The sequence below is a fragment of the Bos grunniens genome, chromosome 24 (assembly GCF_055505025.1).
Source record: "Bos grunniens cultivar Pamir isolate PY7600 chromosome 24, Bosgru_T2T1.0, whole genome shotgun sequence".
In the NCBI taxonomy this organism is placed as follows: domain Eukaryota; kingdom Metazoa; phylum Chordata; class Mammalia; order Artiodactyla; family Bovidae; genus Bos; species Bos grunniens.
Genome location: NC_141188.1, coordinates 7,404,812 through 7,476,900, shown reverse-complemented (window position 1 = coordinate 7,476,900; position 72,089 = coordinate 7,404,812). Strand labels below are relative to the sequence as shown.

General features: G+C 38.3%; 1 protein-coding gene and 1 long non-coding RNA gene across 2 annotated transcripts; both read left to right on the top strand.

Moving 5' to 3' along the window:
* Nucleotides 1-24,047: 24,047 nt before the first annotated feature.
* LOC147345870 (uncharacterized) lies at nt 24,048-48,134 on the top strand. The gene is made up of 2 exons (XR_015153390.1): nt 24,048-24,313; nt 47,802-48,134. It is a non-coding gene; the product is annotated as an uncharacterized LOC147345870 (long non-coding RNA).
* Nucleotides 48,135-50,385: 2,251 nt separating this feature from the next.
* Nucleotides 50,386-56,617, top strand: LOC147345869 (olfactory receptor 52N4-like). The gene has a single exon (XM_086372140.1). The coding sequence runs from the start codon at nt 53,923-53,925 to the stop codon at nt 54,886-54,888; it is 966 nt and encodes a 321-aa protein (XP_086228266.1). The 5' UTR covers nt 50,386-53,922; the 3' UTR covers nt 54,889-56,617.
* The last annotated feature ends 15,472 nt before the right edge of the window (nt 56,618-72,089 follow it).

Here is a 72,089-nt window from a genome sequence, read left to right as displayed (position 1 = left end):
GATGATGACGTAAGTTAGAATGGCACATTAGTGGAAGTCTCAGAGATTAGAAAGATGAAGGAAATAATTTGCTGAAAGAATCAGGGGAAAAGATATGAATTCAAATTCTTTTAAAGATTGAATTCTGGAAAAAAATAGCATTGCTATTGATTGATTTGGGCATCACTGGGTCCTAACAGAGATAAGATTTAAACTAAGAGAGAAGAGCAGAGATAGATGACCTAAATTAATAAGCTGATCTAATGGAAACCTATACTTTTGCACTATGAATAAGCAAATACAAAAAGAAGGAAAGGGGGACTAAAAGATACATCGTTTCTGCTTCACATTTTCCCTGAAGGAACCATTGCTTTCATTGGGTTGAAGAATAAAAGCAAAAATCAATACTCAATGATTTTCTCTCTAAATATATGTATAAGAAAGAAATGTGTTTAACTGCAAGTAATAGAAAAATTAAAAGATGCTTACTCCTTGGAAGAAAAGTTATGACCAACCTAGATAGCATATTGAAAAGCAGAGACATTACTTTGCCAACAAAGATCCATCTAGTCAAGGCTATGGTTTTTCCAGTGGTCATGTATGGATGTGAGAGTTGGACTGTGAAGAAAGCTGAGCGCAGAAGAATTGATGCTTTTGAACTGTGGTGTTGGAGAAGACTCTTGAGAGTCACTTGGACTGCAAGGAGATCCAACCAGTCCATTCTGAAGGAGATCAGCCCTGGGTGCTCTTTGGAAGGAATGATGCTAAAGCTGAAACTTTAGTACTTTGGCCACCTCATGCGAAGAGTTGCCTCATTGGAAAAGACTCTGATGCTGTGAAGGATTGGGGGCAGGAGGAAAAGGGGACGACAGAGGAAGAGATGGCTGGATGGCATCACTGACTCGATGGATATGAGTTTGAGTACACTCCGGGAGATGGTGATGGACAGGGAGGCCTGGCGTGCTGCGATTCATGGGGTCGCAGAGTCAGATACGACTGAGCAACTGAACTGAACTGAATAGAAAACCTGACAAAGTAGAATACACACATGGGTGTTTTTTTTTCTCGCACATATCTTACCCAAAGGCTGGGCAGCATTCATTCTGGTTCAGATACTCAATATGACCATCAGAAGACCAGGCTCTTTCTCATTCTGCTTTATCCAACTTGCTGCCTTGACTTTTCTCCTCATGTTTATTGCATTATAGTGGCAACAAGGTTGTTGCTTCTCCAGGCTTATGCACATGTTCTTGGCAGGATGAAGAGGAATCAGGAAGACACAACTCTCTCTCTTTACATCAGCAAAGTATAAAGTTTCATAGAGACCTTCACAGCACACTTACCTTACAGGTCACTGACAAAAGGTGTGCCCTGTTGCCTCTTTTGATGAAAATAAGACTCAGCCATCTGAAACTTACTTACTTACAGACAATGAGAAAAGTCTTGGTTACCTGTGCTCACATGCTGACAACTCTGTCTCTTTCTCACACACATATTTATATGTATATTTTCACTCATTTTAATTCTTATATTAATTCATTTATTAATAGTATATCCCATCTTTCCATTATTGTCAAGATTAGCAAAAATATCAGATAAAAATTTTGTATCTTTTTATGATCTTGAGAAGTTAAAAACACAATGTGACAAGTATGTGAATTACAAAAATGGCACATATTACTTAGAATTTTTTGTAAAAATTGCCTACACTTTTCATGTTTCATTTAAAGCAAAGGGCTGACAACATGTACTTCTTAGGGAACTGTTGCATGCTCTTAATATTTGAAATGTCCAGAATTATTTTTCTTTGGTACAGAAAAGTAACCACTCATCTCAGATTTTAATCTGCTACTTGAGACCTTAAATCATGGATCCCAGAGGGCACAGACTTCCGACCCATCCCTCTTTGTATGTCATAAAATTCCCATCAAAGCTAGCATCTGGGTAAATAATTCAGCTTGCTCATTGCTATAAAAAATATCAGGGACCCCAAGAACATTTTTTGAAGTGTCCCAGTCTTTTTCAATCCAATAGTCCAATCGGATTTTTGACTATTTTACTCAAATAGTCCAATCTGATGGTCTATTTGTCAGTATAATAAACCTAAAAACATTTTCAGCTTTGTACAAATCTGAGTTGAATTCACTCTCCACGTCATGCTCCCAAAGATGTATCCATAATTCTTTCCAAGATAGGTGGCCTGGAACTACTACTCTTGTCTGGGCTGGTCTGTGTAGATGAGACCCTGAAGAATTTGAGCCATGCTTCCCTGGTGGCTCAGAGGTTAAAGTGTCTGCCTGCAATATGGGAGACCTGGATTTGATCCCTGGGTTGGGAAGATCCCCTGGAGAAGGAAATGGCAACCCACTCCAGTATTCTTGCCTGGAGAATCCCATGGATGGAGGAGCCTGGTGGGCTACAGTCCATGGGGTCACAAAGAGTCGGACATGACTGAGCAACTTCATTTTCTTCTTTCTTCATGAAGTGAGGTCAACCAGGTTCTGCTTAAATCTTCCAAGATTCTTAGAAAAGAAACTGTGAGCCACATATGTCACATTTTATTTGATCTATATGTCCAGGTTCTACTTTGCTTTGAGAATCTTTTTCTGGTGGAGTAATTGAAGATGAGAAAAAGCTGTTTTTTTTTTCCCACCACCCAACCCAATAAGTCATTATTTTCCTATTTCCTTTACATTTGGTTTGCAAATGGAAAAGCTTGTTGGTAGTTGGTCTCTCTCCTCCTTTGTCTTATAATATGGAGGCCCATTAAATGAATTACACTTTCAACATTTTGCCAGGAGATATCCACAGCCAATCCACAGGTTCATTAGTTATTTACCCCAAGTTGCTGGAGGGAACAAATGGGTCCATCATATTGCTGTTAGATAACTGAAAGTGAAAGTCACTCAGTTGTGTTCGACTCTGTGATCTCATGGACTATAACACAGTCCTTGGAATTCTGCAGGCCACAATTCTGGAGTATGGTAGCCTTTCCCTTCTCCAGGGGATCTTCCCAACCCAGGGATTGAACCCTGGTATCCCTCATTGCAGGTGGATTCTTTACCAGCTGAGCCACAAGGGAAGTCCAAGAAAACTGGATTGGGTTGCCTATCCCTTTTCCAAGGGATCTTCCTGACCCAAGAATTGAACTGGGGTCTCCTGCACTGCAGGCAGATTCTTTACCAACTGAGCTATGAGGGAAGCCCATTAGGCAGTAAGATGACCTTTTATTCTAAACTGCAAAGGGCAATGTCTTAGTATTTTCTAGCCTTTGGGAGTGATTTATCGACTCCATCATCGGCCTCTGCTATGGCTGGCCCCAGAACCAACGTCACGTGTCTGTCTTTTGCTGTCTCAGTGCATCCATGTGAATCAATTTTCATAACATAGAAGAAAGCACTTACTTGACACACAATTTGACAACTTTTTAAAAAAAATATTTATTTATTTATGGCTATGTTGGTCTTCATTGCTGCGTGGGCCTTTCTCTAGCTGTGGTGAGTGGGAGTTACTCTCCAGTCGCAGTGCTTCTTATTGTGGTGTCTTCTCTTGCTGTGCACCACGGGCCCTAGGGTGTGTGGGCTCCCCGGCTCTCGAGCACAGGCTGGGTGGTTGTGGCACATGGTCTTAGCTGGTGCGGGGCACGTGGGATCTTCCAGGATTGGATGGAAGCCATGTCTCATACACTGGTAGGCAGACTCTCTACCACTGAGCCACCAGGGACGCCTGATGATGGACTTTTTTTATCTTAAAATGTTTTCTTCTTAGCTCTAAATATTTTATATTTAGAAAACATTATTTGAATATATTTACTCACTTAGTTTATTTGTGGAACACGTCAGTTATCTCCAGAGTCTTCCTGGTGTCCAGTGATTCTCAGCCACACAGGCTTTGTGAGTCTGACTCTGTTTTCTGTTGTTTCTACTGGTATTTACATATGGTGGCTTCTTTCCTTTATATTTTGTCAGTTTTTCAACAGGGAGTTTCTCATGATTCTTTGAGGTGTGAGAATTCTTTGAATTAAGATGGATTTCTCCAGAGAGAAACCATAATTGATTTTTTCTCAACAGCCTGGGCTCACTAGAAAGTCAGAACTGTTTAAAGTTAAATCACTGGTCTGAGTTTTAAAAATCCACTTGAGAGGATTCCATTCATTTGTCAAACGCCTAAGAGACCCGGCTGCCTTCCCTTTAGTTTGTCAAGCGCACATGGCTTTTCCTCCTGGCCCTCCCCGCTGCCTCCCCACCCCTTCCTCTACCTTCTCTTCATTTTGTTACCATTGTGGTTATCCTTCTGTTAATCACTGTGTTTTGATGATTTTCTTAGTGCTCCTCTGAGCAGGATGTTTATTTCAAGCTCCCTACTCCACAGGTCTTACGTTTAGGGACCTTTACTATTACACTTATCACTTTGTTGTTCTTGTTCAATCGCCGTGTTACTTGCTGTGACCCCATGGACTGCAGCCCACCAGGCTCCTCTGTCCATGGGATTTCCCAGGCAAGAATACTGAAGTGGTTTGCCATTGCCTTCTCCAGAGGATCTTCCTGACCCAGAGATTGAAACTGCATTTCTTGCATTGGATTCTTTAACACTGAGCCACTATGGAAGCCCTATAATTATCACTTAGGATGGGTCTAAACTTTTCTTCTCATTTCAGAACCTTCAGGACTTAACCTAAAGCTTAAAATTCCCCCATATGGCAAACACCCTCTAGGAAAAAAGCACATTTCAATAACTGACATGTCTCTCTGTCTGGTGTCACTTTATATTTGGCAGAATATTCTTTATTTTCTTGCCAGATGATGAAAACATTTAAGAAGGCTTATAGTGTTTTGGCAAGCATGGCTTATTGTTTTCAGGAAAACCTAGGCCAGGCCTGCAAACTGCCAAGTCACAAAGAATGGAAAACTTCTTTCCTTGTGTAGAATGGACATAAAAATTAGATTTAAACTCATTTGTCCCATTATTGCACATTTTATAAGTTAGTTTTTAACAGCTTTCAGAATAGCTCCTAGATGTGCAGACAATTTAATATATATTTATATTAGCACCCCTTTATACTGTACATTATACTTTAGATTAAGAGCAATTAAATTGGTTTATCTATATATAGTTTTAATCAGAAAACTAAAATTGATAAATGGGCATATCAGTATACAGATGATGTAGAGACGATACATTGACAGAAAGTTAGTTTGCTTAAAAGAAAGAAAGATGTATTATATAAAGATATAATGTATCTTGGAGATTATAGGTTACCTCTTTCAGTTCAAGCTATACAGCCTCTTAAAATGATAGTCCAGAATTCAAATTGCTACCAAGATTTTTCTAGATAATGATATCAATAAAATAAGTTTATCCTCACTACAGTTTTATAACCTTTATAAACTGGTCTACAGGATCTATTATATAATTTGCTTTATATTCTTACTCCGTTATTTTTAATATGTACAACCTACCCTCAACATCAAGAACATGATAATAGAGAGCTAACTGAATAATTTCTGTTCTAACAATAAAGGGACATGAGTTGATTGCTTTAAAAATGCTTATTTGATTACACTGACTTGTATGGAGTTAAATCAAATTGAATTGACAGGGTAAAGATGTATCTCAAAAAAATAAACTAGGGATATTCAAGATCAGTCAGAGACACACAGTTTGCTAAATTATTAATAATGATGAGAACAATTTTATTTCTTGTTGGATAGCAAATTCTATTTTTTTCTCTTTTTTTCTGTGCTTTTATTTATTTTCTCAATTTTTGTTTTGTATCAGTGTATAGCCAGTAACAATGTTTTGATAGTTTCAGGTAAACAGCAAAGGATTCAGCTATACACATACAGGTATCCATCCAGCCTGGATGGGAAGTGAGGAAATTCTATTTTTTTTTTAATTTAATTTTTATTGGAGTATAGTTGCTTTACAATGTTTTGTTAATTTCTACTATACAATTTTTACTGTGAAACAACAACAATTTCTACTGTGAATCAATAACAATTTCTACTGTGAATCAACCATACATATATATTCCATCTTTGTTGGATCTCCTTCCTATTTAGGTCACCATAGAGCAATGAGTATGTTCCATGAGCTACATAGTGAAGTTGCTCGGTCGTGCCTGACTCTTTGCGACCCCATGGACAATACAGTCCATGGAATTCTCCAGTCCAGAATACTGGAGTGGGTAGCCTTTCCCTTTTCCAGGGGATCTTTTCAACCCAAGGATCAAACCCAGGTCTCCTGCATTGCAGGCGGATTCTTTACCAGCTGAGCCACAAGGGAAGCCCAAGAATACTGCAGTGGGTAGCCTATCCCTTCTCCAGCGGATCTTCCCAACCCAGGAATGGAACTGGGTCTCCTGCATTGCAGGCGGATTCTTTACCAACAGAGCTGTGAGGGAAGCTTGAGTTACGTAGTAGCAAATTCTATCTTTAAAAGGCAGTAAACAGTTAATCATTGTTCACATCTAAAGAAAAATGGTTACTGATTCAAAGATCTTTTAAGTCATATTGGATTCCATGGGCCAATGAAGGGAGTGGTAGCACAGGCAAGCACCTATGGCCATCCCTTGTTTGAGCAGTCTGCTCTGCCTTACTCACATAATTATCCAAGACTCTTAGTTATAAGGTGTAATTGGCCCCTGGTAACTGGCAAGCTCACCTGATGTCAACTCCCCCTATTAATGGTGGCCTCCTCCTCCCCTTAGTAGTGAAGACTTCTGCTATGTCCTGTTCACCATCTGCTGCACATGGTGGGGTGTTGCTCCAGGACCCTTTGTATGAGGTTCCCTTGTCCAGTAAACCATCAATGTCACTATTTAAAAAAAAAAAAAAAAGATTTTAACACTTCGTTAGCATTAAGATTATCTTCCAGAATGTGTCACAGTAATTTTGTGACAGTGAAGGGAAAAAGAAACAATGAGGTCCAGACACTGAAGAGGGAAAATCTTAGACCCCATGAAGTACAGGGAAAGAAGAGGCATAAACCAACTTTATTTTTCAAAACAATATTGCTTATAGCCTTCCTCCAAAAGAAAACATCCTAGACAGTTCTCCCAAACTGTTACAAGCACCTTACATTTAACTGACTACTGGATCTACCATCCCCTGAAAGATGACTAAGCCTACAGTTTGATCAACAGTCTCCTTAACATGGAAATGAATCCATCAGAAGCAGTCAGGGATGCTCCCAGCTCCTGCGTCTCCCATGCAAATGTCCACCCATATTGTGGATATCTTACACAGTACCATCTTCAGTCATTTTCTGGACACAAAAAATAGCTAATGACTTGAATTAGTAAGATAGGGAGGAGAACTACTCTAAGCCATACTTTCAGGAACAAGGATTCAGTTATTCAAACTGAACTGGGGACCCTAAGGTCTACTAGTAGCCAGTTAGGAGGTCATTTTCGAGCACATGTCAACCTGTACTCCTGAACTGATGTAGCTGATGCTTAAGAAACTCCCAAAGCTGTGAACATTCTCTTTCCAAGGACACTATATATGACCTTGGGATTTCACTTCCTGTACGAAAACTAAGCATAAACTGCTTTCCTGCTGGAAACACTGACTGAGAACTTAGGTCAGTCCTTAGAGACCTTCAAGTATTTCAGGAAACACCAGAGGATCATGTAATGCTAAGATGACTTGAGCTTATCCTTGATTCCTCTGGGGAGCTTCCAGGAGAGATAACTAAATTTTCATTCATGATCCCTCTTTACTGGCCCCATGCTCTTTTCCTTCCCTCCCCACAAAATTACTGATCTGCTCTGACACTGTAGATTAGCTTGCATTTGTCTAGAATTTTGTATAGATGAAATGATAGATTACGTCCTCTGTGTCTCTTTTCTCTTAGTCAACATGTTGGGCTGGCCAAGAAGCTTGTTCATGTTTTTGGTAACATCTTTTGGAAAAACCCTAATGAACTTTTTGGCCAACCCAACACTTACTGGGCTTCCCTGATAGCTCAGTTGGTAAAGAACCCACCTGCAATGCAGGAGACCCTGGTTCCATTCCTGGGTCAGGAAGGTTCACTGGAGAAGGGATAGGCTACCCACTCAAGTATTCTTGGGCTTCCCTTGTGGCTCAGCTGGTAAAGAATCTGCTTGCAATGCGAGAGACCTGGGTTCGATCCCTGGGTTGGGAAGATCCCCTGGAGAAATGAAAGGCTACCCACTCCAGTATTCTGGCCTGAAGAATTCCATGGACTGTATAGTCCATGGGATCTCAAAGAGTTGGACACGACTGAGCAACTTTCACTTTCACTTTCAATACTTACTTGGGCTTCCCAGGTGGTGCAGTGGTGAAGAATCCACCTGTCAATGTGGGAGACACAAGCAATGTGGGTTTTATCCCTGAGTCAGGAAGATCCCCTGGAGGAGGAAATGGCAACCCACTCCAATATTCTTGCCTGGAGAATCCCATGGACAGAGGAGCCTGGCCAGGCTATAGTCGATGGGGTCCAAAGAACCAGACACGACTGAGCACCACCACCACCATAATACTTACTTCGGGTTTCACCACTGTTTTTACATGTATCAATAGTTTACTGCTTTTCATTAATGGTACTTATTAATGTTCCCTTGTGGCTCAGATGGTAAAAAAATCCATTTGTAATGCAGGAGACCTGGGTTCAATGCCTGGGTTAGGAAGATCCCCTGGAGAAGGGAATGGCTACCCACTCTAGTATTCTTGCCTGGAGAATCCCATGGACAGAGGAGCCTGGCGGGCTACCATCCATGGAGTCGCAAAGACTCATACATGACTGAGCACACTCATGATGATGGGAGTACAGAGGAACAGTTGGTGTTTGGGGAGAGGGATGTGCTCTTGTGTATGTCATTGTGAGAATTGGAGATTTCTGTTGACTCAAAATCATGAGCATAGAAATTCAAATGAATGGAGGGGCAAGGTTCAATGGGAAATAAAGCAATTTTATGGAGCACACAGGACTAAAAATTTAATAGGACAGATATGATTTAGGAGAGAGAAAGGGAAGACACCCTCAGGGCAGAGGTAAGACAGACGTTGCATGTTTACAAAACAGGGAAACAAATGACAGTGATCCATTTGAGAGGATGGACAGGCAGACAGAAAATATTTAGGGAGATTTTAAAAAGACTGACTTTTTATTATCAAATAGTAAGTACTGAAAAATAAAACTCACAAAAATAAACCTTGTGCTGAAGCCAACTTTAACTTCTTATTTTATCGAAAGGAATATCTCAAAAGAAAGACTTTCTACACATTACTGAATGTATAGATTTAACTGTTGTTTAGAACTTCAAATAAGTACCTTCGGTTTTATTAAAGAAAAACAACATGTACTCTGTATCTCTCTAGGAGAATTATTAAAAGTTGTATGAAGCCTAGAAAACTGGTACAGATGACCCTATTTGCAGGGCAGGAATAGAATCACAGATTCAGAGACAAACGTGTGGACACAAGGTGAGGAAGGGAGTGTGTGAGGAACTGGGAGATTGGGTTGGACACGTATACACAAATACACGTATACACATATGTGTAAAACAGACAGCTAGTGAGAAGCTGCTGGATAGCACAGGGAGCTCAGCTCAGCCTGTGTGATGACCTAGATGGAGTGGGATGAGGGTGGGCTGGGGAGAGAGGCCCACACGGAAGGGGGCATATGTGTACGTACAGCTGATTCACTATGTTGTACAGCAAAAACTAACACATTGTAAAGCAACTGTAAGTTTCATCTACACCCTAATTAAAAAAATAAAAATACAGAAATTAAATACATTTTTTTTAAAGTTGTTCATCCTGTTTTATTTTATCTTAGTTTGGAGTCAAGCCACCCCTCTAAGTAAACTACCTGTGAGATGATTCAAGGCGTCTGAAAGGGTTAAATCTGACAGGCTTTTCTTCAGACGCCATTTCTCTGGGATTCTCCTTCACCAGGAAAGACCACATGACTCTGTGTTGGTTGTCACTGCTCACTATTTATCCCCCAGTGCCGTCAACTTCCTCCATCCTCAGACATCAGGACACTGGCTGAGGCCTCCCTCCTACTGATCGGGAGCTCATAAGTCACTCTGCAGAGTCTATCTTTGCAAACAGACTGTCTATTTCTTCATGTACATTAATAATTCATCTGCAGATGAATGCTGTACAGAAACGCCGACCAGATAAAATAATACATGTGATCTACTCACTGTATTTTTAAAAAATTATTCTAAGGCTATACACATATATATATATGCATGCTAAGTCGCTTCAGTTGTGTCCGACTCTGTGACCCATAGACAGCAGCTCATCAGGGTACCTGGTCCCTGGGATTCTCCGGGCAAGAACACTGGAGTGGGTTGCCATTTCCTTCTCCAATGCATGAAAGTGAAAAGTGAAAGTGAGGTTGCTTAGTCATGTCCGACTTTTAGCAATCCCATGGACTGCAGCCTACCAGCTCCTCTGTCTATGGGATTTTCCAGGCAAGAGTACTGGAATGGGGTGCCATTGCCTTCTCTGATATATATATGTATATATACATATAAATACAAATAAATATATATGATCATAATGGAAATAAGTTATTCTTTATTGTGAGCTACCTGAATTATGAAGTTATTTTAAAAATATTGCTATGAGTATAGAAAATTAGCCAAAATCAAAAATTTGAGTGGAACAGCTATATTTTCCGAAGTGTGACAAATACTATTTTAAAATTATGTAATATCTTTATTTACATGAGTTCAAACATTTTATACTTAGAATTTCTCTGCACTAAGAGGTGGCAATACCATTATCTATCCTTTGGTTCAAACACTGGGAAATAAATCTATTATTAGGAGTAACTATAATGAGGAGAGAAATTGAGTGACAAATCCTTACCTTTTTTACCTAACAAACCACATTAATTTCAGCTCCTTTTCACAAAATCCAAAACTTCCCTTGACAGAAAAGTCACTAGATTCTGTCAGAGTTAATTCAGTGTATACTATTATTGGGTTTATTTACATAGGACCTACATTTGAAGGTTAATAATATTCACATGTCCTTCTAATGTCACTAAAAAATCCTAACCAGTGGACAATGCTGTTGAGATTTTTCTTTTGTTTTCTTTAAAATAGTTTGCTAGGATCTTCCCTGGTGGCCCAGTGTCTAAAACTCCACATTCCCAATGTGGGAGACCCGGGTTTGATCCCGGGTCAGGGAGCTGAATCCTGCTTGCCACAACTAACACCCCTACACAGCCAAATACAAAATAAGAATAAACAAACAAAAGCGATAAAATGCTTTTCTAATAAGCAAAAATCAGATTGAACCTTGGCTAACAGTGAATTGAAAGTGAATTCGCTCAGTCGTGTCCGACTCTTTGTGACCCCATGGACTGTAGCCCACCAGGCTCCTCCATCCATGGAATTTTCTAGGCAAGAGCACTGGAGTAGATTGCCATTTCCTTCTCCAGGGGATCTTCCCAACCCAGGGATCGAACCTGGGTCTCCCACATTGTGGGCAGACCTTTTACTGTCTGAGCCACCAGGGAATCCCAGTGAATTATCCCAGTAGAATATCAAACATGTAGAAATGTAAAAATACATTCTTAGACACTGAAAGTTCACAATAATTGATGGAGCAACAAAAGATGTATCAATTATCACTTTGATAATAATTTCCAAAAAGCAAATTGAGTGTTACCAGGAAAAGTGGCAGAGTAAGAACCTCTGAAAATTTTCTTATTGTTCAGTCGCTTCAGTCCAACTCTTTTGTGACCCCATGGACTGTAGCCCTCCAGGCTTATTTGTCCATGGGGATTCTCCAGGAAAAAATACTGGAGTTGATTGCCATTTCTTACTCTGGGGTATCTTCCTGACCCAGGGATCAAACTTGCATTGCCTGCATTGACAGGTGGATTCTCTACCACTGAGCCATCAGGGAAGCCCTCTGAAAATTCATGCCTCCATAAAAGCAACAATAAATGGCAAACACACATACACATCTGAAGCAACTTTTTCAGAACTCTGGAAATTAACTAAGGTAAGTAACAACCTAAGAACATTTATTCCAGCAAGGAGCTGAGTCTCATTAAGAACAGGAGCTTTGGAACAATTAACTTGCCTTAACCTCAACTTCCACTGCTAGCTCAGCAGCAGTCTTGAAAAACAGCCCAACATTCCCAGTATCTAGGGGGCAATGTGGAGCTGGTGCCGTTAGAAAGCCTCATTTTGAAAGAATTATTATGATTTCACCTCCCTGCTGCTTCCCTGGAAGATCCAACTTTACTTACCCTGACTCAAAGATCTCCGTGAGTTCAAACTTACTCCCTGGGAGGGTGTTTGCTAAAAATTCATTATGTGCTTAAAGCTGCTGTAGCTTAAAGGAATGAATAAAATTTGGAAAAACACTAGCCTAATCAAAAAGTATGAAAGAAAGGATCAGAGAGGTTACCTGGTGGCCCCGTGGTTGAGACTCTACTCTCCTTATGCAGGAGGCATGGGTTTGATCCCTGGTCAGGAAACTAAAATCTCACAAGCCACATCACATGTCCAAAAAAAAAAAAAGAGGAAGAATAAGAAAGGAGCCATGAAGAGATACCCCACGTCCAAGGTAAGAGAAATCCAAGTAAGATGGTAGGTGTTCCAAGAGAGCATCAGAGGGCAGAAACACTGAAACCATACTCACAGAAAACTAGTCAATCTAATCACACTAGGACCACAGCCTTGTCTAACTCAATGAAACTAAGCCATGCCCGTGAGGCCACCCAAGACTGGCAGGTCATGGTGGAGAGGTCTGACAGAATGTGGTCCATTGGAGAAGGGAATTGCAAACCACTTCAGTATTCTTGCCTTGAGAACCCTTGAACAGTATGAAAAGGCAAAATGATAGGATACTGAAAGAGAAACTCCCCAGGTCAGTAGGTACCCAATATGCTACTGGAGATCAGTGGAGAAATAACTCCAGAAAGAATGAAGGGATGGAGCCAAGGCAAAAACAATACCCAGCTGTGGATGTGACTGGTGATAGAAGCAAGGTCCGATGCTGTAAAGAGCAATATTGCATAGGAACCTGGAATGTCAGGTCCATGAATCAAGGCAAAAATGGAAGTGGTCAAACAGGAGATGGCAAGAGTGAATGTCGACATTCTAGGAATCAGCGAACTGAAGTGGACTGGAATGGGTGAATTTAACTCAGATGACCATTATATCTACTATTGCAGGCAGGAACCCCTCAGAAGAAATGGAGTAGCCATCATGGTCAACAAAAGAGTTAGAAATGTGGTACTTGGATGCAATCTCAAAAACGACAGAATGATCTCTATTCATTTCCAAGGCAAACCATTCAATACCACAGTAATCCAAGTCTATGCCCCAACCAGTAACGCTGAAGAAGCTGAAGCTGAATGGTTCTATGAAGACCTACACGACCTTTTAGAACTAACACCCAAAAAAGATGTCCTTTTCATTATAGGGGACTGGAATGCAAAAGTAGGAAGTCAAGAAACACCTACAGTAACAGGCAAATATGGCCTTGGAATACTGAATGAAGCAGGGCAAAGACTAATAGAGTTTTGCCAAGAAAATGCACTGGTCATAGCAAACATCATCTTCCAACAACACAAGAGAAGACTCTACATATGGATATCACCAGATGGTCAACACCGAAATCAGATTGATTATATTCTTTGCAGCCAAAGATGGAGAAGCTCTATACAGTCAGCAAAAACAAGACCAGGATCTGACTGTGGCACACATCAGGAGCTCCTTATTGCCAAATTCAGACTTGAAGAAAGTAGGGAAAACCAGTAGACCATTCAGGTATGACCTAAATCAAATCCCTTATGATTATACAGTGGAAGTGAGAAATAGATTTAAGGGACTAGGTCTGATAGAGTGCCTGATGAAATATGGACTGAGGTTCCTGACATTGTACAGGAGACAGGGATCAAGACCATCCCCATGGAAAAGAAATGCAAAAAGGCAAAATGGCTGTCTGGGGAGGCCTTACAAATAGCTGTGAAAAGAAGAGAAGTGAAAAGCAAAGGAGAAAAGGAAAGATACAAGCATCTGAATGCAGAGTTTCAAAGAATAGCAAGAAGAGATAAGAAAGCCTTCCTCACTGATCAATGCAAAGAAACAGACGAAAACAACAGAATGGGAAAGACTAGAGATCTCTTCAAGAAAATTAGAGATACCAAGGGAACATTCCATGCAAAGATGGGCTCAATAAAGGACAGAAATGGTATGGACCAAACAGAAGCAGAAGATATTAAGAAGAGATGGCAAGAATACACAGAAGAACTGTACAAAAAAGATCTTCACGACCCAGATAATCACGATGGTGTGATCACTGACCTAGAGCCAGACATCTTGGAATGTGAAGTCAAGTGGGCCTTAGAAAGCATCACTACAAACAAAGCTAGTGGAGGTGATGGAATTCCAGTTGAGCTATTTCAAATCCTAAAAGATGATGCTGTGAAAGTGCTGCACTCAATATGCCAGCAAATTTGGAAAACTCAGCAGTGGCCACAGGACTGGAAAAAGTCAGTTTTCATTCCAATCCCAAAGAAAGGCAATGCCAAAGAATGCTCAAACTACTGCACAATTGTACTCATCTCACACGCTAGTAAAGTAATGCTCAAAATTCTCCAAGCCATGCTTCAGCAATAAGTGAACCGTGAACTTCCAGATGTTCAAGCTGGTTTTAGAAAAGACAGAGGAACCAGAGACCAAATTGCCAACATCTGTTGGATCATGGAAAAAGCAACAGAATTTCAGAAAAACATCTATTTCTGCTTTCTTGATTATGCCAAAGCCTTTGACTGTGTGGATCACAATAAACTGTGGAAAATTCTGAAAGAGATGGGAATACCAGACCACTTGACCTGCCTCTTGAGAAACCTATATGCAGGTCAGGAAGCAACAGTTAGAACTGGACATGGAACAACAGACTGGTTCCAAATAGGAAAAGGAGTACGTCAAGGCTGTATATTGTCAGCCTGCTTATTTAACTTATACGCAGAGTACATCATGAGAAACGCTGGGCTGGAAGAAGCACAAGCTGGAATCAAGATTGCCGGGAGAAATAGCAATAACCTCAAATATGCAGATGACATCACCCTTATGGCAGAAAGTGAAGAGGAACTAAACAGCCTCTTGATGAAAGTGAAAGAGGAGAGTGAAGAAGTTGGCTTAAAGCTCAACATTCAGAAAACAAAGATCATGGCATCTGGTCCCATCACTACATGGGAAATAGATGGGGAAAGAGTGGAAACTGTCAGACTTTATTTTTGGGGGCTCCAAAATCACTTCAGATGGTGACTGCAGCCATGAAATTAAAAGACGCTTACTCCTTGGAAGGAAAGTTATGACCAACCTAGATAGCATATTGAAAAGCAGAGACATTACTTTGCCAACAAAGGTCCGTCTAGTCAAGGCTATGGTTTTTCCAGTAGTCATGTATGGATGTGAGAGTTGGACTGTGAAGAAAGCTGAGCACCGAAGAATTGATGCTTTTGAACCGTGGTGTTGGAGAAGACTCTTGAGAGTCCCTTGGACTGCAAGGAGATCCAACCAGTCCATTCTGAAGGAGATCGGCCCTGGGATTTCTTTGGAAGGAATGATGCTAAAGCTCAAACTCCAGTACTTTGGGAACCTCATGTGAAGAGTTGAGTCATTGGAAAAGACTCTGATGCTGGGAGGGATTGGGGGCAAGAGGAGAAGGGGACGACAGAGGAAGAGATGGCTGGATGGCATCACTGACTCGATGGACGTGAGTCTGAGTGAACTCCGGGAGTTGGTGATGGACAGGGAGGCCTGGCGTGCTGTGATTCATGGGGTCGCAAAGAGTCAGACACGACTGAGCGACTGAACTGAACTGAACTGAAGAAAGGAGATAACCTCAAAGCTGAAAATCACTGTAGTGATCTTGTGTTATTTTCGATCATCATTCAAATATTTCTGGTTAGTCCAGCCTTATTTTCACTGTGATTTGCAGAATTAAAGGAAACATCTTCCATGCATACTTGGAAAAAGTATCTGGGGGCAGAAACACAGCTTTTGTTTTGAGACAGAAAGTGTATGCATGGGCTTCCTACGTGGCACCAGTGGTAAAGAACCCACCTTCTAATGCAGGAGACTTAAGAGACCCAGGTTCCATCAGGGACGGTTGGGAAGATCCCCTGGAGATATATTCCACTCCAGTATTCCTGCCTGGAGAATTCCATGGACAAAGGAGCCTGTCAAGCCACAGTTCATGGCGTTGCAAACAGTCGGACATGACTGAGGAACTAACAGGTTCATTTTAATTCTCAGCACCCTGCATGTATTCTGCCCTTGGCCAACGAATATATTTTCTACACATATGACACAGTTTCCATTGATAAGATACTGATTTCCAGATGTTTTGGTAACTTTAGCATTTGCTTTCTTGAGCAAACCTAGGGTTAGCAGTTACCAGGTGATGACTAGAATTAATTAATCATTGTGTTCTTGGGAAGAAAAAAAAAAAAAAAACCTAAGCAGCAAATAGTAAACTCTTCATTGTATAATTATTTTTCTTTTCCTTCCTGTCCTTTCTTTCATTTCTTCCTTTTTCTTTCCTTTCTTTCTTATATTCTACAGGGAGATCACAGAAACATTGCAGTTGCAATGACCACAGGAATAATGTTTGGTGCTTAATTTCCTAATTTGCAGAATAAACCTAGAATCAACCACAAACCAGCCTTTCAGTGCACTTACATATCTGATCAGTAAATATCAACTGGGTGAAACTGTACTTGCCCCAAAATATCGGACAATTGGCTTGCGAAACTTGAGGCTCTTTCTATATAAGAAAAGCAAACAAAGTTTCTCAAGATTGAGAAGAAAAATGAAACAAACAAAAAGATGGGAGAACGCATTTTAGCCTTTTTTTGATTGATATTCTAACAATATATTAGCATTTAAAAATATTTCAGCTATTCAGAAATAGGGTTGGCTAAAGTGTGCCAAACAGAAATTAAAATTATGAGTTGGTGCTAGTTTTCACTTTGATAATCTCCATTTCCTACTTTTTCTCCATCTAACTGACTCACAACTGACAAAAATGCATTTATTTTATCTTTCTCTGTATTGGCACAGCATGGACTTGTAACAGGAAAACCAAAATCGAAACTTGGGAGTAAGATGTGACTGAAAGAGTTTCAATGTCCACATTCAAATTTGGATTTAGTCACTGCTTTCTCTCAGATGAAGGGTTCTGTACGAAGAGGCTGATCATAACAGACGCGACGTGCCTAGGCACTGCTTGTGTCTCCCAAACACACGGCCTCCTATAGGCTCTGCTGACAGCACCTCACCCTAATGAGGAGAACAGAAGACTAGTTTCATAGGGTTCTTTTGCCTGTTATCAGTCAACGTAAGAAGCCTTTCGCACTTTGCTCAGTAAATCAGTTATTTCCATACATGTTGTTGTTGTCGTTTAGTCGCTGAGTTGTGTCCAACCCCTTTGCAACCCCATGGACTGTAGCCTGCCAGGTTCCTTTGTCCGAGGGATTTCCCAGCCAAGAACACTGGAGTGGTTGCCTTTTCCTTCTCCAGGGGATCTGCCCAACCCACGTCTCCTGCATTGCAGGTGGATGCTTTACCACTGAGCCACGAATGAAGCCTAATATTATGTTGAAAAATAGTAAAAATAAATAATATTTTTCTTACACACTGTCACTCTTGCAGGGGCAAGGGAATTCCTTAACTTACCTTCCTTATATTGCCATAGGGACTCGGTGAAGAGAGCACAGTACTGCTTATAGACTTTTATACTCTGGGGCCTTCACAAATGTATGCTGATGAAGATACTCTAAGTTGCAGTTTGTTTCTATTTAAGATGAAGACGACAGAGAAGACAATGAGTAAACTCAGTCTAGTGTGATCGAACCACTCATCCACCTGTGTGATCTGCAACTGCTCCCAGCATTGCCGGTCCAATGTTCTCAGGCCTAGTTTGCCACCAGCATAGGAGTGGAATATAAATGACTGTTTTCCCTTCCAGTGCAAGTAACTTTTTCCCTTCCTTTCAAGTAACTTTGTGATCTATTTTGTTTTTTTCTTTCACATCATTCTACTTTAGAATTAAAGTAACTGTCTGTAAGATAATTATTCTGTGCCATAGTTCTATATGTATATTTTTAAATGAATGTAGTTCAGAGACTTGTATTTGTTCTTCTTTCTTCAAAACTAAATATTTCTTGTGCTATTCTATGATTTTTTTTTTCCTTTTAGGCCAAAGAAATTCTTAGGAAAAATCAGAATCTGTAAAAATTGGTGGTCTTCTTCACGGGGGATTTTATTATGTCATAATAGAAAATGTGTCTGAAACCATACTAAACTGTGAGTTATATTTCCATTTATGCTTAGATACGATGTTTGATGGGTTGTATATTATAAATTCTCTACAGTCATACAAATTATTCTGTAAACTCACTTAAGGAATGGCTACAAAATATGCATCTCAATTAGGTGATCTCAACTGCAAATTTGTTGGGTTCAAATCATTAAGTTAAAGTAGCATATAAAAAGACGGCCTTTTCAGAGGCATAAATGATTACTAAAGTGTCTTATAAATTGTGTAATTTAGATCTTGGATGGTTTTCAAAGAACCATATTCTAGACATAAACATTCATAATATTAGAAGACCAGGCTAGGCTTGGGTGTTATTTTCTCTTAGAGTAAATTTTATAATTTCCAGAGAGGATTCCCCCACCATATTTTTTGACACATTTTTACGAATTATTCACAACAATTTACACTGGCATTCATTTCTATACTTCTGTTCATGTGGTTTTTGCCACTTTCTCACATTAGAAAGTATGCTTAATGAAGGCAAAGAGCTGACTCACTGGGAAAAGACCCCAGTGCTGGGGAAGACTGAAGGCAAAAGGAAAAGGGGGCAGCAGAGGATGAGATGGTGAGATGGCATCACTGACTCAATGGACATGAATTTGAGCAAACTCAGAGAGATAATGAAGGACAGGGAAGCCTGGTGTGCTACAGTCGCCAAGAGTCAGACATGACTTAGCAACTGAACAGCAAAATATTTTTTCCATCACAATTTAAAAACAATGAGTTGCTGAACCTGTATAAAACTTCAGATGATGCACAAGTTTTAAATGCGTTTAAATTAATCACAGCACCAGAAAGCTGAACAGAGTTTGAAGATGAGGATTTGTGGTGGTGGGGATGGTCATCGGGGGATCTTCCTGAAAGTAAAAGAATGTTGGCATGTTACTAGTAGTATTCAGCAGCTTGATTGCTTCCAATAGGGCCCCTTAGCTAAACTGGAGGTTTGAGATTAGCACTGTGGTGGATAAGAAAAATAAGGAAGCTCCCTCAAAGTCTCAAGGAAAATAAAGGCGACTGCTTACCCCTGAGATTTATAAATCTTAAGGAATTAAAGTAATGAGAAGATAAAAGGAAAAGAAAAGAAGCCAAATTAAGAGAAACCAAGAATAAAACCTGCGGCCTAAGGGAGTGTAAATAATGGACGAAAAGGCCAAAGAGAAAAGGTGAGCTTTGTGTGGTGGTACTTTCAATAAAACATCTCCTAAGGATGAGCCTCATTAAGGGACCTCACCTAGCTGCTGCCAGCTGTGGAACTCTTGTTTGCAAATTGCTGTGTCCTTTACCTTCAAGGGTGGTGAGGAAGGCAGCATTCCTGGTAAGGGTCCTGCAGAATCAACACATGCAATTGCTTGCAACTCCCCCGTTGACTATTTATGAATGCCATTATTTTGTTATCTCATCACACCTGTAGATAACGTAGATTATCTCTTTATGTCAAAATGTTTTTATGTCAAAGAGGATGGCTGTTGTTCCAGCTGTCACATTCTGATAGCTAACTGCTCACCGTTATATCCTTGCCAAAGCCCTTTAGCCTGGCACGGTGTGAATCACTGTCAATGGCATTTAAAAATCTGTTGGAAAAAAATATGTATTTTGACTGTTGATCAAGTATTCCAATGAACTAAGATTATGTCTTGTCTTTGTGAATTCAATTATTAATTGATCAATCATTTTGCCCTAAAATAACTGATGGTTTAGGATTTTCTGTGCCTCCAAGGAAATTAAATGCAAATCTCTGTCAGTCATCTGTTCACAAAGGCTCCTTTAAGGAATCCACTGGAATACAAATAGAAGGCCCTGCAGCAATTTTGGTCTGCTGCAACTCACTCTCTTATTTTATTTTTTTCTTAATAACCCCTTCTTTAAGGTGCCTATTTGATTTCTCTCTGACTTTTCTCCCTTAAAAAGGAAATGTGATTCCAAGGTAATATATCAAAGTACTTAACACTGATACAAATTAGAGTTCTGTCCTTTTTCTTTTTTACACAAGTTTCTAGTGGATGTAGGCTTTGAGAAGCCTGAGGACAGAATGAGCTTCGAAGTATCAGCTATTTGGGGCTTCAAGAACAGAAGTGTTTCTCCCTTTGAGATTTTTCTTTTAAATCGCAGGCAGAGAGAAACAGTCATTCTCTGAAAATCTTGAATGACCAGTTTTGGAACTTTTTTTTCTCCCAATACCTTCTGGTGCAGAAAAATCATTTAAAATGAATATTTTGACTGCAATACCTAAAACATAAAATATTTTAATTTTTGATATAGCTTACTCTACTGAATGAAACTATCTCCATCTTGGGCTTCCCAGGTGACTCAATGGTAAAGAATCTGCCTGTCAATGCAGGAGATGCAGGAGACCTGGGTTCAATCCCTGGGTTTGATCCCTGGGTTGGGAAATATCCCATGGAGAAGGAAATGGCAACCCACTCCAGTATTCTTGCCTGGGAAATCCCATGGACAGAGGAGCCTGCGGGCTACAAAGAGTCAACTTAGCACACAGCACACATCTCCATACTAACATTATATTCTATATCATCCAGTTAGTTCTGGTACATGCATTGCTCCTTCTTTTTGTCGTTACAAAGGAAGATAGCAATGAAAAAACTTCCTATTTATTTTTAATTCATTCATTCAAAATATTTACTTCACTCACCCCAGATCAAACAAGGTGCAGATTTTATTATTTTAATGAAAACACTCATCTCTGCTGCTTATGAACTAACAGTCTCTTGGGGAAGATTCAGTTACTGTTCAGCTCTGTGATTTCTGTGACTATTAGTGACAGCACCTCTGAGCCAGGAAATTTCTGACTCAGAGAAGAAATATTCAAACCCATATGACAGCAACACCTTTGCTATTAATACATAGGCAAATCCTTTCCTAAAGTCCAAATGAAAAAGTAATACAAAAGGGCTCAAATATTTTGACAAATCATCACTCTTTTTTAAATTTCTGACCTACCTTGGACTCTTTTCCTCCTAAAACACCATGTAAGATTACCAAATATTACAGGCTCTACTCTAAACAGTGCTAATATCTTGTGAGTCATATTTCTCTCTGGATCCATGCAAAGTTAATGAGCTCCCAAACTCCACTGTCAGAGAAGGCAATGGCACCCCACTTCAGTATTCTTGCCTGGAAAATCCCATGGATGGAGGAGCCTGGTAGGCTGCAGTCCATGGGGTCCCTAAGAGTCAGACATGACTGAGCGACTTCACTTTCACTTTTCACTTTCATGCATTGGAGAAGGAAATGGCAACCCACTCCAGTGTTCTTGCCTGGAGAATCCCAGGGACGGGGGAGCCTGGTGGGCTGCCGTCTATGGGTTGCACAGAGTCGAACATGACTGAAGTGACTTAGTAGTACTAAACTCCACTGTCTGTACCTCTTTGTCACTTTATTTAAACCTAGTGTCCGCTTACTCTCGTTTGCTGTCATTTCTCAAACTTGAGTCTCTCACTGACAAATACTGTTAATACTAATGACTCCATTTTTCTTACTATCCAGTTACTTTTTCAAGAGATTTAACATTCATGCCCATGATGCTTTTCACAGGTACAGCCTCTCAATTTCTTGGTGTTTTCTCCTATGACCTGTCCCTGAGAGCTGAAATGTATCCACATACGAACATGGTCCCCCTTTGGAGTCTGTAGACCTACTAACAGCTAGAAATATTCCTAACAATTTATTCTCTGTGGGTAATCTATTCTCTCTTTATTTTAGGGGCTTCCCAGGTGACTCAGTGGTAAAGAACCCACCTGCCAAGCAGGAGATGCAGGTTCAATCCCTGGGTCAGGAAGATCCCTGGGTCAGGAGAAGGAAATGACAAGTGACTTCAGTATTCTTGCCTGGAGATTCCCATGGACAGAGAAGCCTGGCAGGCTATAGTCCATGGGGCTAAAAAGTGTCAGACATGACTTAGGGACTGAAAAACAACAACCACCTTTATTTTCACAGTCCTTTAGAATTATTAGACACAGGATACCTGTTGCATAAACAAATTAGCACTTCTAGTCCAATGACATTTTAATTTCTTTGTTAGCCACTTTCTGCTTTCACAGTCCTGGCCATCCAATTTCTTTAATCAATCCAACATTGAATCAGATTCTATCAAATTGCCTCTTTGATTTCCTTCCACTATGATGCTTGGGTCAAGACCTTATACCTGCATTGAGTCTAGCTGCCTGTTTTTCCCTGCCTACAGGGTTTGAACAAAGTGTTGCTGAAGAGACATCACAAAACCAGGCTGAATCTATCAACTATGAATCCATGGTTTCCAGCTCATCTTCACTCACAACAGATGATTTAAAAACTACATCACAGATAAAAGAGAAGGGTGGGTCAATTTTGGATCTTTCTTACTCAGCATATAGCTTGCCAACATGATACCTATTTTTTTTCCACCATCTTCCTGTCCTTGTTGTTGATGTATGTCTGTTCAGAATCTCTCAACCTGCCTTTTGAATAGAGTATTGCTTAAAAGCTGTGGAGTGAGCATGGGTTTGAATCTTCACTCTGCTGCTTAATGCCTGTCTGATTTTAATGGTATCTATTCAGTGGCTCTGCTTTCTCACCTTTAATTAAAGATAAGTGATAAATATCATTGGTATTGCCATTGTCACTGTTTCTGAAGGTTGTTGACTATTCCTCCTGGTGAAAACTAATACATTTCAAATATCTTTCTCTTCCCTAATTCTGTCTTCCCCAGATTAGTTTGACTACTATCATTGCTTTTCAGGTTAAGAGAAGGTGCTCTTTCCTATCCAACCTTAGAGACAATTTCTGGCCTATTGATTAGTACAGTTGGCTACATTGACTTGTGTGGTTTTTTGAGACAGTTTTAAAACACACTCTTCCTCGAGCACCGAAAAACCTTTTCTCTAAGACTTAACATGGCTTATAAAGCAAGTTCCCATTTGGGACAGTTTCAAATGGGAGTTTATTCAAATAAAATATAAATGAGTGAAATGCTCTTTCAGAAAATTAGAGTTGAAAAAAGCAACTGGCAAAATCACTTTCATCATGTCAGATGAGATTATGTAGGGAATTTAGTTTCTCATAATGAAACAGAGCAGGACCCTGTGGTTCTTGTCCCCAATGTCCTCAGGCTGCCTGTTGCTGGCAGAAGAACTTTCACCAAAGAATAAGTTGAATCAGAGAAGTGAGGAAATGAAGAAACAAAGGAAAACAGTCCAACAGGTAAGTAATAATAGTTTGGTTATTAAACACAGTCAAGGACCTTTAGTTCCTCTTCAAAGGCTATAGGTAATATTTAGAGCCATATCCTGTGAGCTGTCTCATAAAACAGGCCACCAGGTATAACAAGATAACCACATGATGACCTGACTGTCCTGACAACATAAGCTGCCACAATTCTGAAAGCTGGCTTCAAAGAAATGGGAACTGGAGATCCTGGGACTGGAGATTAAGGGTACTTAATCAAAATGACACTGGTCAGACCACTATGTGGCCAATTTCAAGGTTACTGTCAGAGCTGACTGTGCTGTTTCTGCCCGTAGCCCCCTCCCTCTGTCTATAAAAGCTCTTGCCCCCTGAAGGTCAGTGGGAAAAAGTCGGCCTTGGGGCAGGAGTCTGCCTCCCTACCTCCTCTCATTGCCGGTCCCTGCGATAAAACAAACATTCATTTCCACCAACCTTGCCTCTTCACTGACTTCAGAGCTGGGAGCCACTGGACCCCACTTCCGGTTGCAGTTTTTGGCGCTCACGTGGCTCCTCTGTGCTCTCGCGATATCGCAGTCTCCTGCATTCCCAGACAGGACTGTGGCCATGACGATGCCGTGAGATGGCTGGGACGAGCCTTGCTGCTCGCTTCTCTGCTCTTGGCTCGCTGGTCTCGGGAGGGAGATTTGGGGGAACATTCGTAGCAGCTGCCAAAGCCATTTATTTCGAGGGTCCTCCTTGTTTCTCTCCTGCTCGGCATTGACTGCCAGCTGACGTTTTTCCTTGGAAGAACGGAAAGATTCTTTTGGAAGCTCCAAGACCGAGTAAGTCTGCGGGTGTGCGCCCGGCTAACTTCTCTTTTGGGCACGAAGTGTTTTGACTTGTATTTGATGGTGAGGACATTTTGTGAGCACACAGTATCATTTGGGCATTTTGCCAACTGGTTGTGATGTGTGTCTACCATGGAGGACCATTTGTGAGCACGGAGAGGCATTGGGACATTTTGCCAACTGGTTGTGATGTGTGTTTGACGTTGAGGACCCTTTGGGTGGGGAAGTATTGATTTGGGACTCTGTCCTCGGTCATCCTCTTGGTAAATCTGGACAGTCTGTCTTCTGTGTGTGAATGTATATTCCATTTGTGTGGTTGGTATCCTTGTTGTATTTTGTAACGTAGGAAACTCAGGATCATTTTATTAGAAAAACTTTAGCTATGAGATTAATACCAAAGGAAAAGAAACTTTTTTTTAACAGTATATGACAACAGCATTCTACACCATTAACTTATTAGGGACATGGCTTTGGCTGACAACAATGCTATTATTTTAAAGATAATACCTTCATCCCTCTTCTCTCTCATTCCATTTCTGTATAATCTTTTAATTGAAAACTACTTATATGAATAGGCTTCTATATCCACTTCAAGATATCTCAAACTATACCTTGATTTACTTTCAAAAATCGACTTAATGATTACAGAATAGACGTATCCTTGGAAAGTGGGAGAGGAAAAATGAAAAATAGTGACATTGAGTTCCTGCACTTTCTCTGAAACACATGTAAATGTTAATAATACCCCAGTACTTGCTCATTCATTCCACAGGCCAGTTTCCCTTGTGACATGCTAAATGCAGTTGTTCAGAGTGTCTGGTGACCTCTAGCAAGTAGACTAGCCTTCTCTTCTAATGGATTCACCCATCGGAATGGTTTATAAAAATTTTCATATTATTTTGATTCCAAAAAAGGTAGCTCTTTCACATATCATTTAGTGTCATACAACAATCGCCAACTGTTTTGGCACCAGAAAATGGTGACGTGGAAGATAATTTTTCCATGGACTGGGGGTGGGAGGGAATGATTTGGGGACAATTCAAGTGCATTACATTTATTGTGCACTTTATTTCTATTACTATTACATCAGCTCTCCCTCAGATCGTCAGGCATCAGATCTCGGAGTTGGGGACCCCTGGTATAATATATAGTAGTTAGTAAGCAGTTGGTGTTTTTCGAAGGACTTTGTAAATGTTAGCTAATTAAAGCTTCACAATCAGCCTACATAGTAAGAACTATTAGTTTTCTTTTCATGCGTAAGAAATTGGAACCCAAAAATGTTAATTAATGTCCTCAAGGGCCACACATCATTGGTACTGTCTCCAGAACTGATAGCTAGTGATCTTTTAGGCAGCTCTACCCAGAAATCACTAGTCACCTTAAGAGACCTGATATACCACATATGAATGATGCTTTGTCATGTGGTATTTCAGGTATAGATTTTAATTTAAATGTCAGGGTCTCAACCTAAATAGATTGTGAAGTGTGGTTCAATCTATATTGACCCCCAGAATGTCATGTTTATAATTAATAGTCACCAGAGATACAGGCAAGTTTAATAGTGGGTTTCTGCAATCTGTAGGTAGATTTTTATCATCTACCCTAGTTTTCAGTGGGCTAAGTGTTTACTTGAGGACGACATTCCCCTATGGTATTTGGTAAACATGAATACAAGTGTTAAAAATATAATCATTTTGTCACCCTACCACATACTATCCTATTTTATCCAAGTTTAAAACCAAATGAATTTCAGCAGTAATGACTCCATATGGCAAACAAAATATTATAACAATTACTATTTATCCTTGTTGTTGTTGTTTAGTCTCTAAGTTGTGGCCAACTCTTTGCGACCCCATGAACTGTAGCCCACCAGGCTCCTCTGTCCATGAAACTGATACATGTACTACATAAAAAATAAAAGTAGGAATATGTAGAAAGTGTCTTGAGGTGTCTGTTTATTGTGCCTTCCTTTGTACTATGGATAGGGCTTCCCAGGTGGCTCTAGAGGTAAAGAACCTGCCAGCAATGCAGGAAACTTAAGAGATGTGGGTTTGATCCCTGGGTCAGGAAGATCACCTGGAAGGCATGGCAACCCACTCCAGTATTGCCTGGAAAAAAATTCCACTGACAGAGAAGCCCGGCAGGCTACAGTCAATGGGGTCACAGAGAGTAGGACATGACTGAGTGAGTAAGCGTGAACTACCTTTATTACTTGACTAAACCTTGCACTAGAATAGCCTGACTACCACTCAGTCGTCTTTGGGAAATATCTGAATTCTTTCAGAAGACCAGTGACTTGATAATCTGAAAATCTGGTAGTAGTCCTGTTTCCAACATGTCCATTTATGATATCTTACATTATAGTGAAGAGGATTTTATAAAAGCACATGAACTATATTTCAAGACCTCGTGGCTACATCACTAGTCCTTTACTGTTATTAAATCATAGGAAATACATCACAAATCTGGAATCCATCACTGACATGTCTTTTCTACCATAACCTGCATGACCAGTGGAGCATCGAGTCCTGTTGATTCCTTCTCCTGAATAGCTCGCAAGCCTCTCCTTTTCTCTGCATCTGCGCAGCCACCATATAGTTCAGGCTACCGTTGCTCTTCCCTGGATGATTAGAGCAGCATCTCACTTGTCCTTCTAAACCCACTGGGGAGTGGATTCAGTGAAACTCATGCCAGGGTTTCATTGTAGCAACTGTTTTTCTTTGAAATATTGTTTTAAATGTTGTCATCTTGTGCTTTGCCCCCTTCATGGTGGGTGAGACTCTCAGGGAATTATGACAGTGAAGACCCCATGGGATAAGTTCTTCAGAGGTGCTTGGAAGTTTCCTGATGCCAGGGCCTTCCAGTCAGTACATTTCACCAAAGTTACACAGGTCTCGGAAAACGGATCTGTCAGTCTACCCAGCAATGAAATGATGGGAAGATGAAAAGCTGAATTAAGTCTATGACCACGTGAATTCTGAGAGATGTCAGGGTAGAAAATAGCTGTCATAGAGATAGAAAATCTCGAGTATTCCAATTCTGAATCCTAATAAATTCAGCTAAAGAAAGATCAGATAAACACTATTTATTTGCCAGGTATGTCTTGGACCTAAAGTATTTGCATCTTAAATATGACAGACTGCATAAAAGAATATCTTAAAGATATTTATCAGTATTTCCTATCAGTGAGAACTATACTTATAAATATTTATTGTATTTCATATAATAAATGAGTATGAATAAAAAAGCAATAGAAAGACTCTATCTATATACTAAATTAATCTATATACTAAACTAATCTATGTACTAAATTAATAATATGTAAATTATAAGCAATCATTTAAAATATATCACATATTTTCAATAGATAACTAATAGAAGAAGTTTCAAAGGTGAATTAGTTATACAAATAATTATAGTAAGGGGTTTATGCACTCATTAGAAAAAAAATTGTTTCTGAAGCTTCTATGAATTTCTGAAATACATGGGTAAATCAGGAAAGCAAATATTGTGTATTCAATCACAAAATATTAATAGGGCATTTGTTATGTACCATTCATTGTTAATGTCAGTGATAAAACAATCAATGAGAAATGGCTTTGCTCTTGTAGGAATTCACTGTCCCTTAGCAGAGCACCAGACAATAATAATCATTTTTGGAAAGAGTCACATTAACACAAAATAAAATTCTGACGTAAAAAGCTGTCCTAACTTTGGGAATATGCGCTCTCCAAGGCTTAGTGGCATTGCTGTAATGAGTTCAGAAATGCAGAGACCTTTATATAGTAAAATCTCATTTTGAACCTAATGGAATTTCAGATATGGATAAATTTTTAAACCAAACATTTTTGAAAATAAAACTTCAGATGTAAAGGAGGATAACTGGATCATTTGTGCACAGTTGCTCAGTCGTGTCTGACTTGTGACCCTATGGACTGTATCCTGCCAGGCTACTCTGTCCCTGGAATTCTTCAGGCGAGAATACTGGAGTGGGTTGCCATTTCCTACTCCAGGGGATCTTTCCTACCCAGGGATTGAACCCAGGTCTCCTACACTGTAGGCATATTCTTTACCACCAGACCACCTGGGATCGTATATTTGGCAAATTGAGAAGAGAGCTGTTAGTTCAAAGTAAGTCTAGGTACTTCCTCCTAGGACTGATTCTCAATAAATATGCATAGTTTAGGCCTAAATGTAACACTTAAAATTACAAACAGCTATGACAACACATCTAAAGAAAATAAAATATGTAACATATCATTTAATTAAAATACCCTTTTTTTTAAGTTGTAGGTTGGTTATCAAAACTGGAAATGTACATTTAAAAAGAAAGAAAATCTATGATTCTTCAGTTCCAAAGAGTCCTAGAATCTCTTAATGAAACCCTATACTTATGTTTTTTAAATCTTCTTTCCTTTGTAACTTGGCTGAAAATGCTCTATTTGATTCTGTTTGACAGAAGTGAACATAACAAAAGGCAACAAAATCATAAAAGACCTAATGATGTTGAATTATTGTTCTGTAGCACACAGTTTATCTAGATCTTTAATGATATCTTTTCTCCTATTTTAAGCAAATCATCAGTCATGTATCTAAGAAGATCATCCAGGTGAACTGATAAAGTATAATAGTTTTACGGTGAACATATCAGACAATACCATAGTGATTTGCAGCAATACGTAATACAATTCCTATGGAAAAACACACCAAAATATTATATGTTGATATCTTGATGTTAATCAAAAATGCTCTTGTTCTCTAAAATCATAGCAGATTACTTTCTCCATCATAAGCATTATTTTTATTCTCCCTATTGATGACACAGACTACATCTGCAGGGAATAAACAATGGAGAGTTTACTCATAGTAAAACTGCTCATTTTAGTATTGATTAAATTCACAAGTTGGACATTACTTAGCGACTGAACAATGACAACAAAAACCGCAAGAAAACTTGAAGGAAGAGAGATGGGTACACACAGCAATTACCTTTTTTAATCATGGATCCCAGGTTTTTAATTATATTTTCAATTTCCTTTTCGCATAATTAGCTCTTTTCCTACAACGGTCACAGAGAGAGTTAAAAAAATAAATCCCAAAGAACAAGGAGACCAATGGAGGGAAATTTTCATGCTGCTTCCATCACCCTGATAGCTCTTCTTTCCCAAATTCTATTTTATTGTGTCTCTTCTTTCAGTTCTTGTCATTCTGTCTGCCATGCTGTGTCAGGAAAATAACCATAACACATACTGAAATATATGAAGAAATTTCTTTAGCTTCAGTAAAGAATAAAGAATCATACTTCTCAGAAAATGGAAGAGTCATAAAGAAACAAAAATTTGGGATCAGTCAGCTTTCTGAATTTGTGCTCCCAAGTTCTCATTAATTGGGTCACAGTTTATCTGCTGCACCTGAACTTTCAACAATTAATGTTTCCTTTCAGGTTAGCAATGCAATACAGACAATAGCTATTAAAATACAGAAAACCCAGATTGGAAACTACACTAACATCCCATTTACTGTTAACTTAATTGAGGTTTGTTTTTTTTTTTAACTTTTTGCTGTCACTAAAGGATAAACAGGTGGACAGGAGAATGCTGACACTGGGCTCGCAGGCAGATGTGGATAAAGCTGGTAGATACCATTTAACTAAGAATGAGATTCTAGAAAGGAGCTCATCGGGGAAAAGGCACTTGAGAGAACCCAAGATGAAAATAGTGTCAAGAGAGATTTTATCTACACAATCATTGTGCCAAGAGAGACCTCCACAAGCAAAGAAAGAGCCAACAATCTACGTATCAAGCAACATTACTCACAGTTTAAAGCCCCTAACTGCCAGGACAGGCTCTATATTTGATTTTTTTAGAATTTCTAGTTGAAAACATCATATATAGTATTAGCTACCATTGCTAGGATTATTTATAACTTTATACTCTTTTCAGTATATTATTATAATTTGTTATCGATAAAGATCCTCCAAAAGTCCTAATTGATTCTTTTAGTGTGGACTTTAAAAGCCATCAACATATTCTTATTGAATATAGCAAAAAAAAACCTAAATTCTTATCATGACATCTCATATTTTCCAAGATCTGGCCTTTGTCCATTTCTGTAACCTTGTTTACAGGCTGTTTTCATGTAAATTTTACTCTAATCTAAACCCATGATTATAGAATTCCTCATCCAACATACAGCAATTTGCTTCAGTGCTTAAATATTATGTCAAGGTGTTACTTCTTCCTCAAATAGCTCCCTTAGTTTGATGCCTGAAAAACACTTCACATTCTTTAGTGTTAGCAGGTCATTTTTTGCTGTAAATCCTTTCCTGGCCATGATCCATGAGGACTGATCATTGCCTTTATAAAACTCTCCCCACCCCCAACAACTACCATGTGTGTGCTTAGACCCCTCAGTCATGTCTCTTTGCGATCCCATGGACTGTAGCCTGTCAGACTCCTCTGTCCATTGGGATTCTCCAGGCAAGAATACTGGAGTGCATTGCCACTTCCTTCTCCAGGGGATCTTCCCAACCCAGGGATTGAACCCAGGTCTCCGGCACTGTGGGCGGATTCTTTGCCGTCTGAGCCACCAGGGAAGCCCAACAATGACCATGATGCCTACCATATTCATTTTCGCTTAATTACTTAGATGTTTGTTTCTTTTTCCTACTCTGCAATTAGGACAGGGTTAATACCAAGTCCAGGGGCTTCCCTTGTCACTCAATTGGTAAAGAATATGCCTGCAATGCCAGAGACTTGGGTTTGATCACTGGGTTGGGAAGAAGGTCCCCTGGAGAAGGAAATGGCAACCCACTTCAGTATTCTTGGCTGGAGAATTTCACGGACAGAGGAGACTGGTGGGCTACAGTCCATAGGGTTGCAGAAAGTCAGACACGACTGAAATGACTGAGCACATGCTGAATGTTGCTGCCACAGCCACTGCTAAGAGGCAGGAGTGAATTGCCCTATGCTCAAACACTTACTCAAAACTCAGAGCTCTGGGAGATGTGTGTAGGGTAGAGCTGTGGTCATGCCCACCACTCCCTTCACTAGGAATCCAGGAGAGGAAGAATTTGGTGTTCCTGTGATTCCATACAGAAATGAGAGCAAGTGAGTTTAATGTTCTTTAAATACCAACCAAAATCAGAGAGAAAAATCTCCCTCAAATCAAACTGATATGTTTGTGAGCTGTGAATGCAAGCTAGACAACTCACATAGGCAACATCTATTATATTGACTATCACAATGAAATTACTCTATTAGTTTCATTGGAGAATTTTTCATCCTATGATTTCAAAATTCAATAAACTGTTGTATTAGATTTTCATCACAGTTTGTTCATATCCATTTTTGATGACATTCATAGACATGTAAGAAATTTTAATGGTAATATTCTACACTATTCACAAGATTTTTTGTCAGAATAAATGTGAGACATTTTAAAATTAAAAAGAAATAAACATCTATGAAGCAAATAAGGATTTTTAGAGATAAAATTCTCTGGGGTGATTGGTAATCACTACTTACTGTGGCCCATCAAAACAAATAAATAACTGAAGACTATAGTTATAATTTTATGTGACTAATGTAAGTATGTATTTCCATTGACGAAAGAAACTATATTTTGAAGAATAAACTCAATCTGACATTCAAGGAATCATTAACTTCAAACCTCAGGCTTTTCCTGAAATGATAGGCCTTTCCAATGGTAAGAGAATTTTAATGAAGGGAATGGAAATAGCAAAAGAAATGACATTTCATGTCATTTTCAAACAAAACTCCTCTGGACCCTATCAGATAAAGTAGAAAAGGATGATATGCTTCCAGTCATTCAACTCATCTTAGGTATCATAGTATCTCAACAACATATTTATTTTACCATCAAGCATTTCCTAAAATGTGTTTTTCTTAGCATAGAAATATGTCTCAGATTTTTCCCCCCATCATCAAATATCAAATGAGGAAATTTGCTAAACAATTTATTCAAAAACTGCTAAATCATTCAACAAACTATGTAGTCATTGATGTAAGTTTATAAACTATTGAATTACATGGGCATATGCTAACATTTGAAATAAATATTTAAAATAAATATTACAGAATGATCTCAATAGTATAATCTAAATGTGTGTGAGTCTTGTATATTTCAGTCAGTTCAGTCACTCAGTTGTGTCTGACACTTTGTGGCCCTGTTGACTGCAGCACGCCAGGCTTCCCTGTCCATCACTAATTCCTGGAGCTTGCTCAAACTCATGCTCTTTGAATCAGTGATGCCATCCAACCATCTCATCCTCTGTTGTCCCCTTCTCCTCCTGCCTTCAATCTTTCCCAGCTTCAGGGTCTTTACCAGTGAGTCAGTTCTTCACATTAGGTGGCCAAAAGTATTGGAGTTTCAGCTTCAGCATCAGTCCTTCCAATGAATATTCAGGACTGATTTTCTTTAGGATTAATTGGGTGGATCTCCTTGCAGTCCAAGGGACTCTCAAGAGTCTTCTCCAACACCACAGTTCAAAATCATCAACACTTCGGCACTCAGCTTTCTTAGTAGTCCAACTCTCACATCCATACACGACTACTGGAGAAACCATAGCTTTGACTAGACGGACCTTTGCTGGTAAAGTAATGTCTGCTTTTTAATATGCTGTTTAGGTTGGTCATAACTTTTCTTCCAAGGAGCAAGCGTCTTAATTTTATGGTGGCAGTCACCACCTGCAGTGATTTTGGAGCCCCGAAAAATAAAGTCTCTCACTGTATATTTGTATATTGTTTACATAATATTAAGTTGGGTGTATATTTAGGGTTTACAGATATTTAAATGTTCACAGTAAGTAAAACATCATGAATTGTATCAGATCAAGAGAAGAAAACTGAACTCTATTTTAAAAGACAAATTTCATAACTCAACACATATTATTCAATTTAATAGTATAATTTTTCCATTCTAGTTTAAACTATGAAAAGTACACACATATACTCATTAGATAGCTTTTTGTAACATTAGGCCTCTTGAAAGCACTGCTGCAAATGAACTGTTTTGACTAAAAATTATTCTCACACTGCTTAAACAAATCAAATTGTAAGCACGTTCTTTTGAACAGTTTCCTTAGACAAATCCCTTGTGTGGTTATTACCCCAAACTTTGTATAAACAGTTTATTTTTCCTTATCAAATCACACAATCATTACACCTGAGAGAATTAAAGTAAGGCAGTTTAAATAGAATTATCTTACTAAATTTCATCTCAAATTTTAAAGAAATTTCAGATTTAAGAATGCTAACCCTAAAATAACAGGATTGCAAGGTTGCAGAATATTGTAAAATGCTACCATTAATGTAAAATCCTTTCTGCAGTTACTATTTTCCATTCATCACTTTTTAAAAATAAGTTACCTTAGATATACTTTACAACACCCAAAACACACACAGCTCCAAAGGCAAATATTCTTCAAGGCAAGTAGATTTTGTTAACTTTTTAAAAAAGCTCTGTGTTTTTAAAATCTGATTTCATTGAATTATTTTAAACTGTATATGTGAGTTTAGATGTCAGCTTGTCGATGTGATGTCTAAAAAAAATATGGAGTAATAATGGAAAATATCCACAAAAGATTTGTTGTACTTTTACTTTGAAATTTTTATTGGAGTATAGTTGCTTTATCCACAAAAGTTTTGAGGGGCTAAGTTAGTTAAATACAGGCAAAACAGTTTATCGCACAGGCCTTATCATTGCTCTCAGATCCAGTAACTAAATTGGTGATTATTATTGTCATCATCATCATAATTATTATTTAAGTCACTCTCTACAATTGCTTAATCATGCAATGATCCTTCTGTTAATACTGAGATTTACATAAATAAAGTATATCTGGTTTCTTTTCCTACAGTAAAGTGAAAGTCACTTAGTGGTATCCAGGTCTTTGTGACCTCATGGGCTATACAGTCAATGGAATTCTCCAGGCCAGAATACTGGAGTGGGTAGCCTTTCCCTTCTCCATGGGATCTTCCCAACCCAGGAATCAAACCGGAGTCTCCTGCATTACAGGTGGATTCTTTACCAACTGAGCTATCAGGGAAGCCCCTACAGACTGTCACAAATGTAATTCAATGTTAATTGCATTTCCTGTCATCAGATCAGATCAGATCAGTCGCTCAGTCATGTCCGACTCTTTGCGATCCCATGAATCGCAGCACGCCAGGCCTCCCTGTCCATCACCAACTCCCGGAGTTCACACAGACTCACGTCCATCGAGTCAGTGATGCCATCCAGCCATCTCATTCTCTGTCATCCCCTTCTCCTCTTGCCCCCAATCCCTCCCAGCATCAGAGTCTTTTCCAATGAGTCAGCTCTTTGCATGAGGTGGCCAAAGTACTGGAGTTTCAGCTTTATCATCATTCCTTCCAAAGAAATCCCAGGGCTGATCTCCTTCAGAATGGACTGGTTGGTAGAGAACACTTTCTAGATATTAAAGGGAAAGTGAATGTATTTATACCATAATAGTAATATATGAGCTTCTAAATTCAAAAAGCAGGATACGCCTTATTCTTTATTTTCTGCAGCTAAAAAAGGGGGAAAAATGCTCTTTACTGTGGAAACTCATATTTCTTTAGTCCTTCACAAAGGAAACTGCAATTATTTAAAAGTTAATTTTTGTGAAGAAAAAAAAAAAACCGTAAAATCAGGAATGCTTACCTCCTTGCTGTTGACGAAAGCTTCTAAACATAACAATTAATCCAGTGTGATGAAGTCAAATATCTTCAGAACTGAAAAAAAATCACTGAATCACTGAGATGCACCAAAGATAGAGCACTTCCCTTAAGTGTTTTTGTTTCAATAAGAAGAGATTATACACTGACCTTTTCTTTAGCTGCCTTGGTTTCTCCATTTTTAATCATTATACAAGATTTGGTAGGAATCTTTGCTGACACTTTGCTCCTCAGGGGGCAATTAAGAGTTTAGTGGAAAAAGAAAATCATTTTACTTTATTACCGAAAATGACAGCAGAGAGGCCAACATATTGGGACTGCCAGAGCATTCTCCCGATCTCAGCAACACGAGAATCCATACAGCTGCGCTTAAGGGAAATTGCATATCCGAAAAAAAATAAATGATAACATACACACCACACGTAGATCTGTTACGATTACTGACTGCTATCTTACACCGCATTTAGAGCTACTTCACTTAATTCTGTACCCTTGTGCAAATAGACTTGTTTCTAGCAAATCTGCTATTTTGGTTTTTGTCTTATCTTACTCTGTTTTATATTTCCAAATTATAATACTTTGATAAGGATTTTACTTTTTAGTGCCAAAAAAATGAAAGGGAACATCAGCATTATTTTCCCCCAAGTGAATTAATTTAAATTAAACAATTATGTTTGGAGAAGGAGATAGCAACCCACTCTAGTACTCCTGCCTGGAGAATTTCATGGACAGAGGAGCTTGGTGGGCTACATTCTGTAGGGTCGCACAGTCAGACATGATGGAGTGACTAACACCTTCATTTTTCTTTTCAAGCAGTTATGTTATTTTAGAAATATCTGTACATATATTTTAGGAAAAGAAATACTCAGTGTAAAATGTAATATGAAAGGTTTATTATTCATTGTAACTGGTGTAATACACTAGCTACTGTAACAATCGCCCCCCCCCCCCCCAATTTTTAGCAGCTTAGCACAGCAAAGTTTCATTTCTCCTCTCATGTTGGTGAAGGAAAATTTGGGGCTTATTTTCTTTTTTTTTTGGGGGGGGGGTGGGGGTTATTTTCCATCCATCCTGTGGTTTCTCTGCCCCTTGGAGGCCCTGATTCTTCCACTAGAAAATTCACATGAAGAGAAGAACGCGAGAAATGGAGCGAGAGAGAGTGAAGGAAATTGAACAAGAAGACATTTTAGGTGCTCTGCCTGTTGATGTATGTGGTCTTCCTCTGGTTCACTATCTAGGAGCCAGATCTGTAGCTCCACGAGATTTTCAGCGATGTGATGTGGTCTTGACATTTTTCCTGGGAAAGAGCTTATGTGTGGTCATCAGCATTCTCTGTAGGAGTAAGTTTCCTTTGAAAAATGTTTTAATTAGTGTCAACTTAAATTGTGGATCTTTTTTGAAGAAAATGTTGATTATTTTAAACCATAATCACTGTAGCCACATCTTTCTCAACAAAGATGTTAAGGACAAAAATGAAATATAATTTACATCACAGGTGTGCATGCTCAGTCATTCAGTCATGTTCTAATCTGCGACCCCATAGACTGTAGCCCACCAGGCTCTTTTGTCCATGGGATTTTCCAGGCATTAATGCTGGAGTGGGTTGCCGTGCCCTCCTCAGGAGATCTTCCCAGCCCAGGATTCTAACCTGTGTCTCTTATGTCTCCTGCATTGGCAGGCGGATTCTTTCCTATTGCGCCACCTGGGAAGCCAGCACAAGTAGAAGCTGTAAGAGCAAACTCGCAGTTCCACTGTTAATCATTTTTCTCTGCCTGAGAACCCTCTGTTTCAAAGAGGGAAAGCCCCTTTAACCTAACACGTCAGTAAGGAAATGAATATAATTTTGTTAATATCAGCTGCTGAGATTTCTTCTTCTTTTTTTTTTTTTTTGTTTGCTGCTGTTCTTTCTGAAACAAAATCCGCCAAAACAGAGAAGGATGATATATTTTAAACAACCTATGTTTTAAATACTTTTTAGATTGCCTATTTCTCTGCACTAGAATGTATTTTTCATGATAAAAGTAATCCTGTATATTTTATACTCTGACTTGTGCCCAGCGCCTAGAGAGTAGCTATTATAAATGGGCTGGACCTCAATAAATACCTGTGTAAAGCATAAATGTTTAGGGTAGAGTCTCAGCCCATTTATTTTGTGGAGGAACCTACAGCAGGAAAACTTTTAAAATTAATCTGCTTCCAAGTTTAGTACAAAATATGGTTAAAATTGTATGCCCTATTTGTTTTAAAAGAAGAGGACACATATCCTAAATACATTTAGTGAAATAGCAAGTATGTAGAATGGAGAGCAGTATGGTGTTTCCCACTTATTAACCTGCAGTTCTCTTGAGAGGAGACACCCTTCATGGTATCTCTAGATCATCAACAATCTACAGTAAATGACTACTTACATCCCTTTGGGCTTCCGTTGTGGCTCAGCTGGTAAAGAATTCAAATGCAATGTGGGAGACCTGGGTTCAATCCCTGGGTTGGGAAGATCCCCTGGAGAAGAGAAAGGCTACCCCCTCCAATATTCTGGCCTGGAGAACTCCATGGACTGTATAGCCCATGGGACTGCAAAGAGTCAGACAGGACTGAGCTACTTCTGTAGGGCTTTCCTGGTGGCTCAGTTGGTAAAGAATCCAACTGAACCACCTGCAATGCAGGAGACCTGGGTTTGATCCCTGGGTTGGGAAGATCCCCTGGAGAAGGGCATGACAACCCATTCCAATATTGTTGCATGGAGAATCCCCATGGACAGAGGAGCCTGGCAAGCTGCAGTACATGGGGTCGCAAAGAGTCAGACATGACCGAGTGACTAAGCACACACAGCAGGATTCTGTAATACCCTACCTCTACAGAAAACTGCAATCCATTTATTGCCAAGGAATACTATGTAAATCCACTTAGTATGTCTCAGCAGCTCAAGTGAAAAAGAATTCTTTCAGGAATCTTGCTGTTTCATGAGAACTGTCTTCTTACAATCGTGTGAAAGTTATTGATGTATCTAGGTATTCTCTGCAGAAGTCAAGAGTTACGGAAATTCATCCTCTGAACTCTCTATTTTATAAATTAATTTCAGTGGTGTATGAAATAAGAAAAACAACATCCTGTGAATGCAGCTATAAATATTATTTTAAGGTGTGATGTATTGTTAATGTGTGCTTTAAACATACGGAGAGGGGAGAATTAGCTCTCTATGGACTATATGTGTTCTCAGTCACTAAGTCCTGTTCGACCCTTTGCAACCCTATGGATTGTAGCCTACCAGGTTCCTCTGTCCATGGGATTCTCTAGGCAAGAATACTGCAGTGGGTTTGCCATTTCCTTCTCCAGGGGATCTTTCCAACACAGGGATTGAACCCACCTGTCCTGCATCTCCTTCCTTGGCAGGCGGACTCTTTACCACTGAGCCACTTGGGAAGCTCTAGGTATTGATAATCACACTGGACCACACTCTCTGAGTATGTTCCTTTCTGGGGACATGCATAATTATGATCTTCTGAAGTTGTTCATGATTCAAAAGACTAGAATATAGATAATAGTAATGGTCAATATAAAAAAATCACAAGTGATGCATCTAAAATTAGAAGCTACCGCAGAAAACCTAATGCCTCAGGGAAATCAGAAAGGAAAAAGGATTTGAATGGTGCCTGGAAGATCCTCCAGAGAAACAGTCTCAGCACAGCCTAAGTTGTTCTTTCCTCAGGCGGCTGGTAGGAAGAGGTCAGAAGGAACTGAGCCTCAGCAGGAGGAGAGGAGTCATTTGACTCTCACTTTCTGTAATTATATTGGTGGTAAATTAATTTAGTAATTCAATTTCTGCTCCTCTCACTTGAATTTGAGCTAATTAAGATTCTCCATCATGCTGTTGAGTAGTATATCCTCAATTGCTAAAACAAAAATTATAGTAGTTATTTAATAAATTCTTATTGAGGAGTGACATGAATTGATCAGTTGAAGAGCCTCCTGGAAGATTGAATTGCCAGTGAATGTCTACTTATGAATACTCTGAGAAATATAAACTGTGCTTTCAAAATTTATTAAAAAATACTATAAAATTACAGGGATATGATTGTCTTTATTTATTTTCAGTTTTCAAATTGTTTTATAAAGACAGCATCTTGTTTTTTTTTCTTCTAAAAGAGAAATAAAGGAATATTAAAACAATCTATATAAAATGGCTCCGTTCGGTGGTATGTTTGGGATCTCACCTTAAAATAATATAAATGATTAAAGATTTACAGTAAATTATTTGATAATTGGAGAAGGAAATGGCAACTCACCCCAGTGTTCTTGCCTAGAGAATCCCATGGACAGAGGAGCCTGGTGGGCTGCTGTCTAGGGACAGAGGAGCCTGGTGGGCTGCCACCTTATGGGGTCACAGAGAGTTGGACACAACTGAAGTGACTTAGCAGCAGCAGCAGCATTTGAAAATTAAAAGGAGAAGCTAAAACATAGTTAACCTGCTGAAGGTTAAAAAAATGCCAAAATTCATACATAGGTATACAAGTGCAAAATTAAAAATATAATTAATTCAATTGTAAGAAACATTAAATATAGAAGACCATTTTTTATAACTATAGAATTTATTAGGCAGTAGAATGAGCTCTTGAGGGAATGGATTGTAGATTTTGTACTTTGAGTCATTTAAAAACTGTGCAAATTGAACACTTAAGGATGCCCCAAAGGGAATAGTCCTTTATTAGTAATAGGATTGAATAGATGAACTAATACAGTTTCTATTCATAATGTTACTTATGTTATCAATCTTTGACTAAAAAAGTATACAAAGATAATAATCTCACTATCTACATGAGTGGTTAGAATATATTACATAGAATATTGATGTTACTAATTAAAGCATAGATTAAATATTATATAAAATGTTAAATGTCAAGTTTATACTAAAATATATTTTCCAGGTTGGGATTGAAATAAATTATTTAAATGAGTGCTACTGCTAAGCCTGATGAGAAGAACTATACGCTTCTTAGATGACATATCAATATTTCTATGAAATCATTGTTTTAATTTGATTAGTAATGGAGCAAAATACAAATTAGGAGAAATTAAAATCTCCAAATAATAGGGAATTTTGAGCATGTGTTTGTATATAATAGCCATTTTTAATATTTTAACCTAAGCTTCAATCATGCTTAAATTAGAGATGATGTATCATTGTTTTATCACAAGTAGAGATTTTTATCGTATAAACTATTTCAGAATTATGAAAAAGTGCAATTTTCTGGAAATGGTTAGTAAGATGGAGCCCAACAACTTGTTTTAAATAGTAATTTATTTTTATTTATTAATCTTTTTCATTTTTTGGCTGCGCCCAACAGCATGTGGAATCGCAGTTCCCCTGCCAGGGATGGAACCCCTGCCCCTACACTGGAATGGGCCGAATCTTGACCCCTGGACTTCAGAGAAGTTCTCATGCTACACAGTAGAAACTAACTTAATATTGTAAAGCAACAATACTCCAATAAAAAGTAGTTGTAAAAACTCCGTGCAAGAAAATTGAGGTAGAGTTACTGTAATAATGCAGGCTACTTTCATTTAGAAAAGTAAGTGCTCCTATCAATAAATCTAGTTCTGATTTCACAATTAAAGATAGCCTCCCTGGGGGCTCAGTGGATAAGAACCTACCTGCCAATGCAGGGGACACAGGTTCAATCCCTGGGTTGGGAAGCTCCCCTGGGGAAGAAAATGGCAACCCACTCCAGTATCCTTGCCTGGGAAATCCCATGAACAGAGGAGCCTGGCAGGCTACAGTCCATGGAGTCTCACAGCGTCCATCAGACATGACTTACCAGCTAAACAGCAGCAAACAATGTAAGATAAACATTCAACTTCTTTAAATATTTTCAAAATTCATAGTCTCTGTGCAACTCCCTGTACGTGCCTGTCTACTCTTGGGGGAGAAGTTTGCCCTGTGATCTTCTCTTTCACATTGATTCAGGAAGAGTTGTTCATTTTTCAGTCTGTTTAGCTTTTTACTTGTTTGGATGATTTGGTGACTTCCATGTTCTTCCCCCACAGAACCAACAACCAACTGTCTCCTATCTTTTTCTCCATGACTAACTGTCCTTTCCTCTCACAAAATCAAATTCCTCTCACAGCTAGCTCTCCTTCTTTGCCAGAAAACTTACTGTAGTATCTTCCTTATGTGTCAACAAGAATTAAACTAGAAAGTAGAGGCACTTTCCTCAAACATTTTTCCTTAGTCAGATGAAAGCCTTTTTATCCCATTAGAATGTATTTCAGTGTCTTGAGGAAATATGAAAAGTTAGAATCATTCAATAACAAAGTGCAACTACTTTACAAACACAAAAATAGTCAGTGTCTATAAGCATATATAATTCTATAAATAAGCACCAGTACTACTTCTTAAATTTATAATTTATATAAATTTATAACATAAATTTAAATTTATGTTAATTGACCTTCACAATACTACTGTAATGTTTTTCTTATTATTCTTGCATTAAAGGTCATGCAACTGGGACTTAGAAAAAATATATGCTTTGTCTTTGGGTGATTAGACATTTCAGGTATAAAATAAATTTTGAACCAAGTTTTTTTTAGTATTTATTTTTATTTTTAAGTTACATATATTTAGTTCAGTTCAGTTCAGTTGCTCAGTCGTGTCCAATTCTGAGACCCCATGGACTGCAGCACATCAGTCTTCCCTGTCCATCACCAACTCTCAAAGCTTGCTCAAACTCATGTCCATCGAGTCAGTGATGCCATCCAACCATCTCATCCTCAACCATCTCATCCTCTGTCATCCCCTTCTCCTCCTACCTTCAATCTTTCCCAGCATCAGGGTCTTTTCCAGTGAGTCAGTTCTTTGCATCAGGTGGCCAAACTATTGGAGTTTCAGCTTCAACATCAGTCCTTCCAAGAATATCCAGGACTGACTTCCTTTAGGATGGACTGATTGGATCTCCTTGAAGTCCAAGGGACTCTCAAGAGTCTTCTGCAGCACCACAGTTCAAAAACATCAATTCTTTGGTGCTCAACTTTCTTTATAGTTCAACTCTCACATCCATACATGACTACTGGAAAAACCATAGCTTTGACTAGACAGACCTTTGTTGGCAAAGTAATGTCTCTGCTTTTTAATATGCTGTCTAGGTTGGTCATAGCTTTTCTTCGAAAGAGCAGGCGTCTTTTAATTTCACCATCTGCAGTGATTTTGGAGCCCCAAAATATTAAACCTGTCACTGTTTCCACTATTTCCCCATCCATTTGCCATGAAGTGATGGGACCAGATGCTATGATCTTATTTTTCTGAATGTTGGCTTTTAAGCCAGCTTTTTCACTCTCCTCTTTCATTTTCATCAAGAGGCTCTTTAGTTCTTCTTTGCTTTATGCCATAAGGGTGGTGTTATTTGCAGATCTGAGATGTTTGATATTTCTCCCGGCAATCTGGATTCCAGCTTGTGCTTCATCCAGTTTGGCTTTTCACATGATGTATTCTGCATATAAGTTAAATAAGCAGAGTGACAATATACAGCCTTGATGTATTCCTTTCCTGATTTGAAACCAGTCTGTTGTTCCACATCCAGTTCCAACTGTTACTTCTTGACCTGCATACAGATTTCTCAGGAGGCAGCTCAGGTGGTCTGGTATTCCCATCTCTTTAAGAATTTTCCACAGTTTGTTGTAATCCACAGTGAAAGGCTTTGACATAGTCAATAAAGCAGAAGCAGATGTTTTTCTGGAACTCTCTTGCTTTTCCGATGATCCAACGAATGTTGGCAATTTGATCCCTGGTTCCTCTGCCTTTTCTAAATCCAGCTTGAACATCTGGGAGTTCATGGTTCACATACTGTTGAAGCCTGGCTTGGAGAATTTTGAGCATTACTTTGCTAGCATGTGAGATGAGTGCAATTGTTCAGTAGCTTGAACATTCTTTGGCATTGCATTTCTTTGGGATTGGAATGAAAACTGACCTTTTCCAGTCCTGTGGCTTGAATTTAATTTTATTTTTAAGTTTTACATACGTGTGTGTGTGTGTGTGTGTGTGTGTGTGTGTATGGAGTATAATACATTTACAATGTTTTGTGGTTTCTGCTGAGAAGTTTTGGTACATATACACAATGGAATATTACTCAGCCATAAAAAGAATAAACTTGAGTCAGTTCTAGTGAGGTGGGTGAACCTAGAGTTTGTTTTACATAGTGAAGTAAGTCAGAAAGAGGAAAACAAATACAGTATATTAATACATATATCTGGAACCTAGGAAAATGATACTGCAGAACCTATTTCCAGGGAAGGAATAGAGATGCGTATGTAGAGAATGAACTTGTGGACACAGTGGGAGAGGGAGAAAGTTGTAGGAATGGAGAAAGTAGCATCAACATATGTACACTATCAGTTGTAAGATGGATAGCTGGTGAGAAGTTGCATTGTAGTACAGGGAGCCCAGTCTGGTGCTCTGTGATGACCTGGAAGAATGGGATGGGGAAGGGAAAGAGGCCAGGGAAAGAGGGGATGTATGCATAATTATTGTTGTCTTGAACCCTGTTTTTTATTTTATTTTTTAAACTTTGACTCACAATCACTCCACACAGAGATTCTCCCCAAAACTGTATTATCAGTTTTATAGGAAAGACTTAGGAAAAAAGTCTCTTGTGAGTTGGCAAATAATAACTGAGGTTATTTCTATACATGTATCAAATTCCTCACTTTGAAGACACATTATCCTTGACCTGTTAATAACATCTGAGAGTTTGAATAAGGAGTCACAACTCTTTGATCTTAACTGTAAATGTAATGTGAGTACAATGTAAATTTCAATTTTCTATTTATCAAAAGCCTGGTGTATGATATAAAATTTCTTCCAAAGGGCCTTGTTAGCTTTTTAAAAACTTTATTTACTTTTAATTGGAGGATAATTGCTTTACAGTGTTGTGTTGGTCTCTGCCATACACCAATATTAATCATCCATAGGGTTAGCTGAGTTTTGTGATAAAATATGATATCCATAAGAGATTTCCAACATGTCATGCTTTTAATTTCCCAATGACCTGTACTCTTCAGCACGTCTTCAATTTTAATGTTTTAAAAGGATCATTTAATAAGAGTTTCTTTCCAGTGGCAGCCAGTTATTCCACATGCAGGCATTGAGGTGTTTGCCTTTCTTTAAAAACTATTGATCAAATATGTTTCAATTCTGCCAACATTTCCCTTATGACCACCCTAAAAATAAAGCAGTCCTGATCCGACACTAATGTGGCATTCTACTTGCAGTGAGTGACTGTGTGTTGTTGATTGACTTAACTGGGCACAGAAAGTGAGCCGGTGTACACTTGTTATGAAGAACAGGAGAGAGGGGTTTCACAGACCCGCAAGGGAACCACTCTGGAGTCCCTGGAAAGAGAGGAAGAGGTTTCCTGTTCAACTGTGTATCAACATAGTGATGCTTACCCTTAAAAACTGCCCCTGTTCAAACTCTGCACTACATTTTGGGGACAGCTCCTTGCCAACTGTAATACCACACAAGTATAAAAGAATAAAAGGTTTTCTGTATGTTTTCACTGTGACAAAATTTCCAGCATAGTTCTGAGAATATACAGTGGAGAATATTTTTTCTCTTGTTTTACACTGAGTCATAGGCTACTACTTTCTCTATCTGAACAAAAGAATTAAACAGATCTATGTTTGTATTCATGATCTTTGAATAGCAGTGTTATTAACTGATAAATGCTTTTTTCCCAACCATTGTTCACTCAGGATACAGAGGGAAAGAAACACAATTTTTCTGATTATCTCCGAACATCAGTTTGGCTATGGACTAGTCCACCTGGAGTAGGGACACTTACCCCACATGTGAAAATAATTAGGAAAGAGCTCTCTCCAAATGAACATATTGTTCTACGTTAAAGAATGCCTAGTGGATAAAAGGTCTCTTTCAGTTCCACGTCAGGTGGAAATCACTGAAACAATTATATTAAAAATAGGTGGTGGTGGTTTAATTGCTCAGTCATGTCTGATTCTTTGTGACCTCATGGACTGTAACCCACCAGGCTCCTCTGTCCATGAGATTTTCCAAGCAAAAATACTGGAGTGGGAGACAACTCTTCAATTACAAATATTCCTTTAAATTGATGAATTACTGACCTGAACTTTGATTTCTGTTTTCTATAAAATGAATTTATATATGACCTAATTACTATGAATGTTCTGTAATGATTATTGGCAAAATCATTTTTCCTCATTTTTTCAGCTTTCTTTTAAATTTCAATCCTATAAAAATGTTACAAGGATAATTCAATGATTGGTATGCATTTGTTCCACAGAGTCTAACTCTTGGGATTTATATCTTAAGGGCTTCAAATCTAAATGGGTACAGACAAATATACTATTTTAATACATAGTATAGTGTGTTATCGGGGAAGGCAATGGCACCCCACTCCAGTGTTCTTGCCTGGAGAATCCCAGGGACAGGGGAGCCTGGTAGACTGCCGTCTATGGGGTCACACAGAGTCGGACACGACTGAAGTGACTTAGCATAGCATAGCATAGCATAGTGTGTTATGAAGAGTTAACAAGAAATAAATCTAAGTGAAAGTAGTTTTCATTGAAGAAGATGCTGTTTATTTGAGTTGCATGAACTCATAGAGTTTGAGTAAGAGGTAAATAGGAAGAAAGCTGTTCCAGAAAGATGGAATAGTTTGAGCAAGTCATGAAGACTAAAACATAAGACATATTTCTAGAAATGTGACAAGTCATTTAGAATTAAAAGCGTGGGAATCATTACAAAAGAAATGAAAATGAAGACAAAGAATGGAGTCAAATAAGAGAGGTGAAAAGATTTAAATTGTGTATTTTATAAGTAGTTTTTCCCACAGAAAACAGACTCTTGAAATATGAAAGCAGCCTAGAGTGGCTTGTAAGACTTTACAGGAGTAAAAATCCGTAATGTCCAAGGTTAAAGTAGAACCTTTAATAACATCAAAGGTGTACATACATGTATTTTGAAATTTTGCTCCCAAAAGAAAAGTGAGTAAATATCCAATATCACCAAAATACCTTTCACTGAAAATGGCACCATTTTCTTATTTCCATGTTTGCTTCTGCCAATGATGACCTTGGATCTCATCCACGTTTTTGGTTGAGCAGTAACTGTCCTGACTTCTGTAATATTCCCCACTGATGAGCAGAAGATTACATCCTTAAACTTTAGCTTGGATGGTTGATGCTTTGAGCATTGGTACGTGACCAACCCCTGGTTTTACTTCAGCATGTTTTCTCTATGATTGCTATATGGTGGTATTGATGTCTTAGCTATTAACAAAGGAAATTTTTCTGTTGTTATATGGTACAGTGGCATGATCGTGAGCTACAGATTGTCTAAGAACTAGATCTGAATTATGGCTCTGTCATTAACAGGCGAGAAGTTTATTTATAAGTGATTGTAATAAAAGGGGCTTCCCTGGTGGCTCAGAGGTTAAATTGTCTGCCTGCAATGCAGGAGACCCGGGTTTGATCCCTGGGTCGGGAAGATCCCCTGGGTCAGGAAGATCCCCTGAAGGAAATAGGAACCCACTCCAGTATTCTTGTCTGGAGAATCCCGTGGATGGAGGAGCCTGGTAGGCTACAGTTCAAGAGGTTGCAAAGAATCAGATACAACTGAGCGACTTCACTTTCACTTTGTAATAAAAGAACCTAGTAAGGTTTGATGATAAGTACAGAATATACTGGATGGTTTCCAGAACAGTTTCTGCTTTAACTGTACAAGCACAGTTACTCCAAATGCAGCCTTGCTCTTTACCTGAGTAATCCACACGCTTCACTCCATCCACATCATCGGTGCCTCCATTTTCAGGCATCATGGTCCTTCTTCATCTCATGTGAAACATGACCCCATCTGTGGTTCTGAGATTTATATCAATTTCATTAATTTAAAGATCTGCTTCCTTATTGCATGTTATGTAAATATAAGTTAACAACTTTCAGAGATAAATGAAAAGGTGGGGGATATGTGAAGCATATGATCCCTGAGACCATAATGACAAGTGCTTCTCTTCCAAATATTGACATAACGCATTAAATGTATAATACAGTGTATGTGGAAGATCCGACCTGTATTTAGAATGCTTTAAATGATTTTGAACACATCAGTTCCTTCTTCACATTTTAGTAAAAGCTGCCCACAGTCCCCTGAGTGCTAGCCACGTGTCCTCTGTTCCACTCAGCTTTCCAAGTGCGGTCACCTCCAGTGTCCAAGTTCTGTAACTGCAGGGCTTCTGCCTCCAAAACAGCGCCATTCAGTAACACACTCCCTTTTAATAATTCCTCTGGGGATTTTCACTAAGTTTTGGCAGAAGAAATTTAGCCTTTGTATCAGACTCTGGGACCACTCACAGAAATGTTTTGGGAAGGTTATGCGCATATCCACACCGCCACCTTCTCTCCTCCATGATACATCCATATAAGACACGGTACATGGACAGCCTTAGAAGTACGTCTTTTCTGAGGAATGACAGTCTCAATTTCACTTTAACCTTGTTTTCCATCAACAGAGTTAACCCCTGGAGAGAGGCCAGCGCCCCAGTCATGACAGAAGAGTCCCTTTACAACAAGTGTCCCTAGAGACACAGCTCCATCTGTTGTAGTGGGCAATGCTAATACAATAGTTTTTGTCATAATATTTTCAGGCATGAATGAAAAACACACACAGGCATTGCAAGGGAAAGCACACAGGAAGCACTGCCCTGTTTGAAAGTGGAGATGCCAGTTGCAATCATCTTTCGTTTGGTATTTTCCAGTAAAGCACTGCAGGGCTGCCCTGGTGGTCCAGTGGTGAAGAATCTGCCTTGCAATGCAGAGGACACCAGTTCCACGCTGGGCCTGGAAGACCCACATGCCATGGGGCAGCTAAGCCCATGCGCCACAACTACTGAGCCTGTGCAGTAGAGCCTGGGAGCCACAACCACCGAAGCCCACATGCCTGAAAATCCGTCACAGCAAGAGAAGCCACCACAGTGAGAAGCCCACACCCCGCAACTGGAGAGGAGCCCCCGCCCTCCACAACTGGAGAAAGCCCACACGCACTGCAACAAAGACCCAGCAGAGCCAACAAATAAATAGTGGGAAAGAAAGACAGTGCGATGTAATTACTATTCTACTTTCACTTTGCAAGAATACATTGTCTTCAGGGATCTCCTCATTTACCTGTTTTTGTACTTGTGTGTGGAAGTTCACTCAAAGGTCTACAGCTGTCCTCGTGTACCAGTTTGGGGTTAAGCAAGCTGTAAATTGAAGCTGTCTGTACTCCTGTGAGAAAGGTAGACACCACCATTACTTTTTCATTTTAGAGGAAATGATTGTCGTAAACAAGGTCATCACTTTTTAAAAAAATCCATACAGCTTATGAGTTATTTTGATGTAACCATTTGAATTTTCTGCCCTAGAAAAAATATTTTAGTGCTAGGTATCAATATATGGAAGGAAAATATTCACCATGCTGTTCATTTTTGTTTTATGTATCCCTCAGCACAAAAGAAGACTTTTATGATGTTTTTCCATTAATGTGTTTGTTTAAGGAAAGCTGGAGTTCAGCAAGCATTTTTCTTGCCTCTTTGATTCATAGACTCTCTAAGGCCCTTGCTTCTTAATGCAGGGCATATTGATATACTGATTTAATATAGTAACAGCATTATTGAGATATACCTCTCCGATGCCATCAGAAACAGTGAACCAGATAAAACATTTGCAATATTAAAATCAATTAAAATTTTAAAAAACTGTTAAATTTCATTTAAGATGGAATCAATTTATGGAGCTTATGGTTTCTGAGCAATTAAGGGAGAAAATTAGACTGGGATTTCTTGTTTCTCGTGCTCTTTTAGCCAAACTTGTTGTTTCCATAAGTTAAGTATTACCAATGCCTTCTATTGAAGGCTTATGTAAACTTCTATTAAAAATGATGGCTTAAAGTTCCACATCTTTGTTCAGTCTACTTAAGATTGATGATGCATCATGGCATTATCAACTCAATGGACATGAATTTGAAGGACAGGGAAGCCTGGCTTGCTATGTAGTCTGTGGCAAATAGTTGGACACCACTTAGTGACTGAACAAAAACAACTTAAGATTATCAAGTTTTAACTTGTTCAAGTGAATTCCTTTTGCTAATTCAGGATTTTAAAAAAGGCACATTGACATTTCAGGGAAACAGTTATAGTGTCATGCTTTAGTTCAAGAGAAAGAAAGGAATGCTCACTTCTAGTGAAAGTGAAGTCCCTCAGTCATGTCCGACTCTTTGTGACCCCGTGGGCTGTAGCCCACCAGGCTCCTCCATCCGTGGGATTCTCCAGGCAAGAATACTGGAGTGGGTTGCCATTTCCTTCTCCAGGGGATCTTCCCAACCCAGGGATCAAACTCAGGTCTCCCGCATTGCAGGCAGACGCTTTAACTTCTGAGCCACGAGGGAAGCCCCCTTGTTTAGCTCTCTTCTAAATTGTTGATAAATCTTTTAAAGAGCTGTGGAATAGTTGGGACAGTCTCCTTTCACTTCTCTGTTCCCTTTATCACACTATGGTTTCTCTGTATCATCTTTAAGACATCAGTTACTGGTAATAACAGTGTTCTGCAAATCATATAATGGAGCAATAGCTAAAATATTAGGTGGGCTGTGAAGGGTGATGAAATATGAAAAAAAAATGCTGCTGAAGAACAAAGTCCCTAAAAATGTATAGAAAACCTAACAGGACCTGAGATTATGTGTTGGTATGAAAAAGTATGGAGGTCTGTATAAACTATAAAAGGGTGATTGTGTGTTTCTGTGGCCTGGGTCTATTAGAAAAGGCTTCTGGGAGTTTGGAATCTCCCAGGATTTCAGAGTTGTGTGATCTACATTTGAGGAAGACGTGGATGTAGAACATTATTCTGTGTATTGCCACTATTAACTGCAATGACTGTCTTACAAATAACTCGTTCCAGTTGCATGCAGGATGTACCACTTGTAGGAACCATTCCTGGATAGTAAATTCCAGACATGATGGAGAGGACTCTTGGTCATGGCCATCAGAATTGATGTCTTTACATTCTCAGGCTTGAACCTATCAGCTGATGATGAGTTCCTTATCTTGAGAGAAGGGCTAAGAGTCTAGATGCTTTTTGACCTTAAAATCCTCAGGCTATTGCCTGTAAAAACACATAGAGGAGATATAGAGTGTTTCTTAGTCTACATCTTGTATCAAAACAAGAAAGAATTATTAGCTGAAGTACATACGGAAGATAGAAATCAGTGCTGTAGTGAGTTGACCAGCAGTTGATATATCAAGTCTTGGCTAAAAAGCTAGAGAGGTGGGCAAACTTAGAGAATAAGGACTTATAAGAAAAAAAAAAATACCTGATTAATTTTTGATAGATTTACTGAGAGAAGAGAAAAGACTGATTTAGGAATTTCAGGTATGAAATTTCAGGTATCATGGTCAGTGATGAGTGCAGAGTAGCTGTTAATAGGTATTGTTGTGATGTGGAGACTTAGGAGTTTAGGGAGATTTAGAGTAAGGGGCTTCCCTGGTGGCTCAGACGGTAAAGCATCTGCCTGCAATGCAGGAGACCCGGGTTCGATCCCTGGGTTGGGAAGATCCCCTGGAGAAGGAAATGGCAACCCACTCCAGTACTCTTGCCTGTTCCATGGACCGAGGAGCCTGGTAGGCTACAGTCCATGGGATCGCAAAGAGTCGGACACGACCGAGCGACTTCAGTTTCAGAGTAAAGGGGCTAGAAAATAAATATTAGGAAATGTTCTGAAAAGAACTTAAAATATGGAAATATATCTAAAAGTAGCATGAAAATGAGAAAGTAATATGACTAACGTAAAGGTTATGGTCAGAAAGTCAGAATTATCTAAAGGATTTATAGTACAGAAATGTCACATAGTAAAGTGTTGTTTTGGAGAATTAAAAAGAATTAGATATTTGGAAAGTGTTGAAGTGTTAGAAGAAAAGGATTACTATGGATCATTCCAGAACAATAGGAAATGTGGGAGGAATTGTGAGAGGAGAAATTTTTAGGAGGCACATTGTTGGAGAGGGACAATAAAATTGGTCAAAAACACCCCTATATTTAAAAATATAGGTCCTGGAAAAGCTCATTTTGTTTATTTAAAAAAAATAGAAATTGGGTGTGATTTCCACAATGACACAAAATACTTAAATATCAGCTAAGCACTGACTCTCTTTTCTATTTATCTCCTATTTCTAATTCCCCACAACACCACACACACACACACACACACACACACACACACACAGCTCTAAATGTATACAATTCAAAACACTCAGGAAAAAATGAACTGATGTCAGATTATGTAAGGCTAGAATTAAAATTTATTGTGTAGAGATATACAACAACATTCAAAAATCAACATATTTTATAGGGAATAGATTAATGTCATTAATATCTTTCACTTAATCACAGATAAGTTATTCTTTTTCTTCATCTTCAGACTAATTATTTTTAATGTAATTATAGTATAGTTTTCTTCATATGCCTTTCCAGAATTATTTCAGCCTGTCCATTTGCTAAGTTAATTTACTTTTATAGAATGAAATACTTATAATGGGATCTTGTATTTTTAAATAAGGGCATGGAAGCACTTTTTTTCATTTCATTTTTATATTCATGTTCTGTCTTGTATCAGCTGTGAACTGTTTGTCATATATTCTAGGATTTTTTCAAGGATAACAGAACTAATTTAAAATATTTGAAGAGTTAGAAACAATAAAAATTTCAAGTACTTTTCTTTTTTTTTTTACTTAAAATATTCAAATAGATATATTTCTTGTAAAAAAATCGATCAAGGGAAATTAGAAATGAGATACAATTAAACCAAATTCAGACCTTCAAAGATTATTAGAAATGAATAGCATGCACTCAACCTAAAATAATGTTTACATTACAAATACTATATGCTAATGAATTTGAAAACAAAAAATAACACAAAAGGATTAAAACATAAGCAAGGAAAACTTATTAAAGAAATCAACCTCCTATTCAAATCTCTCCAATCCACTGCATTCCCCTAACAAGCAAGTATGCTGTCAAAAACAATGGATCTATATTGTTTCTCTCTACTGAAGAACAAGTTTCTTTATTCTTGAATTATACAAAGTATGACCAGATATATTAAAATAGGAAAGACATACAATTTATTTGCAAGGCACTTATAAGGTCAAAGGTGCGTACTGTACAAGTAACATATATCAATAGAAACAAGTTATAGATGTAGTTTCTTCATAAATTTATATTAAAATTTATAAATAAAAGTTAACCAGTAACAGTGCTCTAAAACCAAATAAATAATCAAAGAATGTTTATTCCAATGATATATTTTTGATTTAATTTAGCAAAGTTAAATATTTCTTTACAGTATTAAAAAAGGATCAAAAATCATAATTATCCAATATTTATAGAAATTATGGAAAATCATTTTATAAATTTCTATGTCAATTTATAATAAAAACAAATTTAAAGAGAGGAAAACTTTTTGATTAAATAAAAGTTATGTACTGAAAAGCCCAAGTTGTATCATACTTAACAAGGAATTTCAGACTTCAGCTTATTAACATCAAAAACAAGGCAAAGAGGGACTTCTCTGACAGCCAGTGGTTAAGACTTTACCTTCCAACATGGAGGGGGGTGGGGGGGCGGTGCAGATTCGATCCCTAATCAGGAAACTATGATTCCACATACATTGGAGACAAGGGAAAAAAAAAAAGGAATAAAAGATAAATAAATAGTGTAACACATTCAATGAAGACTTTAAAATGGTCCACATTAAACAAACAAACAAACAAACAAAAAAACCCATAAGAAAAAAGAGCAAGGCCAAAATATCCAAAGCTACTCTGTATACTGGTGATTGTGAAAGTTGAAGAAAACAATAAATTTTTAATGTTTCTGAAGTAAAAAAATGTATTTGTAGGCATCGGGAATGAATGAATTATGTTCAATATTTCTGAGAGGTAATATTGGATGAGAATGGAGAATAACCTATTCAATTCAAGCTAGAAGGCAATGGTGAAGTCACTAAAGTAATTCCAGGTAATGGGTAGGAAAGAAAATACCTAAGCTGGCTTTGTTTTGAGAAAGAGGAAAAAGTGAATGTTGACAATTCATTACACAAGTCTTATTCTTAAAAGTGGAAAAGACTTGGGGTCTTTTAGGACTTGGGGTGGTTTTTTGGTATAATTTTAAAATGGAAGTAGTAGGGGAAAACTGGGCAAAATTAAAATGTAATGAGTTCACATAAATTGAATCAAAGTAAGAAATGTGTTTTCTTGTTAGTTGGTTAGAGAGGGATCAGAGTAAAAATTGAATTTCTCTTTATTCTATTTAATTTATATTACTTCTGTAATATTAATGTAAATTACTATTTTATTTTGTCTCTCTAATTATTAATTTGTGAAAAATTTAAAGTGAATGTAGACTTCATTCTCAGATGGAAATAAGACTGTAAATAAGTACTTTCCCCCTCTTTTATCCTGTGCTTATAAAATAACATTTATCATTGCTGCTGCTGCTGCTGCTAAGTCTCTTCAGTCGTATCTGACTCTGTGCCACCCCATAGACGGCAGCCCACCAGGCTCCCCCGTCCCTGGGATTCTCAAGGCAAGAACACTGGAGTGGGCTGCCATTTCCTTCTCCAATGCATGAAAGTGAAAAGTTAAAGTGAACTTATTTAAGTATTCTACTGCATTTAAGAATTTGATCATTTGATATTAAAATGCACATTTCGCTGAAAGAAGTCGAGAGTGAAAGAGTACAACTAAGATTTTTCTCCTTTTCCACCTCTAACCCTGAAGGATGGAAAACAGAAAACAAAGAAACCCACGAAAATCCTACTAGCTGCTTAATGATTATACCAACTTGATCATGATAATTCTGAACCAAACAGACTTGACACCAGCTTCATTCATTCTTACTGGAACCCCAGGACTGGAGGACAGGCATTTCTGGATTTCTTTGCTATTCTGCACAATGTATGTTGTGGCTGTGGTTGGTAATTGTGGACTCCTCTACCTCATTCAATATGAGGATTCCTTGCACAGGTCCATGTATTACTTTTTGGCCATGCTTTCTCTAACTGACCTTGTCATGTGCACTACTACAATTCCTAAAGCCCTCTGCATCTTCTGGTTCCACCTGAAGGAAATCAGCTTTGATGAACGCCTGGTCCAGATGTTCTTCATCTATGCCTTCACAGGGATGGAGTCTGGGGTGCTTATGCTTATGGCCTTAGACCGCTATGTGGCCATCTGCTACCCTCTGCGTTACTCAACTATCCTCACCAATCCTATTATTGCAAAGGCAGGGCTCGTCACTTTCCTGAGAGGTGTGTTGCTTGTCATTCCCTTGACTTTCATCATCAAAAGACTACCCTATTGCAGAGGCAATATAATACACCATACCTACTGTGACCACATGGCTGTAGCCAAGTTATCTTGTGGAAATATCAAGATCAATGTCATCTATGGTCTGATGGTTGCCCTCCTGATTGGGGGTTTTGACATCTTGTGCATCTCAGTCTCCTACACAATGATCCTCTGGGCGGTGGTCAGCCTCTCCTCAGCAGAAGCTCGGTGGAAGGCCTTCAGTACCTGCACTGCCCACATCTGTGCTATAGTTTTCTCCTACAGTCCAGCCTTCTTTTGTTTCTTTTCTCACCGCTTTGGGGGTCACAGGATTCCTCCATCATGCCACATCATTGTGGCCAATATTTATTTGCTCTTGCCTCCCACTATGAACCCTATCGTCTATGGAGTGAAAACCAAGCAGATACGAGACTGTGTCATAAGGATCCTTTTAGGTTCTAAGGATACTAAATCCCACAGCATATGAAAGGGCTATATATATCAGCTAAGGGAAGAAAAATGAAGGGAAAGAGGAGCAAGGGAAAGAGAAAGGAGGAGGAGAGGGAAGAGAATCTAGGGGAGGAAATAGAAGGAAAGGGCTACTTTTGTTGGCAATATAGTCAGGGTCTAATAATCCCTTCCTGAGACCACCATTTTGGCCATGACATAGAAGAAGAGTGTTGACTACTGCATTCCCAGTGTCTCCAGAATCTCAACATTACTGGCATGGCCACCATACTTTCTAAGTGTTTTCATCTCCTCACCCTGGGAAGGGCTCGTCTCATCATTAACCAATATCTCCATGAACAAAAACACCAAAGAATGTTGAGACAATTGAGGGAAAGAAAATCAGCTTCAGTGATTGTCTGATGGAAAGAGATCATCTGCAGCCAGAAGCCACTTTATCCTATATCCAAATAGGGACTGGAATTTCCAATTTGAAGGCTATTGTTATTTTCCTCTGGAAAATAAATTCTGTATTTTGCTCATCATTATCAAAATTCCTCTATTTTCAAAGTTGTCTTTCTGATGGAAGAACTAGGAAGTATACATGAGGTCATTAATTTAATGAGGTCAAAGTCTGGATTTCTAATTTAGAAATACATTATTCATTTGACAGCATTCTTCTTCTGTGGATCTCAAATAAAACTGCTTCCCCACAGACTGGTGGGATCTGCAGATTTATTCAAGATGGCCTTCAAAACTACATAGTCTGGAGAGACAATATAATCTGTTAAGCAAGTTAAGAAACATAATGATAAATGTCGGAGAAGGCAATGACACCCCACTCCAGTACTCTTGCCTGGAAAATCCTATGGACGGAGGAGTCTGGTAGGCTGCAGTCCATGGGGTCGCTAGGAGTCAAGTACTTTTCTTGAACCTATTCTTGGAGGATTAAATTATATTTCTTCAGAACATCTTAAATTAGAACTGTTTTCAGTTATTAGTCATCCCTATACTAGTTGACTTTTTGAAATAAGCTTTTAAGATGTATCCCAATAACAATACAATTAAAAGAATACTTAAATCACTTTGCATGAAGAAAACCAATTAAATCATATTAAAAAATGTTTGATTCCATATAGGAAACAAATTTATTAACCTGAGGAGAAAAAAAATCTACTCTTTCTTTCTAGTCTCATAAAAAATTTTCTCTCTAAATACCTTCTATAAAATTCTCTGACTTCATCTACAGATACATCTGCCTCTCAGTCTATGTATATATGTAGTTATGAATGCATATATAACATACATGTGTGTATGTATGTGATATATATATGTGCATATTTATAGATACATTTATTTCTCAAAAATTAGATGAATTTATTAAATAATTTCACTTTAGAAAGCAAAAAATAGAGGCAAATGTGTTCATTTCTGTTTCTTTCTTAAAACACACCAAAAAATGTCTATAATTCAGCATTCTGTAAAGACATTCATGTGGAAATATAATAGTGTATAAAATGCTAATAAAAAACCAATATGGTTGAAATACTATTTTCCATATAGTATGGAAGAGTCTAATTCATTTAGTGAATGAATGTTAAATAATGATCAGGTAAAATTTTTAAAAATGAATGCTTCACTACATTTTAAAAACGGATACTTCACTACATTTCATGGCCGAGTTCAAGATAGGTATATTATAGAAACCCTAGCTCATTCTATATAGAAAATTGTATTTTACACTTATAGTGATGTATATAACACATAAATAGGAATGTTTCTTGAAGCCATCTTTTCCTAAGGTAGCCTCATAACAAAACAAGAAGAATAAAAAACAGTAAACAGCTTTCTCTTATACCTTATGATAACTTTTATTGTGTAATATACTGTTTTATTTTTATTTTAAAGTTTCTCTGGTTTGGTGCCTACTTTTTTTTTCTCTCATATTGTTTGGCATGTGGGATCTTATTTCCCTGACCAGGTATCAAATCTGCATACTCTGCATTGTCAGCACAGAGTCCTAACGACTGGACTGCCAGAGGAGTACTGGTATCTTCTTACTTTCAAAGTAAATACACACTGCTCAATTTATGATAGGGCTTCCCAGGTGGCGCTAATGGTAAAGAACCCACCTGCAAATGCAGGGGACTTAAAAGACGCAAGTTCGATTCCTGGGTCGAGAAGATCTCCTGGAGGAGGGCATGGCAACCCACTCCAATATTCTTGCCTGGAGAATCCCATGGACAGAGGAGCCTGGTAGGCCACAGATCATGGAGTCACAAAGAGTCAGACACGACTGAATATATATAAATTATATAGCAACATATAATGTATTTTTAAATCTTGTTATGTTTTAAATCATATTTCAATTTATTTACAAACTATGTTCAAATGTTAATATAAAATAGAATTCATTTTCAAATACTCTTTCCTTTCTCTACATGCTTTTCAAGATATTCTTAACAGATGAATTGTTCATTTTTCAGGTTAAATTTAAAGCCATTTTACTGAAATTTAGATCTTTATAAATTGTTTTCGGGAGAATTTGTTTATTTAAATACTGAAACTTTCAGTTCATAAGCTCCGTTAAGAGTTTCTGTTAGGTTTTTCCCTTTTATTCTATTCCTCAGTAAATATTTAGAGATTACTTCACTAATACTTGTATATCTATGACAAAGATGTAAGTAGTTACATATTAGTATTCAGATATGCAAAGAAAACATAGCTTATTTATTTCCTAGTGACTGATTTATCCTTGCTCATAAGCTCTTCTTACACCCTAAGCTTGTATTTTCTCTTTAAAATTGTCACTTTCAATGGTGACTATTGCATATTATCATATATGCTTCCTTTATATGAAATATCTATGTCTATCCATATCTATTTTACTTGCTTTAGGATAACTCCATCTTTCTAGTGTAAAATATTAAGTCTGGACTGTTTCCTTCTCCGAGTACAGGTGTGGAGTGACTCCACTGGGACAGTAATGTAGCCTAAGAGAGGGTTTGCTGTCTTCTGGACTCTGCTTGGTTTCCACGAAGTGGATTTTGATCTAGTTTCTGGGTTCTTATTGTGGTTCCACTGTTTCCTTTTGGCCTTTTCAGCCTCTGTGTATTGAATACTTCTTGAACTCATGGATCTAGTTATTAGCTCCAATTACAAACACCTGCTCCTGAGTGTTCTTAAGCAGATCCTAAGATTTTTCCTTCCCATCAGGCCTGTCAGCACCTCCGCTTCTCCTCTCAGGACTTAGAGATTCCCGCATTGGATAAAATACATAGACCTACATATCTAATTAGCTCAGCCAACTCCAAGTAGGATGAAGATTCACATGTAGACACATCAGAGTGAAGCAACAGAGAGAAGACATCAAAAGCAACAGAAGAAACAATTACATGCCACGTAAAAGGGAATTTTCAGCTTTGATGGCAAAATAAAGACATTTTGAGAAAAATCATTACTGGGAGACCAACCTTATAAAAAAAGATAATAAAAGAATGTCTTCTTACTGAAATCAAGGGAACCAGATAGTAACTTGCCTCCTTGTGAAAAAGCAAAGAGCGTCAGTAAAGGTAAGTGTGTCCACATCACTAGGGTGGGGAAGGCCAGGCTGTTTCCATTTATATTTATCCACCTGCTCTCTGGAGAAACCTGGAAGACCTGTTTGTGCGGTTGCAATGTCTTATTCATCCTTCTCATGTTCCCCCATCAGACATGACTTAGTATAAATATTTAAGTGCTTCTTTAAGGAGGAAAGGAGAGGAGGGGAGGGAACTAGTGGAAAAGTCGCTGAGACGTGCAGAGCTCAGTGCCTCCATTATCCTGCCCTGGTTCTTGAAAGTGACATCTATCTATCTTGTGTAAATTTCATTAATTACCAGCTTGTGGCTTAACCTAAATGTCAATGTACTGTGCTTATTTATCATTTATATTTATACTGTATGATTATTCCAAATCTCTTTAGGGGAGTCATTTATATAAAACTAAACAAGCAAATAAATAAAACTTACTGAATCCCCACCTTGAAAGCATAGTGTTCATATACACCAAACATTATGACTTGGTCAGTCATTGAAATTATCAGGAGATGATGACTAATTTTCTTCTCCTCAGTTAAAACAAATACACTCTCATATACTATTGGTGTTATGAAAATGAAAATAGCAAGTAACTGCTCAAAAACTAAGGTTTGATCAGCGGATTTAAATGTTTTGTAATGCAGTAAACAATCTTTTACAAAATCACCAATTTACATAGAATTTATATATTTGTATAGTTTATATAATAAAACTTTTAAAATCTCTATAGTTTATATATATATATAGTTTGCATAGTAAAACTTTCAAAGTGCCTATGACAATATTTTGTTAAGAAAATGTAGAGTTTGATTTAAGCCTTCATAATCCCTCAGGCTTTTCATTAATTATTTAGTCATTATACTTTAATGACTTAATATAATTAATGCAGCTTCCAGATATCTGACATACTCTAGGATTTTTAGCATTTTTCTGATACAAATTGACTTCAAAATTACCACATGAAGATTTTTGCCAAGAATGTAATTTTTAAAATCAATTTAAAGAGACTTCTATGGTAAGATGGCGATGTTGACCTAGGTCTCATGTTTTTCTCCCCTCACACTTAAAGATGTAACCAGGAAAAAATGTATCAAAAATATAGTATCATAACTCATCAAAGGAAGACAAAGCACAGTGCCACACTCAAGACTCGGAGAAATACTGTGAAATCAACAGAAAACCATATATTTTAGTTTGGGGAATTATCAGCTATTATTGGTGAAAGGAATGAAGTGCAAGAAAAAAAGAAATCCAACTAATAGTGGGTTCTCTTCCCATACCAATGGAAGACTAAGGCTCAGGAGCCTACTTGCGACAGGATTTTAATTCCGTAATTCAGCCACAACACGGGGAAATTCCACAAAATTCAATCTTTTGTTTTTGTTTTATTTTTTCTCAGCTGGAAGGAAAGCATGAAAGGGAAGAACAGATAAACATAATCACCAAGAATTAATTATCTTTAGACTTAAATAGAGATTAACTAGATGGCATATAAAGAGATAAAAATAAGATAAAACGCTCCACAGGAACTGGCACTCTATGGAGGATGTTTCCCCACATATTCCGGTTGTATTTTCACTCTTCTCCATTTAGAACTAATAAGGACTTGGCTAAGTATTCACGTAATTTACTTTTTTTCCTCCTGTGACAGACGGGCTAGGGCTTGTAATTGCTCCCACAATGTAGTAAAATCATGGAGATTACTGTGTCTATAAAAGCAATGTTTGGAGACAAAAATGCAGCTTGGATGGAATGCCCCAAAAAGAATAAACAAGCAAACAAATATTTCTTCAAATAGGTGGACTGACATTTAATAGAGGATTTTTTTTAATGTGTAGAAGGGATTTCAACAATTACACAATGCAGAGAAGCTTCCTCTTACCTCTTACTCCCTTCCAGTCACTATCACTAGAATATCAGATGTGTCAGTTGTCCAACAAACTAAAGCATAAAGAGAAAAACAAATACTGTACATTAATGCATATATGTAGATTCTAGAAAATGATACTGATGAGCTTATTTGCAGGGAAGGAATGGAGACACAGATATAAACAGATTTATGGACCCAGTGGGGAAAAGAAAGAGTGGGATAAAAAATGAAAATAGCGTAGACGTCTATACACTGTTCTGTGTGTGTATGTGTGTGTGTGCACTCATGCACGCTGTTGTACGGCAGAAGCCAACACAACATTGTAAAGCAATTTTTCTCCAATTAAAATTTTTTAAAAAACTAAAACATTAAATGAAATGTTAAAATAGTTTTCAGATAAATGGGCCTGGAAATCAAGGCAACAGCTGACCTTTGCACAACAAAGGTTTTAACTGCATGGGTCCTTTTGTACATTGATTTTTCTCAGTAAATTTATTGGAAAACTTTTTGGAGATTTGTGACACTTTGAAAAAATATTACAGATGAATCATTTCATCTAGAAATGTTGAAAAAAGTAAAAAAAAAATTAGGTATTTTCCTGAGAGCATAAAATTTATGGAGATACACATATGACATACCATATATGTGTTCGTTGGCTGTTTATTGGCAGGGAAATTGGTAAGGTTGCCAGGCCACAATAGGCTCTTGGTAGTTAAGTTTGGGGAGAAGCAAAATTTATGTGCACATTTTTTATTGTGTGAGGGCCAGAACCCGTTAACAGTTAACCTCATGTTGTTCTAGGGTCAATTGTGGGGTGTGTGTGTGTGTGTGTGTGTGTGTGTATGTGTGTATGCGCGCTCAGTAATGTCTGACTCTTTTTGACCCCATAACTGTTATGTAACCATAGAAGATTTTTGGGAAATGTATTCATGTTCAGTGTGTAACCAATAAGAAAACATTGCACACCTGTAAAAGTTCAGCTACAAATATGAGAGCAAAAGTGGTATAGTGTTCAGAAGACATCTTCTGTTACAAGCTAAAATAAAATTTCTCATATTGAATGATTTGCTCAGTATAGTGGATTAATAACAACAAAATGTCAGCATCAAAGACCAGGTGATAAACAATGTAAAATAAGGGATATAAAAGGGAAGCTTGGGTGATAATTCATTGTAGGAACAAAGAAATAAGACTACATAACTAATCAAGATTTTAGAAATACCAAGATACATAATAGACCAATTAAAATAAATTTTGACATTATTATCAGGTCATAACAAGGAATGAAAACATGAAAAAGTCAAAAGCTGATAGAAATTAATAGCTATCGAGGGTAGTATATAATACAATAAAAATATACTGATATAGAGAACTCCACCAAATTAAATGATAGTAGAATTATTTTCTGATATAAAGTCCTGAATCAGCATACCAATATTGTTACAGGAAAACATTTTAAGCAAGCAATTAAAACTAGACATCAGTTAACTTTATTGGCAATAAACTACAAAGATAAGGAAGACACAATTTCAAATATTATGTATCAAAGATTTACTTAAAGATTTATTTTATCAATTCTTTCTTTTATTAAATTATTTATTTCCCATATTATATGTTGCTTATTTTCAAAAAAGATAAAAGAAGGGGAACGAGAAAAAAAGTGAAAAGAAAATGAAGGCAATGTAAACATACCAACCAGTTTGCCAATCAGTACACTACAAGGAATATTGTATCTTCAAAAAATGGAGCAACAAACATCAAAATCCTGAGAAGAAGAAAGTGTGAGCCAATTTGTAATACTTGGCCAATTTCCTTTATGAAAAAATAGCCTAATTTCCTCACAAATATTAGCAAATCAGTTTCAACAATTTATAAAAACTGTAATACACCATAATCAAGTAGGATTTATCCTAGGTATGTAAGATCGTTTCAACATTGAAAAATCGTTTAATGCAAATCCATCGTTATTGACAGGCTGAAAAAGAAAATCACCTGATCATATCTGTATGATATAGGTGCAGAAAAGCCTTTGAAAAACCCAACACCCATTCACAAAACAATAAATGAATTTGACCACATTCCAACCGAACTTCAAACCTCAAACTTGTAATAGAGAGGAACTAGTCTTTTTTTTTAAGCTTTATTTTTTTTGGTTACTCTGAGCATTGGTTGCTGCACGCAGGCTTTCTCTAGTTGCAGAGAATGGGGGCTCTTCTCTAGTTGTGGCGTGCGGGCTTCTCACTGTGGTGGATTCGCTTGTTGTGAAGCATAGGCTCTAGGCGCATGGGCTTTAGTAGTTGTGGCCCGTGGGCTATAGAAAGCTTGGGCTTAGTTGCTCCACAGCAGGTAGGATCTTCCTAGACCAGGGATTGAACCAGTATCCCCTGCACTGCAAGGCAGATTATTAACCACTGGCGCACCAGGGAATCTGTAGAGAGAAACTTCTTTAACTTGATAAAGATCACTTCTAAAAAACAGTTAATATCATACTTAATTGTGAGAAAGTCTACTAAGATCAGGAACAAGAAAAGGATGTCCCCTTTCACCCTTGCTTTTCAGCATTGTGCTAGAAGTCCTAGTTATTGCACTATGAAAGAAAAAAGCAATAAATGGCATAAAGATCCAGAAGGAAGAAATAAAATTGTCACAAGTAACATCCCTGTGTTGGGAAGATCTGCTGGAGAAGAAATAGGCTATCCACTCCAGTGTTCTTGGGTTTCCCTTGTGGCTCAGCTGGTAAAGAATTCACGTGCAATGTGAGAGACCTGGGCTCAATCCCTTGGTTGGGAAGATCCCCTGGAGAAGGGAAAGGCTACCCACTCCAGTGTTCTGGCCTGGAGAATTCCATGGACTGTATAGTCAAGGGGGAGCAAATAGTTGGACATGATTGAATGACTTTAACTTTCACATGATTGTCATGATTCTATAACGTGATGCAATAAATATAATAAAGAACTGACAAAAAAAAATCCTCCAAGAACAAGCAAGTAATCATAGCAAAGTTGGGGCATCCTGCAAATGGCAGGACAGTTACTAACTAGAATGGACCTCCCATAACATAGATGATCAAGTACTATTTGAAACCACTGAATTTAAAGCAAACAGCTTTAAATCACCTCTGGTACAGGAGGTATAGTCTAGGTAGTTCTTTTATGCCATAAGCAGTGTCTTCTTTCTAAAACACTGCTGTTAACCTTTAAAAGAGGAAGTTTGCTCCTGATTTTTTGTTACTAATTGTTGACACTCAAAGCCCATTTTTGTGGTATTTATTTGCTCTATATTGTTGATTTCTAAAATAATGATAGTTTATATTATCTTTACAAATATTATCTCACCTATCTGAACATTCCTAAACTAATTTTATACCCTTCCCCAAAACCACACACCACGCATCCATCCACACTGAACTTATTCCCAGCAACTCTTCAAACTTGTTTTCGCCTTAAGAGCACTTGCCCTTGCTTTTCTTTCTACCAGAAATAAAGTTTCCTCAATGTCAACTTTTCAGTGGAGGCTTTTCCTCATCTTTCCATACTTAAAATTCCCTTTCCTGCACATTTCTATATTCTGATGTTTGGCACGTCATTCCGCTGTTATTTTCTACTCATATGTTTAATGCCTGGGACTCTACACTCAAAACAAGCTCCTTGAAAGAGGGAGAAGTTGTGTCTGTTTCTTTCAAAATCACATTTATGACCCTACAATGAAGAGTGTGTACTCTTCATTAGACTCAGCAAAAATTCATTCAGAGGATGGAAAAATGAATGGATACAGGAATAGATGAATAAATAAATGTGCACCTGGGTGACCTTATAATTGAACTTTCAAACAAGGATACTGTAGAGAATAATATAGAGGCATTATTTAATAATTTCAGCACATGAGGACATGTAAAATTGGGACATTTATGAGCTTAACCCAATGATCTCTGGGAAAAGAAGTAAGCATAATCACCTTATCTGTCACCCTAGAATCCTTGAATTCTAGATACAAAGATAATATGTTTACATGTTTCAATACAATTTCTGTTGTTGTGGTTCATTTGCTAAGTCATGTCTGACTCTTTGCAACTCCATGGACTTCACCGGGCTTCCCTGTCTTTCGCTATCTCCCAGTTTTTGCTCAAATTCACGTTCATTAAGTTAATGAAGACCTTAAATTCAATCGTAGATATTGAATTTGATCTTAAATACTTTTTAAGGGCTAGGTCATATTATATTCAGAGATTTAAAAAAAATTCTTCTTTAATGCAAAAGCCAATTTTCAGACACACAAACCCATCAGAGATATCAGTTCAGGCAGGACATACAGACTTTGCAAACAAGGTCCCATGTTAGGGGTCAGGCAAACACATGGACCATTTTTGCATTTAAAACTTTGCACTTATTCTGAAGCCTTTCTATCAGATAACTTCATAGCTCAGACAGTATCACAGAATTCTAAATTTATACTTTAAAAAAGAGTCTAGAGTTAATTCTGCTACCGTCATGACCTGAGTGGAAGATTGGGAACAAGTAATGAACACTCTCTTTGGAAGTTCTTCAACACCAAATTCAGAATATAGCCTCAACTGCAATTGAGGCTTAGTTTGAAAAAAAAGAAAAAGAAATGATAGCAGGCAATTTATCTCCAGGGTACTAAGACATCAGAAAGAAGAAGAGAAAAAAAAGTAAAATAAGGTAACCTAGAGACATCTATATCTATATAAGCGGGATTGGCAGCAGGAGCTCCGGGTAGTTGCTCATCACTGACAGACATACAGGCCGAAATTGGAAGCACAATTAATATTGATGGGTACTGGTCACTGAAGGGAATCATGCTGTTTGCAATAAATGATGAAGAAATTAAGGGCACTGCCCTAAAAGTATTACCATGTCACCCTCTGTATTGCCATATATCATTTTGCAGAGGAGTTACTGTCCAACTTGACATGGATCTGGACCTTTCACCTAGGAAGAATGGAAATCATAAGTTTGATATTTTCTATTTAAAAGTCTCGTAATGTTCATAAGTATCAAAGGGAAAATATCCGTTAATATCACTCAGCAGATAGACTATAAGTTTTATTTCTTATTTATCTATAAGCTAAATGAAATTATGATGACAACAAGAAATGCAGCCATGTTGAGTGATATGGGAGTTGATCTCAAGGCATCTATACTTGGCCAGAGGGATGGACACATTGTCTGCAAGGGCAGAACAAGGGCAAGTTTCCGAGTCCATACTCACAAACAGTCTCTCTCCAAGGTCCAAGCTGGAGAAGTTTACTATAGATGGAGAGCCAGAAGCTGTTTGAGCCCTGAGAAGAGACAAAGTGATGAACAAACAGAACACACAAGCTGAATTCAAATGTCATTATTTAGTCGCTAAACTGTGTCCAATTCTTCTGCGAACCCATGGACGGTAGCCCACCAGGCTCCCCTGTCCATGGGATTTCCCAGGCAAGAATACTGGAGTAGTTTGCTTTTCCAGGGTATCTTCCTGTATCTTCCTGACTCAGTAGATTCTTTACCACTGAGCCACCAGGGAAGCCCTCTGTGTTCAAATAGAGGAATACAAAAATAAACAACTTATTGATATAGAGTGTACCCCATATTGTAGTTGCTGTGGTGAAAATAAGACAAAGCCTGGGAATAAGATATTTTGTCCAGGGGGCAAATATAGCATCAGGGAGTAGAGAGAGACATTTTAGGAAGGAACAGTCAGGACTGATTACACTAAAAAGAGATTATGAAAGCAAAATCCTCACCTAAGGAAGTGTGGACATAAGCCAGACAGAGAGGGAGCTTTCCAGGGATAAGCAAAAATAGTTTCTCTGGTTAAAGAGGAATAAGTGGGTAAAAACATCATGCTGTATAATATGTGAAAGGGGCACAATGAGATTTTGGAAATATCAGATTAATCTGATCTATTTTGACTAATATATCAGGTATTGTTTATGTTTATTTTTTCAAAAATATTGCTCAAAAAGATTTTGCTATAGTAAGTACAGTCAATATCCCCTTTGGGGACCCATAGATGAAAAATCAGTTAGTACAGGTCATTGTATGACGTTATTTAGTTTCTCTCTTTAACCAAACTGTTTTCATAAAGTATGGTTCTTCTACTGTTTAGTCGCTCATTCCTATCCAACTCTTTGCGACGCCATGAACTATAGCCCACCAGGCTCTCTGTCCATGGGATTTACCAGGCAAGGATACTGGAATGGGTTGCTATTTCCTTCTCCAGGCGATCTTCCCAGCCCAGGGATAGAACCCATGTCTCCTACATTATAGCAGGCAGATCTTCTACTGTGCTTGTCCATTAAACTCACACATGAAGCCATCCTGTCAACAGACTGTTTGTTCTCTGACTTTCCTAAATTGGCAACTTTCAGTTTTGTAAAAGTTGAGGAAAAATATCATCATCATCATCATAACAATAATAGTAATAATTAAAATAACAGCAATTATAACTGACCTGAAATGTACTAACAAAAAGTCTGGTCTGTCTACTTGGGTTAAATCTTCCAGTAAATCTCCAGGACATTCATAAACAGAGTTAAGTTCTTCTCTGCTAGTAAGAAGTATTCATCATTAAAATACAATTCTATGGACTTTAAATCTATAAAAGTCAAATTTAAATGCATAAAAGTCATCAAATCTATTGATGACATAAAGTAGTAAAAATGAATTGTATTGATCCTACTAGTTTTAAGCATTATGGATTATGCATCTTCAGAAAGAAAGAAGGACCAACTTTTTAAAAGGTACTCTTGGTTCTATTAAAAAAGAAATAGCATTTTTACGATGCTTTATTGGTGCCAGCTTATCATTCCCTAAGGCTCCTGGTCCTCCAAGGGGGAAAAAAAAATATGAAAAGACTGTTAGTTTTAGACCTCCTGAAAATTGCAGATAAGGGTTAGAGAGTTCATTGTGCCATTGAATCAGATCCATCTTAGAGATGTGCAGATCAGGTGGGCAGACAATGTGCTTCTTCCCCATCCCTCGCCTTTTATCACAAGCAAACAGACCTGAATAAAGGCATCTACCACCTATTATATATCTGTGAACAACCAATCACATCTTGTTAACATAATGTAAAATATTGGGTCTTTTAGTCAGAAGTGACACTATTTTAATAGCATCACAATTTGCTCCAGACATGCTGGTCTTTTCTGTAATAAGACGTTGTAAAAGAAGGCAGCGAGTTAACTGTCTTTGGGAAATTGAGTGAAAAGCAGTTCACAGCTGCACTTCTCTACATAAAGACTTGGAGAAAGCGAGAGAGTTCACATATAACCTCATTAAATAAGACAGCAAGTCTAAGTGGCATCCAAAGCTATTAAACAAACTAGATTGGTCCATAATAATAAGAAACATATTTCACATCTGTTGCGCGGTACAGGGCTTTTAACAAGTAAGAGGGATAACATGCTGGAAAAAGAGTCGCTCTTCTCCATCAGTATATCATTGTCAATGGCAGTGCTGTCTCAAAAGAAGCACTTATCTCATACACTTTATTGCTTGATAGCTTGCTGATTGCTTTTACAAAGCAATAAATTGATGGCCTGATTCAGTACTGACATTAGGTTATGTTCATTTTCAATGATTGATGTCTTGAATTAGAACTCTTGTATTCCTCTCTGTTTAGGGATATGAAAAGCTAAACAGGCCTGTCTGATGTCACAAATAAGGCAGAATAACTGATGCCAAATGAGCTATGTTTATTCATTTAAATAACTAAATGGCTTTTCCCTTTAATAAAGTTTTCATAATTTATGTTTTAGTGTCTCCGTTTCCAATTAAATTGTCTAGCCAAATTTAAAAAAAAAACTTGAAAAAAGATGTCATATATCTAAATTTTGCAGTTTCAAGGCAGATGAAGGAAAGACTACAAATCAGAATAAATGATTAATAAATTGATTAGGTAAATATAATAATTTGACTAATTTTCATATTTCAAAAGTGGAATATATTTATTACTTTCCATTAACTGGAGTTATTGTTTGGTTTTGTAATTTTAAAATAGTACTGAAACTAGAAAGGTAAAAATGAGTAAGACTGTAGAAGAACGGAGCTATTGTTTTTGTTTTATATTGTTTCTACTCTTTTTCAGAAAATTTACTTTGGCAAACTTGATTAAAATAACTAATATTAGTAACATTCCCATAGAAAGTAGCCAGTTCACTGTTAACATCTTTAATAGTTTAAGGAAATCAAATAAGAACTGTATTCCCAGTCCTGTATATCAAATAAAGAAGCATCTTGCCTGGAGAATCCCAGGGACGGGGGAACCTGGTGGGCTGCCGTCTACGGGATCGCACAGATTCGGACATGACTGAAGCGACTTAGCAGCAGCAGCAGCAGACTAGTGGTTCTCACCTAGGCATGATTTTACCCCCAGGGAACATTTAGAAAACGGATACATATTTGATTGTAATAATTGGGGCATTGACATTTAGTGGATGGCAACCAGGGATGATCTTAAGATCATACAGCACAGAGGATGTCCACATACCACAAAGAATTCTCAGACCCAATGTGCCTGATGTACTGGGCTTGAGGAAACTTCCTGTAGATGCTTCAAGGGAGCAAGGCCAGGTCATGAGTCTCCTTGCTTACAAGTCCCTGATCCTGTTAAAATAAAGCAGCTTAGCAAATAGATGAACGCTGTTTCTCTGACTGTGGTCTGTGCTTTTATATCAGATCTCTCTGCCCCCATTTGTGGAGTAAGAATGTGGCCCATGACCATGGACATGGAACGGGCAGGTGGAATGGGGAATGGATGGTCTCAGGCATCTTAACTTGTAGCTAACTGAGCATTCTGAGCAGCAAAATGGAATCACAAATAGTGAGGGGTTATTGGGAATAAATGAAGATGATGTTATCACAACGCTGACTTGATGACTGGGGTTGGGCTTTGTGAACAAGAGAGTATAACATGCTTCAGAAAAAAAGCACTTGAACCCATATTAAGTAGATGTGTTAATGAAAAGTGAACTCGCTCAGTCGTGTCTGACTCTTTGTGACCCCATGGACTGTTGCTCGCCAGGCTTCTCCATCAATGGGATTTTCCAGGCAATAGTATTGGAGTGGGTTGCCATTTCCTTCTCCAGAGGATCTTCCCGACCCAGGGGTTGAACCCTGGTCTCCCACATTATAAGCAGATGCTTTACCATCTGAGCCACCAGGGAAGTCTTAAGTATAAGTGTTAACATGCCACTAATTGCAAGAGCACTAAATTTTAGCACCACCTTTCTTTACATTAAAAAAAAATTTAATTGAAAGTTAATTGCATTTCAATGTTGTGTTGGTTTCTGCTACATACTAACGTGTTGTTGTTCAGTCCTTCAGTTGTGTCTGACTGTCTGTGGGCCCATGAACTGCAGCACACCAGGCCTCTCTGTCCTTCACCATCACCCGGAGTTTGCTCAGACTCAGTGTTCATTGAGTCAGTCGTGTCAGTCATCCCCTTCTTCTCTTGCCTTCAATCTTTCCCACCACCAGGGTCTTTTCTAATGAGTAGGCTCTTCGCATCAGGTGGCCAAAGTATTGGAGCTTTAGCTTCAGCATCAGTCCTTCCAATGAATATTCAGGACTGGTTTCCTTTAGGATGGACTGGTTTGATCTCCTTGCAGTCCAAGGGACTCTCTAGAGTCTTCTCCAACACCACAGTTCAAAAACATCAATTCTTTGGCACTCAGCCTTCTTTATGGTCCAGCTCTCACATCCATACATGACTAATGGAGAAATCATAGCTTTGGGTAGATGGACCTTTGTTGGCAAAAATGCACTGTACAGAGGATGAGATGGTTGGATGGCATCACTGACTTGATGGATGTAAGTTTGAGCAAGCTTTGGGAGTTGTGATGGACACGGAAGCCTGGCATGCTGCATTCCTTGGGGTGGCAAAGAGTTGGACAGGACTGAGCAACTGGACTGAACTAGATTTGTCATAGCTTTTCTTCCAAGGAGCAAGTGTCTTTTAATTTCATGGCTGCAGTCACCAACTGCAGTGATTTTGGAGCCCAAGAAAATAAAGACTGTCACTGTTTCTCCATGTATTTGCCAGGAAGTGATGGGACCAGATATCATGATCTTAGTTTTCTTTTTTTTAATGTGAATCAGCAACGTGAATCAGCCATAAATATACATATATCCTACCCCTCCTGTATCCTTCCCTCCTCATCTGGACCTCACCTCCGGAAGTCAAGACAGTGACCCAGGGAATTTTTAATTTATATCTGCAGTTGTTCAATTGGACTATAGTTGCTTTACAATGCTGTTGTTAGTTTCTGCTGTACAGCAGAGTGAATCAGCTCTATGTGTACATATATCCCCTCCCCTGTGAGACCCGCTCCCACTCACCCCCATCCCACCCCTCTGGGTCACAACAGCGCACAGAGCTGAGCTCCCTGCACCACACAGCAGCTTCCTGCCGCCTCTCTGTTTTACACGTGGTGGTGTGTACATATCAGTGATACGCTCCCAAGTCATCCCACCCTCTCCTTACCCAGGTGAGTCCACAAGTCCATTCTCTGTGTATCCTCTCCATTCCTGCCTGCAAAGTAGCTTCATCAGTACCATTTTTCAAGTTTATATACATATGTGTATATATATATGAATATAGCAATATTTGTTTTTCTATTTTTGACTGACTTCACTCTGTATAACAGATTCTAGGTTCATCCCCCTTAGTTCAACCAACTCAAATTTGCTCTTTTTTGTGACTGAGTAATATCTCACTGTATTTTTGTACCACGCCTTCTTTATCCATTCATCTGTTGATGGACATCTAGGTTGCTTCCATGTCCTGGCTGTTGTAAATAGTGCTGCAATGAAAATTGGGGTGCATATGCCTTTTAAAATTATGGTTTTCTCAGGGTTTGGGTGCTAGTGGTCAAGAACCCACTTGCCAGTGCAGGAGATATAATAGATGCGAGTTTGATCCCTGGGTCAGGAAGATCTCCTGAAGAAGGAAATGGCAACCCACTCCAGTATCCTTGCCTGGAGAATCCCATGGACAGAGGAGCCTGGTGGACTATAGAACACAGGGTCATGCAGAGTTGGACATGACTGAAGCAACTTAGCACAGCGTATGCTCGGTCATAGGATTGCTGGGTCATATGGTGGTTTTCTTTCGTGTTTCTTAAGGAATCTCCATACTGTTCTCCATAGTGCTGGTATCAACTTACAGTGATCCTGTGTGTGTGTGTCTGTGCATATAAAAGAGAGGGAATGGGACCAACCATATAATGTTTGTGTGCCATAATTGGCTTTTATTATTTTTATTATTTATGATGTGAGAGTTGGATTGTGAATAAAGCTGAGTGCCAAAGAATTGATGCTTTTGAATTGTGGTGTTGGAGAAGACTCTTGAGAGTCCCTTGGACTGCAAGGAGATCCAACCAGTCCATCCTAAAGGGGATCAGTCCTGGGTGTTCTTTGGAAGGAATGATGTTAAAGCTGAAACTCTAGTGCTTTGGCCACCTCATGTGAAGATTTGACTCATTGGAAAAGACTCTGATGCTGGAAGGGATTGGGGGCAGGAGGAAAAGGGGACAACAGAGGATGAGATGGCTAGATGGCATCACCGACTCAATGGACATGAGTTTGAGTGAACTCCGGGAGTTGGTGATGGACAGGGAGACCTGGAGTACTGCGATTCATGGGGTTGGAAAGAGTCGGACACGACTGAGTGACTGAACTGAACTGAAGGAATAGAAAGAAGATAAAACTGAAAATTGAACAAACCTTCTATTTCTGATACAGTGGAGTTAAATAACATTTTATTTTAAATGAAGACTAAAGG

Coding starts and splice junctions, on each gene's coding strand:
- LOC147345869 (XM_086372140.1), top strand. CDS start 53,923: ATGATAATTCTGAACCAAACAGACTTGACACCAGCTTCATTCATTCTT.